This window comes from Malus sylvestris, chromosome 1 (genome assembly GCF_916048215.2).
Source record: "Malus sylvestris chromosome 1, drMalSylv7.2, whole genome shotgun sequence".
Lineage (NCBI taxonomy): Eukaryota > Viridiplantae > Streptophyta > Magnoliopsida > Rosales > Rosaceae > Malus > Malus sylvestris.
Window position 1 is genome coordinate 15658320 of NC_062260.1, and position 53408 is coordinate 15711727.

General features: G+C 38.3%; 4 protein-coding genes, 1 long non-coding RNA gene and 2 other non-coding genes across 8 annotated transcripts; 5 read left to right on the top strand and 2 right to left on the bottom strand.

Moving 5' to 3' along the window:
* Nucleotides 1–6285: 6285 nt before the first annotated feature.
* Nucleotides 6286–7191, top strand: LOC126630981 (RING-H2 finger protein ATL67). The gene has a single exon (XM_050301144.1). It carries the CDS (start codon nt 6354–6356, stop codon nt 6951–6953), a length of 600 nt encoding a protein of 199 aa, XP_050157101.1. The 5' UTR covers nt 6286–6353; the 3' UTR covers nt 6954–7191.
* Nucleotides 7192–12224: 5033 nt separating this feature from the next.
* Nucleotides 12225–14184, top strand: LOC126630972 (reticulon-like protein B1). The gene is made up of 5 exons (XM_050301137.1): nt 12225–12567; nt 12946–13126; nt 13249–13390; nt 13633–13702; nt 13789–14184. Exons 1-5 carry the CDS (start codon nt 12342–12344, stop codon nt 13950–13952), a joined length of 783 nt encoding a protein of 260 aa, XP_050157094.1. The 5' UTR covers nt 12225–12341; the 3' UTR covers nt 13953–14184.
* Nucleotides 14185–18558: 4374 nt separating this feature from the next.
* Nucleotides 18559–26013, bottom strand: LOC126630936 (golgin candidate 3-like). Its single transcript, XM_050301090.1, has 15 exons — nt 25585–26013; nt 24779–24877; nt 24442–24570; nt 23826–23981; nt 23261–23393; nt 23104–23168; nt 22636–22803; nt 22483–22542; nt 22143–22289; nt 20981–21277; nt 20792–20857; nt 20103–20305; nt 19781–19835; nt 19375–19557; nt 18559–19141 (listed from the first exon to the last, which is right to left on the bottom strand). The coding sequence occupies exons 1-15, from the start codon at nt 25801–25803 to the stop codon at nt 18812–18814; spliced, it is 2310 nt and encodes a 769-aa protein (XP_050157047.1). The 5' UTR covers nt 25804–26013; the 3' UTR covers nt 18559–18811.
* Nucleotides 26014–28924: 2911 nt separating this feature from the next.
* On the top strand, nt 28925–29075 carry LOC126634180 (small nucleolar RNA snoR145). The gene has a single exon (XR_007627242.1). It is a non-coding gene; the product is annotated as a small nucleolar RNA snoR145 (small nucleolar RNA).
* Nucleotides 29076–30216: 1141 nt separating this feature from the next.
* On the top strand, nt 30217–41664 carry LOC126630988 (uncharacterized). The gene is made up of 4 exons (XR_007626195.1): nt 30217–30371; nt 30506–30634; nt 31027–31256; nt 41485–41664. It is a non-coding gene; the product is annotated as an uncharacterized LOC126630988 (long non-coding RNA).
* A 5655-nt stretch (nt 41665–47319) lies between these two features.
* Nucleotides 47320–47403, top strand: TRNAL-CAA (transfer RNA leucine (anticodon CAA)). Its single transcript has one exon. It is a non-coding gene; the product is annotated as a tRNA-Leu (tRNA).
* A 602-nt stretch (nt 47404–48005) lies between these two features.
* Nucleotides 48006–50467, bottom strand: LOC126630947 (delta(8)-fatty-acid desaturase 1-like). Of its 2 annotated transcripts, none has more exons than XM_050301120.1 (2): nt 49947–50467; nt 48006–49770 (listed from the first exon to the last, which is right to left on the bottom strand). In XM_050301120.1, the coding sequence occupies exon 2, from the start codon at nt 49612–49614 to the stop codon at nt 48271–48273; it is 1344 nt and encodes a 447-aa protein (XP_050157077.1). In that variant the 5' UTR covers nt 49615–49770; nt 49947–50467; the 3' UTR covers nt 48006–48270. The 2 variants fall into 2 exon arrangements, with proteins under 2 accessions (XP_050157077.1, XP_050157071.1); XM_050301114.1 differs by having other exon boundaries at nt 48006–49626; nt 49947–50465.
* Between the last annotated feature and the right edge of the window lie 2941 nt (nt 50468–53408).

The following is a 53408-nucleotide window of genomic DNA, read 5'->3' on the forward strand; positions in this document are numbered from 1 at the left end:
TGGGCTGCTCGGTGCGAGGAGGCTGGGCCACAAGAGTGGGCTACTCGACGTGTAGCGCACGTAGGTGTGAGGCTTGGGCTCGGCTCGGCAATGCATTAGGCTCACGTTGGATTTAAGTGGCACAGGCCGATTTGCCTTAGGCTTGGAGTGACACGGCTTAGGCCATGGCCTTGGTGCCGTGGGCCTTGAATGGCACAGCAAGCTTGGATGACACGGCTTGGGCTGTGGTAATGGCGCCATGGACCTCGCCTTGGGTGGCTACCGTGGTGGTTGCCATGGTAGAGCCTTGTGGTGGTGGTGCCGCTCCACTTATTGTCACATTTAGCCTCGTGGATCGTCGTGGTCCCATCTCTTGAACGTTGGAATTTTCGTTCGTTGAAGTTTATAAAGAATTTTTGCAAATAAAAAATTCTAAAAATAAGAACGTACGAAAAATCTACAAATGGACAAGAAAATAGTAAACCTTGGATGCGAGAGTCTTCTACGAGTTTGGGACTCAGCTCTCAATGAAAGCACCAATTTGTGGATGAAATTTCTTCCTCCTTGCTCTTGAACAAAATTGCACCTACAAAACAAACAACACCTTAGGTCAAAGCCAAGAGCCTTACGCGCCTATGATGCATGAGGGGCTTTGGCCGAAGAACCTTCGATGTCAAAGTTAGAATTTTGAGGGAAAAGTGTTTTGAGAATTTAGAGAGTTTAGCAAGAGAATTAGAATTGATTTTTGGAGAGAATGAAGGGGTTTATATAGAGGTGTGGCCGGTCTCTTAGGAGGAGGAAGACCGGCCACTTGGTTAGTATTTTGAGTGAGGTTCATGATTTGTAGCTAATTAGGAATAATTGAATAATAAATCAATTAATTAGCTAATTAATAGAATAATTTCCTAATTGATTAGCTAATTAATATAATAAAAGAGGATTTGATGAGGATGGATGAAATAGGTTTTGAATTATTACCTATTTTGGGCACTTTTGACTTGGTTGAGGGTTGATTGCCCACTGCTCGCATGTAGGAATCCCGGTGTACCTCAAGGGTAATTTTGTCCTTTTTACCCAAAAATCCACATGTCGCATCTCGTTTATTTTTGGCTCCACACACTGGAGATGCAAAATCAGTCGATCAAGGAGCACCTTCAGTTTGGATAGACAGCACTACTTCGAGGTCGACTAGTTATTATCCAAGTCTCGGTCGACAAGGATTTTCGAGTCCTCGTTGGTAGAGGTCATCTCATCAGCCTTCTCAGCGAATTGAGGTGTTACAAGCTACTAGGCTTGGCACATTGAACGCCGAGTTTTATTTTATGATTGGATATTTGCAAGTGCATTTTAGAATTCAGCATTCCGATGACCGAACCACATTTACCATCAAGACATTTATCTCATTCGAGTATTTGTGTTCGTATAGTCTGGTGCCAATTTGGCATGCTTATACTCTTACAAATATAATTATTGTGACCGAACCCGGCGCTGACGATTTGTGAACTTCGCAGAACTAGCAGCCTTGTCTTCAGGCTCTAAAACCCGAAGGTCGAGAAGTGTTCCTTCCTTGGCCGCATTCGTAAAATCAAGAATCAGTAGCACGCTCAATGCAACATCAACATATTTTACTCCCCGGCCGAGCTTGGCCGAGTTGGCAAGCCCCGTACATAACCGAATGACGTAGTTAGCTTATTAGTTACTCGGCCTGCATGCCATGTATGCTTGGTAGTTTTTTAGGGTCAACACAATCGAATACGCATTCGTGATCACCATATATATAGATGAAAATGTTTATCAAAAAAGATAACTTGCTTGTTATTTTAAAGAAAAATACTATTGGGGTTTAGGATTAGTGTGTTATGCATATTAATTCATTGCAAGCTAAGACACCTACATTGTCTCAATAATCCTCAACCCTTAGCAAAGATGGAGGGGGAGTAAGACAGACCACTAGCCCCCGCCATTCTCCGCCCGAGCAAAGGACGTCGATGAGGCCGTTTTTCAGTTTAAAAAAAATTAGAAAAAGAAAGTTCATCAAGTGATGTGGCTACATAAAAGTCGTGGTCTTAATCCAAACTGTGGTGATCATAATTTTTGCTTTCACTGTGTTCCGAGTGAAGAATACAAAGATTAAGTTGAACAAAGTCACGATTACAAGGCTGAAGTTGATCAACAACAACACAATCCCTAAGCCAGACTCTAAGATTTCGTTAACAGCAGATGTGTCGATGAAAAATCCAAATGTGGCCTCATTCAGGTATAGCAACAATAGTACCACTCTGTATTATCATGGCCTGGTGGCAGGGACGGAGCCACTATAGGCCTAGAGGGGGCGGATGCCCCCACTTAAATTTTTTTTTTGGGTGCAGAAAAATTGCACAATTTTGCATCTCAATGACAAACCCTAATTAAAATAAAAATTAAACCCTATATGTTAATTGGTATCAAGGGAAATGTGCTAAGGAGACTCTTCCAAAAGTGGACCTCTCCATGAACTTTCCGTTAGGGGTGGGTTCAAAAAACCGAAAACCAAACCGAACCGAAACCGAAAAAACCGAACCGAACAAAAAAACCGAACCGAATTGAAAAAACCGAACCGAACCGAATTCTTTTGGTTCGGTTCGGTTTTAGTGATATAGAAACCGAACCGAACCGAATTAATTAAATTAATTTTTTTATTTAATTATTTGTTTTGGATATTATTTTCTAAACCCAATTTGTAAGTTAAAATATGCTAAACCCAATGTGTTGCCAAACTTTAAGCTCAAAATATTAAAAAAAAAGTCCTATAAAAACTTTAAACCCTAACCTATTATTTATCCCCCATATAAGGTTCCGGAGCCAAACCTCATCCTGAAGTACCTACATCCATCTCCATAGCACTGTCTACTTTTGTCTCAGCTTTCTTTTCCAAATCTACTCTCATATAACATGTAACAGAATCTATAAACATTTATTTCGGGTAGATTACTTAGGGAATTTGTGATGGAAAAGAATCCAACACACACTAAATAAATCCACCCACGCATTTCTTTTACTAATCAAGTTGTCAACATGCAGTTACAAGCAAACAACCATGATCTTTGAACAACATCATACAATTTAACTTTTCTAAGTCATTTGTACGATTTTTGTGTTGTGATGTTGTTAGTTTGGACTTTGGAAGACTTGATTGATGATTTTAGTTCAACTTTAAATGTTTATTTTCATTGTCTTTGATTATAGTTAGAATGCTTGTGTTATGATTGTGTTGGATACGTTAAAATTTAAAATTTCAATGTTTTTCATTTTTTGAAAGAAAAAAAAAACAAAAAACCGAAACCGAACCGAAAAAAACCGAACCGAAAAAAACCGAAAAAAAAATGAACCGAACCGAACCGAACCGAAATTTCGGTTTGGTTTCGGTTTTGGCAAAAAACCGAACCGAATTAAACCGAACCCACCCCTACTTTCCGTCACCTCATGTTTTTAATACAATCTCGGTACCAACATCATTAAACATTGTGCTAAAAAACATGAGGTGGTGGAGAGTCCCACTTTGAGAGAGTCTCCTTGCATTTCTCTTAGTATCAATATGACTGACTTCGCCAACAATGATTCTAAGTGTTTTGTATGAAAAACATTATAGATTAATATATAAGTGTTTGTTTAGTAAAAAAATTTTAGCTTTTTAATTGTAACTTTGTTGTTTGAGGATGCCCCCATGCATACAAATCTCTGGCTTCGTCTCTGCCTGGTGGTGGGGGTAGCTCATAGTCGGTCGGGAGTCTCTAGGGCTCAACGAACCATGAGGATGAATGTTATAGTTGACATCATCACGAACAGTCTCACGTCCAACCCCAATGTGAGATCGAACGTGGAGTCAGGGTTGATAACCATGAGTAGCCATTTTAGAATTCTTGGGAGGGTGAAGGTGTTGAATATTATCAAGAGACATGTGGGTTGTGAAAATGAATTGTACCATGACTATTAATATTTCCAGCCAGGCAATTCAACAACAAAAATGCTAGAGGAAGGTCATTCTTTTTAGGAGGAAAAGTTTGTTTTGAGTGTTGTTATACTCACTCACTTGTCCTATTTTCTCACTTAACTGACAACTAAAATATAGATGACAAATCAATATAATGTGGGTGTCGAAATAGAAAAGATGAATGGGTATGTATAGTAGCACTATTTGTTTACTGTCTTTAATGTAGATAATAATAAGCACCTAACTTGGTTTCCTCAAATCCTAGCCGTTAAACAGAAAAATAGAGAGAAAAAACCACTATACCCAACCCTCTGGTCGGTGGCAATCCTTGGTTTTTTTTTCCTCTCTTCCTTTTCTTTTTTTTCCTATCATCTAAATTTTTTTTATCTCCTAGTTGTAGTTGCTCCTTCGCTTTGTCGATAAAAGCTATCATGATTGTGGCCACTCTCTCGCTATTTTGAGGGTCTGTTGTAGCGTTTGTGGTCTACTACTGAACCTTGAATCTTAAATTGGGATTGTTGTTCAGCTTTGAGATTGTGGATTTTGTGGTTCTCGTAGTTTGTGAGCTTGGAAAGTGATTATGAAGAGAAGCTCAACGTTTTTAGATGCGACTCATAGGAATGCTTATTGCTGACAATTACAAGTTCATTCGAATGGTGTGTGGTTTCCTCGTGGTGCATTTACGGCATTTCTCCAACTTACCGTAGGATTTTAGTTCTCATGTGTGTTATCTTCCATATTGGATGGATGTGCATCCTCTGCAGCTGATGAATTGTATTGTATTTTAATGTTTGTAATTTTGAAGCCATGATTTTCTTTTAGTATGTGTGCTCTTTTATTCCTGCTCCAAGGATTTCCTCTATGTTTTGTTTCTGGATAAGGTTTGATGTAATACTTACATTTGAGATGCATGTCCTATATCAGTTCTTAATGAAGTTTTATCTGACCCAGACAGAGAGTTTGGCCGGGGGCACATGCTTTTGACATTTTTTTTTTTGTTTCACTCAATAATGTATTTCAAGATTTGAATCGCCTATCTTTTAGATATTTTTTCAAAGACTATGTCTACCAAAAATACCCAAATCCAAAACCATATGACTGTTAGATCAAATTTAGTGTTTTTTTTTTTAGAACCATATTCGTCTATTTCTTTTATTACAAATGAATGTCTTATTGATTTTGGATATGTCTAATATTTTGCAATAATTGTGTACAAATGATTTTCTAAAATATAGACGGTTCAAATTAGTGAAACACATTACGAAGTGACCCTACAAAGTGGGTGTCAAAATGTATGTCAAAAACGTGTCATCAAATAAAATCTTTTCAAATTGAATCTTGCATCTAATAATTGAACGTCTCTACTAACCATTTTTGGGCCTCTACTGGTTAGGCCTCTATGGAGGATTTTTTTTTTGGGGTTGAAACACTTTTAAGTTTTTCTTTTATGTACTATTTTGTAACTTCTGAGAAGAACCATTATCCATGCATTCTAGGGCTATGTTACTATGTAAGATGTAATTTGTCGGTTGGTCTTTGTTCGTTAAAAGTCTCTACGACCGAAAAAAAAATGAAAAACTCTCACCGTTCGGTAGTGTTGTTCCAATAAACTTTCAACATATGATGCATCATGCATTCCTTTTGTTTACTCTTTCATTTTGATACCCTTTCTTCAAAATATTGAATCATTTCAACCCCACACGTTCCCTCTACTTTAAAAGTCATAACTCGCTCATTAAATTAAACAAAATATTAAACAAAAAATTAAACGAATTACACAAAATATAAGAACGAATGTGTGATGACTTGCTTCTGTAAGCGTCTTTAAATAAATTAATTAATTAATTTAGTTATGTTTCGATGCCAACGTTGCTTCGCTGCCATTTGATTATTTCCAAGTTTCTAGCTTTGGGGACTGCCAAATCCAACTTTGTTACATCAAGGAAGATCCGTTGACCAAATTATAACATATTATATGAACACAAATTATTCCTGTTTTTTTTTTTCTGAAAGATAGAACTTTATTAAGATTAAATACGAACGGTTACATTTGCATGTTCTGTAAAAATATTAAAAAGAATTTTGTACATATAGAAATGTGGCGGGGTGTGGGCTACTGCTAAAAGCCTAAAATTACTTTTTACTATTTAGTGGGCTAATTGGGGATTGTGTGGGGGACTAGGAGCCGAAAACAAAACAAAACCCAATCCACAATGGAGGGTGGTAGGAGTAAGTCACTACCACCACTCACCACTCACATTTTCCCACCAATTTAATGCGTCTTCTGGTGTGAGTATTAAATGCAGCAGCTGCAGCACCCACCCACCTTCTCACCCCACCCCACCCAAAAAAAATCACACCCCCCTCCAATGGCTAAACCCCTCCTTCCCCCTCCCTTCCTCCAATGTCGTCCACCCCCACCCCCACCTCCAACTCCAACCCCCACTCCCCCACTAATTATCTAACTACCCTCGGCCTCGGCTACGGCATCGCCATTTCTCTCGGCTTCCTCGTCCTCTTCTCCACCCTCCTCCTCGCCTCCTACATCTGCTGCCGCGTCTCCCGCCACCGCCACCACCACCACCACCCGCCTCAGCCCCAGAACCCGAATCCGAGCCCCGAAGGCGTCATCCTCCCCCGCATCATCTTCGTCGCCGAAGACGACAACGAGCAGCAGCAGCAGGATGATGATGGGAACGCCGTCGTCGGGCTCCACCCGAGCGTCATCAATTCCTACCCCAAGTTCCCGTTTTCCAAGGAGGCGTCGACCCCCGATTCGTCCACGTGCTCCATCTGCCTCTGCGACTACAAGGACGCCGAGATGCTCCGGATGATGCCCGAGTGCCGGCACTACTTCCACCTGTTGTGCCTCGACGCGTGGCTCCGGCTCAAAGGATCGTGCCCGGTTTGCCGTAACTCACCGCTGCCGACGCCTCTGTCGACTCCGTTGCAGGAGGTTGTGCCTTTGTCTCAGTACCCGGCCGATCGGAGATGGAGGAGGTGACATATTGCCCCTGATTGATTGATTGGATTTCTGTTTTTTTTTTTTCACTTTCTTTATTTAGTTTTGGGTTTTATTTTTTCTTTCGATTGTGTTAGTTTTCAATGGGGTGTGTGGATTGAGTGGTTGCTTGGTTTCGGGAGATTAGGAAATGAAACTTTTTTTTTTTTGAGGTTTTGAAATTGGTGAAGTGGATTATGCAACAAAAAACTAAAATTCAAGGAATTTATTTTAATGTTAATCAACTGTTTTATCGAGTGATGATAAAGTTTCTGAATTATTCTAGTTCACCTAAAGCATTCAGCTTTTCCGACGAACAACTCTTGTTCATGATATTTGAATTTACAACTGCTAGTAAAGTAAAGACTGAGTCCCGCTAGACCAACTTGAGCAAAGCATTCGCCATTCGGAGAAAGGCTTGTGTTTGTGTTTCTTGCTTGGTAATACAAAAAATAAGGGAGTTGTTGTTTCGGCCAATGCTAAATTTTGATAGAATAGTGAATCTGCAACTTTGGCAACCCTGTCTGAATTTGTAATTTTCATTTTTCCTTGTTTGAAGGCGTAGTGTTAATTCCTGGATTGTAGTGATTTGATGGAGAGTCAATGGTCATGTGGTGGTCATGACTCAAACAATCATGTACTTTCGAAGTAGCATAAGACAAAGTTGGCTGCTTTGACAACTAATCTAACCCTAAACATGCTAACTACTCTTTTTCTAGTTGCCCTTGCTTGTGCTTTAATTCTGCTTCTAATAGGATTAAAAAGGTCGGACCCAGTGCACAAGGCTCCCGCTTTACGCAGGGTCTGGGAGAGGTGAATGTCGGCTAGCCTTACCCCCATTTATGGAGAGGCTGCTCCCAAGTCTCGAACCCGAGACCTACCGCTCATGGGCGAAGGCACTTGCTCCCAAGTCTCTATGATTCTATTCTTCTCGATGGGGGGCCTTCTTTTATTATACGACGGAGAAAAAATCGAATACAAGACCTTAGTTGAACCAAAATAATTTTTATGCAACGGAAATACTCTTATAGTAGCATCTGTGACTAGATTAGACGCTTGTAAACAGTTAAGGAACATTGTCTAACAAAGTCAAATGTATGTATGTGAGCATATTGTGCAGTGACAGTACAGCACGTGTTTTTGTGAAGTGTTGCGTCTGATCCTCTAGTTGTCTCTTGATCACACTACACCACAATACTGACCAGTTTTTTGCGGAATGGAACTGTATTTCCATTCATATGTTGACTAATTCACCTCACATTTTATCTTAAATCTCAAGCAAAATGATTAAACAAGCCCAGTTGCTTTGACTGGAATTTGCCTCCCACTTTCTATATAGGAAAGTGGTACTGGTAGGGTAGCGATTTTCGCATTCCGATCTTTCCTTCTGCGCTCCTTTCTTTCTTCGTGTTCTTCTGTTCTCTTTTTCTTTATTCAATCTAAAGAAAAAAGAAAAAGGGAGGAATAATAATGCAGTGCGGGAAAAAATAGAAACACGAGCCTTTAAAATATTGGGATCGAAAGGATGGAAAGTAATGATCACCATATTTTTTTAAACGAAAATCATCATTTTCAATGACTTTTGCATTCTGATATAAAGTGCTCATAAAGATGAGAAATTTTTCATTGTATCTAAAATACGACCGGTACATCAAAGTTAGTTATGTAAGTAGATGAATACTTGAAAGAAAATGTCTATCCACGAAGACCGCCCAAAAACCTCTTTGATCAAATAAAAAAGATGCGGAGCTTTATACTCTCCGACCTCAAAACACATTTTTAAAGACTTAATTTTCATATCCCAAAACCCAGTTGAACACAGTTTAAGAAATATTCTGTTTTCTTGAAAAAAGTTTTCAAATGTGAACTGTTGAAAAGCACTTCTCAAAACTGCTGCTTTTTTCTATAGCAGAAAGATATGAGGACACCAAATCTTTTCAAGAACTTAGGAACATGGAGAGGAGGAGTTCGCAGCTCAATCTTCGTGTTAAGTGCTTTTGCTCTTCTCATCTCTACTGCTACTTATCCAAATTCAACTCTCTCGGATCGTTTCACGTCACCTATGCCCTCTGCAGTTATGTAAACACTGATCAGAGCCAAAGCAGGATCGACACCATGTCACGAAAACTCTCGAAACTGTAATAATAAAATCCAAATAGAACTTAAGAAGTTCAGAGATTTGGAACCAAGCCGGGAGAGATCAGGATTGGACTCGACTTTCAGCGTTGGAACCGGGACTTTTGCAGCAAGGATGAGGGAGTTCAATGTGACTATAGTCTCAGCAACTATCAGTCGCGGGGCACCTTTCAACGAAATGATAGCGCTTCGTGGACTTGTCCCTCTTTACCGGACTATAAATCAACGGCTTCCATTCTTCGATACACCACGAGGTTTCTAGACGGGTGGATAGATTTTATGCTGCTGGACTTTGTTCTGTACGATTGGGATAGAGTTCTGAGTCCCGGCGGGCTCTTGTGGATCGACAGCTTCTTTTGTTTGGAGGATTTGAGTGATTATTTGGAATCCCTGACGATGTTGAGGTATAAGAAGCACAAATGGGTGGTTGTTCCAAAGCTTGATAAAGATGATGATGATGGGGAAGTTTTCTTCTCTGCTGTATTAGAGAAGCCCGGCAGGCTGTTCCGGTTAATTACAGATTGATCTTATGTGTCTGATAATTACTATTGATTTTATATGAGCTCAAGCTTTTGGAATATGATGTTATAATTGTCATTACAGTTAGATGAGGTTGCTGTGATAGAAGGAAAATTTTCTGCAAAATCCATTTTTGTTTCTTTTGACAATACGATATTACTAATTAAACTACTCTAAGTTACTGAATGGGCACTCAATGCGGGGTGCAAAAGGGTGGAGATTGTGTTGGTCAACTGGCTTAACTCACGTCACGTATGCTTGCAAAGTAAGAATGGTATAAAACAGGCAGCTCTGCTTCTCAACAGAAGGCATGAGTTTAGGCAGCCACAAGACACTTTGCATTGTAGGAGGCATTAGTTAATTTTTGAGTGTCCATTTTTACTTGGTGCAAATAAGGGTCCACTCATGTCATGTTAAAGAAAAAAGACATTAGAACTGAGGTAGGTTATCTGGACTTGGATTCTCTGCCCTCCCATTTAGGTGCCCTCTCCGTGTCCTCCTGTTTTGTGTGGTCACGGTTAAGCCACGTCAATATTTTATATTTTTTTTTTTATAAAAATAATAAAACAAAAAGAAATAGTAATATAAAATGTTGACGTGGCTTAACCGTGACCACAAAAACAGGAGGGCACGAGGAGGGCACAGAAATTGGAGGGCAGAGAATCCAAGTCCAGGTTATCTAGCATTAAACCTGCCAGGAACCTGTTAAAGTAGCTGACCCAACAGAAATTCCAATAGAGTCATTTGATTAGAGTAGTTTTCACACCAAGTGAAATCAGCACGAGGTCGAGTGTCCAAATCAAAATGATCTCATGTTTTAATCATTGTCCCTTGTTCGATGAACTTAATAATGATGGCAACGAACACAACTGGTGAACTGCTCTACTAAATAAAATCTTCTTCTTTAACCCTCTGCATCTCAGGTTCAAAAATACGAATCCAAAGCAATATGGAAGGGCCTTTGAGAAATGGGGCAGAAGTAACCTTTGTGATTGATGGGCCTGAGGCCCCTTGTTATAATTGGCTATCAGCCTATCACTCTAGCTGCATTTCTTTTTCGTTTGCAAATAACTAGCTGGATTTATGAGTGTCCATTTGTTGTGACCGTGAGTCGAAATAAAGTAGCCAGTGATTGCATATTCTCCCTCCACTGGTCCACCATGAAAGATTCGAAAGATGCCAGGGCCCAGGCCAACCAGCAAATATGTCAAAAAAAAAAAAGATTCTAAACAGCAACAAAGTTAAAAACTTTAAAGTTTTGCATGACCCTCTTCTAAAGTTTAGAATAATACAAATTTATCTAATTGGAGTGATGATAAGTACGATTTACAAAGGTTGAATAACAATCACTTTAGACTTTAGAGTGGAGGTGAAAATTTTTGGAGTTTAAATGACAGCTTTTAATCGTAAATATGTATTTTGTGTAAATTAAAGGAATAAGATAATGTTGGGGATGTAATATTCAAAATCTTCATGTGAGAAATAAATAAATTCATAACTTCTTAGCCACACTATAATTTTATTCAGCTTTAAAAGATTTTAGTAACTTATACAACTAGTTGTATATTGGTTGTAAAATAATAAAGTTCAGGATTAAGTTGGATGTAAGAAATAAAATGTTGTCACATCATTTAGGATATGAGTTGTGTTGGATTGGATTGCTTATGAATTTTGTTTAAATAAAATAAAAAATTTTGAAAGTTGAAATCTTTATATGGGAAGCCTAAGTCTTTTGGGATTAACCCAAGTTAGGATTAATGTTTTTTAAGGAGTTATAATTAAGTTAAGTAAGAGTTTAATTCTTGAGCCCTCTCGAGCAATAACCTCATGAATAAGCTTAAATCTCCTTAAGTCATGAGTAGCTGATTTTCTAAGACTCCCAAAAATAGGCAAAAACTCTTGAATATGTTCAAAATTTGAGAAAAATTTACAATACTCCACCACTTGAAACTCTTAGATCCAATTCAAGGGTAAATAATTGTATAAAAAAATTGCAAAAAATTAAATGGTTTTAAACCTATTTACCTAATTCGTCTTTGTAGACTTTTTCTACTATATTCGCACTCACAATTCACTTTCTTTCTTAGCCTCAAAATTCTAGGGCTATTTTTAGGTAAATTAAAGCTTACCTTGACAAGCTCTTATCACCTAAACCAACCATTTAAACACCACCAAATCATCAATTAAGTTTTCCCTTTTTTTCCATTTCTTGTCTATTAAGTTGCCACAATTTTAATTTTTAAAATTCTAAATTTGACCCCTAATGCCTCCCCAGCACAAAAAATAAAATAAAATAAAATTCGTTGGACAATACTACCCCCAATCTGGATCCACCTCCACCCCACCATCACAACGTGGAGCCCTATACGATGGGAGTGGACCCCACAAAGAACCCAACCAAAGGAAAAAAAAGTCACCCGACCGTCCAAGCCACGCATGTCCTCACTGCTCCCCGCCACCTGGTTCGCAACCTTTCAAACCAGGTCGGTCACTTTGTTTCAAATTTCCCCCGAACCAACCGGGTCCGGACCCGAACCTCCAGCCTCGCGCTAATCATCAAAATTAACGGCCCAGATGTGACCTCTTTTCCCGCACCCTTATATATCCCCGTTCCTATCCCAACCCTAAAACCCTACTTATTGTCCGTGCTATCATTTCCGTTACTCGTCTGAGCGTTTCGGTGCGATTTTTATATACTTTTTCAACTTTTCGGGTTCCGGATCGGGTTTGGAGATCATGGCCGATGAGAAGGAACACTCCGGATCGACGGTGGAGGATGAGCCATCCCTGTTGGAGAAGATGGGCGACAAGATCCACGGCGGTGATCACCATTCGTCCTCGTCCTCTTCTTCCGACTCGGATAACGAGAAATCGGAGAAGAAGACCGAGTCGGTGAAGGCCAAGGTTTTCCGGATTTTCGGCCGTGAGAGGCCGGTTCACCATGTGCTCGGCGGTGGAAAGCGTACGGACATCTATTATCTTTCTCTGAAGTTTTTACTTCCACTACTATTTGAAATGAATACATATATATATTATTTGCGAGTAGTGATTTAGGGTTTTAGGAAGTTTGGATTACTGGATTTGTGTCGGTTGTATGTTGATCTGGGATTTTAGATGCTTTTAAGCTGTGTTTGGATGCTTAGAAAATTTCTGAGCCGATCGGAGTTTTTCTTTTTGATTATCTATTGCTGTGCTTTATCGGATAAGTTGAGTAGTTCCGATCGGTGAAGTTGATCTACTAATTAGTTCATTAAGTTTTGGATTCTTCGATTCCTTTTTCAATATTGCATTAGACTTTGGATTTTGGATTTTGGATTTTGACGTTGGTGAACTGTTGCAGCTGCTGATGTGTTCTTGTGGAGAAACAAGAAGGTTTCGGCTGGAGTTCTCAGCGGAGCCACCGTCATCTGGGTCCTCTTCGAGTTGCTTCAGTACCACCTGCTTACACTTGTTGGCCACATTCTGATTGGTGCCCTTGCAATCTTGTTCCTCTGGTCCAATGCCCATGCTTTTATCCACAAGTAAGGCGCTCGGCCTTTTCGATTTCATTGTTTCATTGTCCGGATGCTTGTGTAGGATCTCAATGTAATATATGGTGATGTTTGGATCACTGCCTAATGGGTTAATAACTTTGCTTGTGTAGGACTCCTCCTCGTATCCCTGAAGTTCGCCTTCCTGAAGAACCATTCCTGCAGATTGCATCTGAGCTGAGAGTTCAAATCAACTGTGCATTTGCACTGCTTCATGATATTGCATCTGGGAGAGACTTGAAGAAATTCCTCGCTGTAAGAATATTTGATCTTTATAACTCTTTAACACGTCTCCCAATCAGTATAATGTGACTTGATTTGTTGCTTTTATTCGTTCGAAACTCAGTAGCTTAATTTGCATACATTACGCGTCATGGGTTAATAGCATTTAGAATCTGTGCCATGCTAAATTTCATCCTTTAAGTTACCGAGGTTTCGTTGATTTTGTTGTATGGTTTTGTTTCTCTGTTAGTTTAATGATGTACTGTCGGTTTCAGGTTATTGCTGGCTTGTGGGTTCTATCCGTTGTGGGCAAATGGTGCAACTTCCTGACCTTGTTTTACATATGTAAGGGCTATGGAGAACTTGTGTGTGCTTTTGATGCCCATGATATATTGTTATGTCCCTTATTAATGTCTGGCCTTGTTTTACAGGCTTTGTTGTGCTGCACACCGTGCCCGTCATTTATGAGAAGTACGAAGACAAGATCGACCCACTCGCAGAGAGGGCGACTATCGAGTTCAAAAAGCAGTATGCCGTGTTTGATGCCAAGGTTTTGAGTAAGATTCCGCATGGTCTAAAAAACAAGAGGTCTTAGAAAGCTTGGGGTGTTATGTTGTGTTCTAAAGCTCTAGGATTCGTAGTTGAGCTTCCCCTTCTGTTCAAGTGTTTTGGGTTTGTAATTTGAATGACTATACTCATGTGGTCAAGTTTCGAGAATTAGGTTCCGTTCTTGTGCTTATACATAATCGTGGGAAGCCATTAAACAGCAGCTTACCCATATTTCAATTAGGATGACTTTATGTTATTCAATGCTGCTTTACGTTGTTCGTCGATTAGTGTTTGAACTGTTATGGTGTATATTATTTCATGCTTGGTTCTCTTTTTGGTTGTGAGCATGATACTTTGGTGCTTAAGTTACGATGAACGACTAATTTTTGTGTTGATATTACTTGTGGTTCAAGTTGATTATTTCTTGTTCGTTATAAACAAAACAAAACGATGGTGTTTTTCTTCAAAGCCTTATTCCGACATTTTTCTTGTAACTTGGTGTTTGATAGGATTGAACATTTTTTAGTGACCAATGCATCCGCCTTCGAATTTGATTGGTAAGATTGAATTGATGGGGCTCTTAAGGACTTTGTCAAAACCACCTTTACAGCTAGTGCTAGATTCAGTGGCAAGGATTTAGAACTAGGTGCCATGAAACAACAGGATTGCTTATTGACAGGCAATAAATCACGGCATGCCACTTGCAACTTATATGTTTTAAATATATTTATATGCGTAAATTGACAAAAGGAAAGTCAAATATTTGAAATAAATGAATAATTTTAGATCATGCTAAAAGAAATATCTCATAAATCAATTAAAGCAGTTAAATTCACATAATAAAATCGGTCTTTATAGAATTTACATTAAAAATAGAGAAAATAATATATATTAAACAATTAATTGAATCATATTATTGTTAGCCTAATGTGAGGCTAAGCCCACCTCCTCTCTCTTAGTGTGCATAATATTGCTTATTTAAAAAAAATAATAATAATTTGACAATTAATTTAATCACATTATTATCCGTGTGCGAAATATCTTTTTTATAACCGGCATTATACGCCTCTTAAGATGTTTTAAACGTGTTTAAAAATAAAGAAAATAATATTTAATAAATAACTGATGAATCACATTATTGTTAGCCCATTGTGAGGCTAAGCTCATCTCCTCTTCCTTAGTGTAGATAATATCTTTTTTATAACCGGCATTATACGCCTCTTAAGATGTTTTAAACGTGTTTAAAAATAAAGAAAATAATATTTAATAAATAACTGATGAATCACATTATTGTTAGCCCATTATGAGGCTAAGCTCACCCCCTCTTCCTTAGTGTAGATAATATTGTTTGTTAAAAAAAAAAAACAATCATTTGATAACTTATTTAATCACATTGTTATCCACATGTGAAAAATCTTTTTTATAACCGGCATTACATGCCTCTTAAGATGTTTTGAACGTGTTTAAAAATAAATAAATTGAATCACATTATTGTTAGCTTATTGTGAGGTACTAATTAAAAAAGTAAATTATTAAAGAAATATTGTTAAAATGACGAAAATACCCCTACCTTATTTGATGTATTATTTTGGAATGCCTTTGAAGTTTTTTGTTTTGGAGGCATTTTTGTCCAAATATTTTTGTTGAATGGGAAATTTTATTTGAACCCATGTAAACTCTTTCTACACCCAACTTAAATTTAAATTGTTAATTGTCTATTTTTCCGTATTGCATAATTACTATTAAGTACAAAATGAAATTAATAATAAAACTCAAAATCAATAAACCCTTTAAACCCTACCATTTATCCTATGTTCATTCTGGCTAAAACTCTAATGGGATGTTTGGAAAAATAACCAGAATTTTTATCTCATATAGAATTATAACCAATATTTTAAGTTTATCATAATTATAACCAAAATTTGATATGAAAATACTAATATACCCTTACTAACAAATAAACTTCCTGATTTGTTCTTACCGTGAAAAACTACCACTGCAGCATGCATCGTCAAGCTTTCCGTTCCACAATTCTTGCATCACCAGTGCTGCATACTTGCCACATAATTCATGTACTATTTGACCAATGGTATCGAACACTAATGCATGAATAATCAGAAAATACACTTCTCCATCTCTGAACTGAAATTTGGATCTGTTTTCCCAAATTTTATTATTATTGGGCTATTAATCTATTAATTTTACCATTTTGTTCTTAATAAAGTTGTAATCTTTCTACAATTTCTAACCAAATAATAATAAAATGTTCGTTTCCCAAAATCTCCATCAAAACATGTGGACAAGGAAGCCTTCATACACAAACCCAAGATCCTGCTACCACTTCTCAGCTTACAAGCATGGCTGCAACAGCCAAAAATCCCTCAAAGTTCGCTCCGGACAAACGAACAACCTTTTGGGTTCACAAAACAAAGATACCCAGATGTAGTTTCTGCAATGGGTTTGAATATATACTTTATATTTGCTTGATTTGCTCTTGGGTTTTGTGTTCGAATCACGTAATTCTGTATACCTACTTACCTATGTAACGTACTTAGAAAATTTAATTTTAAGGGTATATTAGTACTTTTATATTAACTTTTAGTTATAATTATCATAAACTAAAAAATGTGGCTATAATTCTATATGAGATCCAAATTTTGGTTACTTTTCCAAATTTCCCAACCCTAATAGATCATGTAGAGAAAAACAAGTTTTTTTTTTATTGATGGATGGTGATTTTGAAGTTTTGAATCCTCCAACTAAGGTGTGACTCAATTTATGAATATTTTGTTCATTTGATTTCAATTTTTATCAAGTTCAGAAGATGAGTATTTGGGTTTCAACTTTTTTCATCAATCCCGAATGGTTTGTAAACTTTCTGCAATTGGAAAATTCTAAGGAAAAACTTCCTACCAATGTTCTTAGTTTATAAACTTCTTTGCTTGTTGATAAATATAAGAGGATAAATTGTTTGATTTGTTGCTTATGCACATTAGTAGAAAGAAAAAAAGGCAAATGTCTGGGTTTGGTAGCATAAAGAAAAAAAAAAAAAAGTAGCCATGGAAATGCTACTAGGAAGAGGGGGTGGGGCAAGGACACCTCTTTTTTAAAAAAAAAAAATTCAATTACATGTTATTTTATAAAGGGAATGGGTGTAGAGATAACCTAGCATTTTGAATTGGGTTTGAGAGGGTAGTTCAAATAATAAATTTGGGTTTAAAAAGAGATTAATTCTTTAATAAAAAACAATATAGGTGAAGAGAGTAAGTTGGCTGTAGAAAGAGGTTACATGTGTTCAAATAAAATTTTTCAATCACTATTTACCTTTTCCATTCTCTTTATATATAATAGATAGATATTTGAGATTTAACTGTTGGATCTTTCTATTTTTAATCTCAACCATTCATTTACAATTGAAGAAAATTGTAATTAAGATAGAAAGCATGTTTCACTTCAGGATGGGTGGATATTAATCTCATACATGAACGGTGGATATTAAATTTAATCTCATACTTGAACGACTAGGTATCATTCTCATTCACAACTTCCTTCATTTTTCGGTATGGAATTTTCCACATGCTCCTTTTCTTCTTCCGACTCATGTTTATTTCTGACATTCAATTGTATAAGCAAAGTACAATCAAGTGACATACGGAAATCAACGTATGTGCATAAAGTCATTTCTCTTCCTAGAAAAAGGAGAAAAACTTGTACGGAGCTTAACTTGCCACTCAATCATGTTGAATGACACTACACACCACTTATAACTTGCTAGGTGTTTATACATTAAATATGATTTCTTTTTTTTTTTTTAAAAAAACTTAAAGCATTATTCCTTCAAGAAACTAGTTAAATAAAACTCACAACCCCATTTCAACCTTCCTCCACCTGCAAACTGCGCCTATGGACTCTTCTCTCTTGTCGGCCGGTGTCTCCAACGCCGTCAATTCTCCCCCCTTACTACTCAGCTCCCCCTTCCTTGATTCCCCCATCTCTCATCTTTCTGTCTCATGATTGCTTATAAATGATTCAATCTCACATCAATAGCGCATAGTAGTTGAGAACTGGGAACTACAAACTGGTGAAGGAAGGAGTCTTTGTATCTTTGACAGTTGGGTTCTTCACCAGAATTTGTGTGTCCATGATAATTATTCGATCATTTATATATAAAAAAGAAATAAGAAAAAAAGTGAGGTTACTCAGAAACCTAATTCATGTAAGATGATTTAATGAACCATTAATTACACAAATTTTACACAATTTCTCAGCAACCATGCAAGGCCGTGAGGAGAGAACCTTGTGATTGTGCTGGTGTCCCTCAAAGTCAGGCCTTTTAAAAATTCACTTTTCCATATAGTTTTTTATTAATTGATTCTCGCCAAAAGCAAATTTGAATCACATTATTGATAGTCTATTGTGAGATTAATCCTATCCCCTCCTCTTAGTGTAAATAATATCGTTCGTTAAAAAAAATTGAAAATAAGAATTATACTTACACAACACTGCTTAACACATGGCCAGTTATGAATAGTGTGGTAGTGCCGCTCAGTATGATTCAATGTCAAGCCAAGCCGCACACATGATTATTCCAGAAGACGCGCCCATGCATGACTTCCAAGTAGGGAGGAAGATAAATATGGCACAAAAATAAGTTCCAAGTAAATGTGAGCAATCTCTGATATAAATTATATCGTTTCCGAAGTTGTCATTGTTTTTAGGTCGTGCACAAAGACATCGTCGAACGTCCCTTTAGAATTTACATCGTCAAACAGGCCCCAAACCTAAAATTACCAGGCAGCTATGCACAAACTGGTATGGGTGAAAGAATTGATGGAACAAGATTGCGTGTCTACAAAATCAAACAATGATCTATACCTTTGATTAATTACAAGATACAACACAATTTCAATATCTCGGAAGCATTCTTGAGGCGTACGGATTGCTTTCTGACGAAGTGAGAGGAACTGTTGAGAATTCCGAATCAGAGTGCTCCAACCGAAAATTACTGCGAAAAGGTGAGGGGCTTGTGTCTTGGATTGGTGATAAATTAGTTCTTGAGAAACCAGGCTCACCCCCACTAGTTGTTCTGTGGTCAGGATTCGATGGACCGGTATGCGATTTGGTTGGAGTTCTATATGAATCTTCTTGAGATCTGCCTGAATCGTCGGCCAACTCCCGTCTCTCCCTTTCTTCAGTTTCTTTGAGAAGAAAATCAACCCACAGATCTGCAAAGGACTGGAGTTGGTAGGGAACAATGTTAGTGGAAGAATCCATGAACCAAATGCGGAAATAACAGTTTAATGAACCCACTTGGATAAAGGAAATGCTCTAGGAACAATTTTCTGGGCAGCTTATTGATTCAAATTTAAAAGCTAATAGAGAACGATGCTTATGCAAGGTAAAACAGCACTAGCTGGAGATTCAAGTACGCCAATTAATCTTTCCATCGAACGGAGACCAAAAAGTACCTGGTTATCAGCTGCTGCATTTGCAGATAATCCAGCTGAACCGCCTCCCAAAATTCCACCAACAAGGCGACCAGGTAGAGAGAAAACTCCACGAACAACACCTTTGCCTGCACCTTGAGAGACGCCTATTCTCTGCTTGTCTTCATCAGAGAATCCCAGCATGCGAGCCATAAGATCCAGAACCTGAAGAGCCACATAAAAATTACGTGAGTCTGCTTACAGAAAATAAAAGGAGATAACCAGGTTTAAAAAGAAGGGCAAAACTTGTGTCCGTGGTGCATAAAACCTTAGTTGGGTTAGGGAACTGACCAATGAAAAATTATTAAATTCTAGCAGAAACTGAAGAAAACAGCAAGAACACTTTTGGTATTGCCCCACCATAGCTAGTCTAAATAAATCTTCATACCTCTTTACTGTGGTTTCTCTGGAAGTAGGTCACCAGTAACTTGATCACAATGCGTCTGTGAACAAAACCAATCTTCATTAATGAAACAGCTTTAAAATAGTATGTAAACAAAAAATATACCAATGATCCTTAATGACAATAGAAGAAAACACTTCTCTGAAAAAGTAAGAAGAAAGAAAAAGGTAAAATGAAAGAAAGAAAAGAAGGTTGGCCTCTACTTGAGGCATGAGCCATAACTGAAAATTGAACACAAAACGAACACCAATACTCTTATCTACCTAAAACCCAACAGAAGGCCAACCAAAAAGTTAAACAGACCAACCTGTCAACAAGATAATCTGAATCTACCGACATCCTATTAAGCCTGGTCATGCTCTGCTCAACAGCTCGGCGTAATTTTGCATTGTCTTCCTCAAGTTTATTTACTCTGCTTTTCCAATCTACTACTATTTTTTCAGCTTGTGAAAGCTTGGACAAAATTTCTTCCTTTTCCTTCTTTGATGCTTCTGCCTGATGGTCCGCTTCCTGGTAGAATCATAAACATTTAAATTCTGATATGCTTATGCCTGCGTGTGTGAGCAATATGTGTGGGTGCATGTGCAAGAGCATGTGTGTATGTGTGTAGGTGTGGGGGGAAGGGAGGGCTCCAGTTTTATGCAAGTTAAACATTGTGAATTATATAGTACCAACCATCAGAATATACAGAGCTTAAATTCGTTTAAGTGATGCAACTTTATATGATATAATCATGTAAGGATTTATCTTCTTGTACTTATCGTCTCTAAGACTATCCTCAACAAACAAAACAAGTATGATTTGCTAATCACAGTGATGGAACACCAATGTAATAAATGTACTGAAAGAAATATTATATAGCAACAACAACAACAACAAAGCCTTTTCCCACTAAGTGGGGTCGGCTAGAAATATTATATAGCACAAGAAGCAAATTAGAAATTGCATACTCAGACAAAATATGAAAATGCAAAGGAATAAAAAAAGCAATCATACTTTCAAGAGCCGAGAAAGCTTAGCTGACTCTTCTCTTGCCCGAGACAAATCTCCTTCCAAATGTTCCTATACATAAAAGGAAACTAGCATCAAAATAATAATCTCGGGATTCATACATCAACACAAAACATTCCAAATGCCTTCCTTGATAATTCAATAGGCAGACAAACAAAATTTACATTTGGTTACCTTAGCTTCAATTTCAGCATAGTACTGACCAAGAGCAGTTTGAAGATTCAAGAGTTCAACATTTTTGGCATCTATTGTGCTCATGCAGCTTTCAAGTCTTTTATTCAGATCAGCAATAACTTCCTTTGATTTCTGAATTTCATTGTTGTTGCTCATCTTGAATTGGTCCTGATTTGCAATTGCCTGATTCAAAGCTTTCTCCAAATGTAAAATTTGAGCTCTTCGATATTCGTTACTTTCTCGAAGTTCTTCAATAATTTTGCTGTCTTCATCCATTTTTTCAGAATCTTCAGATTCCTAGAGAAGGTATATGCCATATGGAAAAATCAGTCATCAATTCTGCGAGACATTTTCATTTAGGAAATACAGGATGTAAAACCCACCAAAAATGTTTCCCAAAAAAAAACAAAAAAAAAAAGATAAAATGATTTGGGTCCATCTTGAACCTGATTCAAGGATCAACTCAGAATTTAAACCACAAATCTGTCACCTGATTTTGAAATAAAGAAAGTTTCATCATATATCTACCCCATAAGAGCTCCCAATTTTTGTAAATTACGGATAATGAAGAATCTCTAGATGCTGGAGACATCTACCCCAAAACATATCTCAAGAATTCTAAATTCTCTATTTGTCTCCAATAGTGAATATATAATATTTGCAGAAGATGATATGTAGTGTCAAAGTTCATATATTAGCAGAATATATCATACAAAAACAAGCATAGGTCCATTTTTATAAACAGTCAATAAATATCAAATAACTTAACACAATATAAGATAACTTAACACTCTTTGGTTTAGTCATCAGATTTTCTGCCAAGGGTAATACAAAACAGTACAACAGCCCGCAGTCACTATCTATTGTCTCCCTCATTAAACTTTTGTTATTAATGGTCCCTTCAAAAACCAAGTGCAATGGCGTTCTAGGATTCATTTAGCCGACCCCACTCAGTGGGATAAGGCTTGGTTGTTGTTGTTGTGTAATGGTCCCTTCAATAATGGCTGTGCAATAGAGAGAATAATCCACTGAAAATTATCCTCACTCACAATCCCATCAATTTCATTGTCAAATGGACAACAATGCAAATAGTAAATATTTTTCATTTAATATCATGTCAGGCACCGCAATGTGAATAATGAATATTTTCAAGACATGTAACCTTTTCCAACAAATGCTGTTTAAGGCGTGACAATTGTTGCAAGGCTTTGTCCCTTTCAAGACGTGCTTCCTTCAAATTTTTATCAAACTCTCGTAACGAATTCTCCATTTCTTCCTTTCCAGGAAAACTTTCTGAAGATTCCACCTTCTGCACAAAATTTTAAAATACTGATAATAAGCAGAAGAATTGCTGTCAAAGTACAAAGAACTGAGTTATGTTAAAACATACAATCGCACCCACACCTAATACACAAAGGGAGAGGGATTAGGAAGTAGGATGCCATCCTATGCAGGAAAAAAGTAATAATTGTTTTCCCCAAAAATTCTCAAAACAAGATTACCTGAATTTCACTTGCAGTTCTGCTCACTTTCAAAGCGCCCTCAAGTTCATTTTTCTCCATCTATGCAATGACATAGTATTAGGGTTGATTGTCAAAGTAACACAAACTCTCGTAAAAAAAAAGGTATGACAAAATAAAGCACCAATTATCAACCTTAAGACTATCATTTTCCTTCTGCAGGGTTGCAATTAACCTTTTCAAACTCTCTGCACCATTATTTGCATTTTCATCCTCCCTTCTATTCAACTCCATTTGCAGTCGATTTATCTCAGACATTTTCTCATTCAACTCACTGCTTATTTTGCTTATCTCGACGGAGGTCTTCCAAAAGAAAGTACATGCATGGTAAAAGACAGGGGTCAGAGCACCAAAAAGTGGAACATAGATGTACACATACAGCTGCCCTCATAAATACAGCCCTTGATGTCTGAAAGAAAGTAGAGGAATTTTTTTTTTTTTTTGCATATTTCCTAATTAAAATGGTAATGATGCAGTGTAGAGGAAACCCGCATATATTACACAGATATATCAGTAGATTGATACAAATAGACAATGCAAAAATAATGAGCAGTCAAATATATGCATCTAATATCAATGTCTCTGTCCAACTTTGAAACTCACCTTTTCTCTATCCAACTTCAGAAATTTGAGCTCTTCCTGGATTGCTTCATTCAATTTCTGTTGTTCTGCGAATGGACGAAGATTGAATAAAAAAAAAAATTAGATAAATGGTTGAGATGACTTGTAGAATTCCTTCTGAATCTGCACAGCAATGTACCTTGTAACTTTTGATGTATCTTTTCTGACTGATTGCGTTCTTTTTTAAGTTCCATCCGCAATTTTTTCATCTCAGCAGTAGCTAGCACTGCTGTCGGGGACCTATTATTCTCTTCTAGTAAATCTGCAAGCTCCTAGAAGGCATTTATACATCTGTTGTCAAGTTCTTTCACCATTAAAAGAAAATAGCATACTGGAGATCCAAAAAATAAATTCAAATTCTAACTACAGCCAAAACTGCTTTGGATATCTATTATGGGTTTCAGTTTATACAGAATTCCGGGGTTATCTTATTCTAGTATTTGGTTCGATTGGGAAGCTTTTATAATCTAGGTTGTGTGGTCCATGTTTATGTCATAGTGGATACTGCCTTAGAATATTTGCTTCTATGATTTTTTCTAATACTGTTTCTGTCCAAGTTGTGGCCATCTTGTACACTCCTTGTGTAATTTTATTGATTCATTCATTTCTGTTTGTGGTAACAGATCATGGAAAGAAAAAACACTAATAAAAAAAAGGAGACAGGTAGATCTAACCGAAATAGAAAAGAATACAAGGTGCATTACCCTTTCACTCCCTTGCATATCTGAAAGCTGTGAAATCCCATTGCTTGTACTGTCTTGTGTAAAGACAACACCATTCTGTTTCTGATGCCCAGAGTATCCAATTTTTGCTGGACTTGTCACTTTATGCTGTCTGTTGGGCGACTGATTACCACTTCCCTGAATAAATTTGAAGCTAACTTAGCCAATTATCAGAGCTCAAGGACAATCAATGACGACAACTAAGTAAAAACAATTCTTGCTAACTCAATAAAGTAGCACATATGAAATTATTAAATAATATGGAAGCAATTAACCCACTCCATAAAGGGGTTGAGGATCTGGAACTCTGCTATGCCAGTTAAATACACTTCTCGATTCAAGTACCTTATTAATGCCCTTCTTACTAAATGTTCAGATAACTAACACACAGACCAAATATATATATAAATAACAAGTAGCCAGTTTCTTAAATATATACTTTCTGACCAATAAACCTTGTGCTATATGATAAAAGAAGTATCATAAAGAAGTTTATGATTTAATTGAAGCTAACCACTAAGTACTAGCAAACTTACTGAACAGACTCATTGCAAACAATGTTAATGATGACGCAAGTAGATTTTGTCATAACAACTACCTTGAGCACGTTGACTCCATTTGCAGCTGCTTTGTGATTTTCATTTTTAGCTGCATTCAGAGATGCAGTAGTTGAGTCCAGATTCTGTTTCAATGAGCCATTTTCTTTACTCAATCTGTATATTTGATCCTGTCAAACGGGAGGGTTTCCAAAAGTCAAAAGACATGTTGTAATATATTTTATTAAGATGCCACCCCATACAGAATATAAGGTGTACGAATCCAACCACAGGAATACAGAATATAAGGAGCATGGATCCAACTAAAGATACTCCATCAAACAACATAAACAAAAAGGAAGTAATCAATAGTATAATTTCCCTAGAGTCATCGGGTACCTCTTTTTCCTTTAACAGAGCTGCATAGTTTTTTGATAATGCTTTTATTTCTGCCTCGGATTCCTGAAGCCTCTTAATTTCCGATTTGTATTGTTCAATCTAATTAAAGAAGGAAAAAAAAAGTGCAGATTAGAATATCATAACATACTCCATCTGATAAAGCAAACCAAATAACAGCTGCGAAAGATGAGAGACGACATGAGCAGTGACCAGTGAAGATGATATTAAAACATAGGGCACGACGCCACCAAAGGCTAGCAAAATGTAGACTTTCACACTTTGTCACCACAATTCTGATTCCGGGCTTAGATCAAGTATAATGTGATAGACTCTGCCTATTTCTGCATTTGCACCATCGCACTACAGTTGCGAAAAGTTTAGCAATTTAACCAATAATTGCTTAACCAATAACACTTAATAAGACCTGCTAACAGGAATTATCTCGCTTACTAATTACTAACCATTGATTCCCTTTAAATTCTGTATGCTCTCAACCTAAACCGCAAATTAAGAGGAACCCCGCATTTCAATACGAAAATGAACCACAATTTGCAAATCTACCTCCATTTCGAAGTTTGAATTTGTAAGACACACACCGATGCCAAATGATTCAATGTTTCACTAACATAATAACCAAATTCTCAGCTAAAAAACACATAATCCTAAATCCACACTCATCGAAATCGATCCAAGCATTCATTAACAGCTCTAAAACCCAAATGAACAAATGACCGACACTAAAATAATTCCCTAACCCAAAAAAAATCCCAAATTACCCACGTTTCCACGAAAAAAAAATCACAAACCTCGGGAGTAATAGTAAAATCGACGCCATTGGGGATCGGAGAGCGGGAGGGGGATTTGGAATGGGCGAAGCTGTGGGAATTCCTCCGATCAGATAAGGAAGAAGCTTTTTCTCCATTGATGGCGTGGATCTCGTACTCTTCGTCATCGTCGTCGTCGTCGTGGACGTCCTGCGCCATCTTGTTAAGATTCTCCTTCAGGTTCGCAATCGTGCTCCACATCTTTCAAAACCCTCGCAAATACCAGCAAATTCAAATATGCGTGGCTGCTTAATCTGAAGAAATCGGGCGCCAAAATCGTTGGAAAGTCGGAGGTGAAATTTCTTGGACTGGGGATTGAAATTTGGGATATGGGTAGATCTGAGGGGGGAGAGGAAGGAGCGAAGCGAAGAGGTGGAATTTCGTAATTAGATTTCGTTTTTATGGTTAGAGGACACGTTTTGTAACTTATGAAATGTCATAGGTTGGTAACGCTATTTTTTTATTTATAAATAAACGATATTATCTACCCTAAAAATGAGATGATGTGTTTAGCCTCACAATGAACTAGTAATAATGTAGTTCAAATTTACCTTTGCTGATAATCGAACCTAATGGCTCTTATCTACAAGTACAGAGAAATACTACTAGACTATAGTATTAAGTGGCTTATTAGTAACGCCTTTTGAAAATTACTTTTTTGATTAAATTTATTTGTAAAAAGTCTATGCTGCCCTAATGACTTACAATGACCCCAACTACACTTTGGTCTTCGATGTTGAACCACCACCTCTTAGACGATGAAAACAACACAACGACGCTACAATTACACTTTAACGATATTAAAAACGACCACAAACTCATTTATAGAGAACTCCGTTTAACCAAAAAAGACTTGCACTTCAATTTGATTTAAACCAAGATTCTTAGGATTCTAAACCACCAACACAACAAGAACAATATGGCGACGTTACAACAACACTCCAACAATACTCCTTTTATGATTTTGAACCACCACAACCATAACAACAATCTAATGATGCCCTTAGATACTCCAATGGTATATCGCATTTTCTGATTTCGAACCGCCACATCCACAACAATTCATTCAAAGAACCCTCTCCTTCTTCATTCCCCAACCCAATTTCATATTCGAAAAATTGAATAATTAAGCTAAAGCAAGCAAGAAGAATGGATATGAAGCTTACTCAGCTATTTCTATGGTGTTCCAGATGTTCTTCACTGCTTCAAATTTGATTAATCAATGTGGAGTTATCAAAGAATGGATCTGAGAGTGTCGTTGGGACTCACTGAAGTGTTGTTGCGGTTTTTGTGGTTTATGATATATGAATGACAACTTGACCAATAAAAATGTCAATGACGAACAAATAGACTTTTCACAGGCAAAGTTGATCTAAACAACAATTTTTAGAAAGTGTGTTTAAAAGTGCAACCAATTGCCATAATTTATTTGAGTTTTGTAGTGTGGGACAGTAGCTAAGCATATCAATAAAGTGATGGATTGTAATTAAGCTCTTAGGTTAGTAGGGCAAGCCCCACCCATAATGAGCGGAAAACAAATCATCTTGTGAAATTACAAAATGGCACGTACTTAGAGACCAACTCACATGTTTGCCAATTACTCAATAGATAAATACCGACACACCATATGCTAGACGAAATACCTCGCTTAAAAAATAAGAGGTTTTTTTTTTCTAATGAGCGGAAAACAAATCATCTTGTGAAATTACAAAATGGCACGTACTTAGAGACCAACTTACATGTTTGCCAATTACTCAATAGATGAATACCGACACACCATATGCTAGACGAAATACCTCACTTAAAAAATAAGAGGTTTTTTTTTATTTTATTTTTTATCATTTTGATCCTTGAGTGCGCTGTTAAAAAAACTTAGAACTTGCGGATCAAGATCCTCTCCTAAGAAAAGGGTGAGGATTCTCCTGACCAAGCCCATCTGGCCGTTGAAATTTTATCCAACGACTACAATTATTATAACTTTTAGAGAGACCCCCTGTTTGTAGGTGTTGGATAAAATTTCAAAAAAAAAAAATTCAATGGCCCCAATGTATTTGATCAGGAGGATCCTCACCCTTTGCTCAGGAGAGGATCCTGATCCAAAACTTGCACATTGAGATGTCTTGGAAGTTAGAATATGGCTCACTTGTCCTCCAAACTTAGTTGGCAACAAAAGATTATCTTTTACATGCCATATGATAATCAAACAAATTACTTCAAAGTGAACAAGTAATGATTTTAATCACTTGAATTACAATTCTTTTACTAATTTTTGATCTTTTGATATTCAACAATTGCACCTTATGTAACTTAAACACAAAACCTTCTCCATCATGATTAAAATTTGGCCCTAACCGACATTTATCGTTGGTTCATGTATTATAAAATTACATTATTGTCTATTTAGTTTGAACTTATTTTTTTTTTATAAATCAATAAATTGTAGTAATGGTCATTCAACTTTAATCAAATTGGAGCAATGATCATCAACTAAAAATCCATTACCATTGGTCCCCTAATTCATCAAAATATGTAGCTATGGTCTCTTTCGTCAACTTCGTCAGAATTTTGTTAAAGTAAGTTATGTTGAAAGGATCATTGCTACAATTGAGGTCCCTCAACTTATCAAAACGTGTAGCTATGATCCTCTTTGTAAACTTCGTTAGAATTTTGTCAAAATTAGTTATCTTGGAAGGATCATTTATACAATTAGGTTAAAGTTGAGAGACCATTGCTTCAATTAAATTAAAATTAAGTAACTATTGCTACAATTTACTCTTTATAAATTAAACGGCCCAAATGCAGTAGGAAGCCCAACCCTACCACTATTTAAACAGCTGTTGTACCAGGTAGACACAATCTCGCCGCTCTCTAGGGTTTTGCAGATCCGCTGCCCTCTTCCCTGCTCGTTTGTTTTTATTTTTAATTAATTGCCTCTTTCATCTGAAATCCGTGCTATTATGCGATGATGAAGAAAACAATAACCGATGAGGAAACTCGTCGATTGCTTCCGCAACATGAATTATCCTTTATGGTTCGTATTCACTGAGCATTCATCAATATTTTCCTCTTTTTATTTATTTATATGTTTTTTTTTTTGATTTGAAAAATCTTCTTCTCCACCCGAGGGACCTATGGAGGGAGCGCCATAAAACGATGCGCTTTCGGCCAAGTTTGCCTTCGAACATCGCTCTGAAATCCGATCGCCGAATCTCATGTTTTGTGTTCTGGGTTTCGGTTTTTATTTTTGGATCGATTTTTCGTACATATATAGTTTTATTTTTTATTTTTTCATTTTTTCATTTCTAATTGAAATTAGATTTGAAAGCGAAGGTCCCAGCGGAGGGGCAAGCCACTCAGAAATGAGGCCTCTCTAACATTATTCAATAAAAAACCTTCGCAGAGTTACTTGCCAAATCGTACGGCGTCCAGAAATCTTTCACTTCTGAGCGTCTTGAACCCTTGGCTACATTTTTTGTTTTATTTTTAAAAATATTTACTTAATTTAGATATTATTTAACTTTGAAATTCATGTTTGAATTTTGTATGATTTTTTTGGATAAAATACATTTCCAATAAAAAAAAGCTTAAATGTCAAAATGGTCCTGGTATTACCTTCTATGCCTGGGTTTTACTGGATCGGTCAATTTAATTTTTGTGTTTTCAAGTCGGTCAAATTGCTCTTCGTGTTTACATTAGTTTTCAATGTAGCCATGTGTTTATATTTGTGACAATCCGTTAAAAAACATTAAAATTGACATGTCTTAAATCATACAGTACTCAAGGCGTTGTATCTTTTTACTGGATGCACATAAAATTTTGTTTTTGTCCTCTTATGTGCTTGATGCATGTCAATTCTATCTGTCATTTAACGAGATCTCTAAACATAAAGATCAATTTGGCCAAATTAAAAATATAGGGATTAAATTGATCGATAGAGTAAAAACATGAGAACGTTAACGAAAAGGGCTTAGACTAACTTTTATTTAATGAAAAATCATCTTAAACTATTATTTAATAAAAAGAGCTTAAGTTTTAATCATAAGGACACAAAACTTATCTTTCAGGCCTTACAAAAACTAAAACACACGGGCTCAACAAAAAGCCCAAACCGGATAACAATTAATATTCCAAAATTGCCCCTAACGGAGCCTAACCCAGGCCAGTTAGCCAAACTAACGGTTACAATCCCAAAATCACTCCTCCCTCCAACGCCATTACTATCGGCATACCTACCCCTTCAAACCGCACCAAAACATCGAAACCTCAAGTTCTCAAACCAATTTCAACTTCGATTCAAGTTTTCAAACAATAATCTACATATCAAATCCGGAATTCCTCAACCCAAAAACTGCATTTGAAGACGAAAAACTGAAAAATTCGAGTTATATATTTGCAGAGTCCAAATTGGAGAAACAAAGGTACGAACCTAGAAATAAGTTATTAAAAATGCTTTGCTGACAATTGTCACAGCCCGTTCCGAGACTTTATATTATTGGGGACGTGAAATGACGGATTTACCCTTAGCGGGTATTAAGGTATGTGTGTGTGACGTTATTTGGATTCAGTTTTGGATTAAAATTATTGGTTTGTAAAATATTGTGTGGTTAGGGATTAAATTGATGGAAATGGACCACACACACTTCCTTTTCTCCCTCTCTTCCCCGTGCCTCTCTCTCTCTCCTCCCTCACGACTTTCTCACTCTCTCTCACCCATAAACGTACGGACATCACCAAAACCCTCCAAAACTCCGTGGATCGAAGCAAATAAGGTATGATTCTTCATCCTTGTGATGTTCTGAGTCGATTGGTACTAGTTTTAGGAAGTGAAACCCTCGGAATCGTCGTGAAACCCTAACCCCGAAAATGTGCACTGTTCATGCACACGTGAAATCTTGCATTTCAGGGAATTTCAAGCTCACAGTGAGCTTAAGGACATCCTCACGAGCTTCGGGGTACTTCGTTGGTGATATTTGGACGTCGGAGGACCGAGAACGGAGGTTCTCAAAATTTCTGAACTATCGTGCTTCCCCAAGTAAAATCTAGTGAATTTTAGACCTTGAAACTAGTCCATCGGCATTCTAAATGTTGAGGGCTTCAAATTGATATAAAATTCGAAGAAATCGGTTGAGAAACGAAGGAGAACAAGAATTTTTAAAACTCGCCGGAGTCCGGCCACCGGAAAAACCAGTCCGGCGACTGGCTGAGGAAGATGATGCGCGTGGGGGCGCGTAGGCCCGTGCCACCCACAGCGCGTGAGGGTGCATGGCAAGCCTAAAAATTTTTCTCAAAATTTCTCAACGTCCGTGACGTCGAGTAGGTCGATGTGGTATATTCATATACCCAAATTGAGCACCGTATGAGAAGTTATTTCGAATTGTTGGTTATGTGTTTAAATTAACGTTTTTATAGTTGTTTCGCATATAGGTGACACCTATCCCGAGGACGAGCGCATCCAGGGACGTCACGGGGGTTACGACCCATCGACTTACCAATGAGTGGGCAGTTTTGTTTTCGTATTACCTATATACTACTGTTTTTCCCAGAAAATGCAATTAAATGAAATTATATTTCTAAAATGCCATGCATGCATATTATGAGTTATGAATTGATAATTGATGCATATATATGTGTGAATTGGTGCCGTGGACGCACATGTGAGTATCATGTGAGTTTATATGGTTTATATGAATGAATGATGATGTGATTGCGTTGTGAGCTCATAAACTGCACCTTTGGTATTAGTGCTTATAGTATTCACCACACCGCACGCTCGCCTTGGATCCAAGTAGGTGGATGTCGTACAGACCACTAGAGGTGGTTCCGACATGCCAGTCGTACAGACCATTAGAAGGGTTCCGACTGGTGGGTGACTTTAGATTATGTGCACAGATGATTGATGAGAGAAGCACTAAAGCATATTATTTCACCATCTTAGTCGTACAGACTGCTATAGGTAGTTCTGACTTATGTGCAGTGTAATGCCGTACAAGTCACAGTTGGTGACTCCGGCACGACCGTACAGGTCACAGTTGGTGACTCCAGCTGGATGGGATATTGAGCTATAGAATCAGCCGTACAGAACCACTATAGGGTCTCCGGTTGATTTATTATTTCACCTGATTTATATTGATGCATTCATATTGTTGGTACCATATATTGGGCCTCGTATATTTGGGCCTTGGGCCTTGTATTTGGGCCTCACACTAAAGCCCATACTTTGTAAAAGAGGAGGAGCCCCTTATTCTATAAAAGGGGACTCCTCCCCTCATTCTAAAAGAGGCAAAAGAGCCAAGCCTAAGAAGGCTAAGAGAAGCTATCATTACATTCAGGAGAGACCTCACACCACCGAGGCTCTCCTCTCCCTTCTCTTCTTTCTCCTCCGGGGGACTTCCCCCAAACACTTGTATCCATACAATTACAGAGAAACAGAATCAACTACAGTGTGGACGTAGCCCAAACATTGGGGTGAACCATGATACATCTTGTGTCATTTACATTTCATGCAGATTCACGGTCGGATTTACGTTGTTCCAAGACCTCCGGTTTTGTGCATCAACATTTGGCGCCGTCTGTGGGAAACGACACGAAAAGTTATGTCGGTTCTTTTTCAATTTTTCATTTCCACCTTGAATCTGCAAAAACCCAGAAACAGAAAACATCCAAATTCCAACACCTGCTCTTACACCTCCCTCTCTGTTCTTGTAAAAGTAACATCAAAATTACAAAAAGCTCATGCGAAAACACCTCATTTTCTCTCTTTCTCCTCCAAGACAAAGGGCTGTCGAAGATCCCAACGTAGAAGAAGGGAAAACGAGGTGTATCCCGACGACAGCACACCACCTGTGAAGGCTTAGACGATCGACGAGCTCCCCTCGCTGTAGAATTGGGCTTCATTTACCTAACCCAGATCACGAAAGCTTTGAACTACTACTCATATCAGCTCAACAAAACAGCGGAGCTCCGCTGCCAGTCCTACCTGTCGCTTCCAGCGGAATGTTGGACCACCACCTGACTCCGCGACTCGTCGCAATTGGAGCCCATGATGTATCTTCCGTTCCCAGCGACTTCAACTTACGTTTTTCGACCACCTGATGGCCGAGCCCGGCCTCAACCTCATCGGCTGCTGTACCGAGCTCAACGCGGGTGATGCTGCTGACGGCTAGGCATCCGGATCCGAGAGGCTCCAGGTAGGCACGGGCGTACTGTGAGTTCATCTGTCTATTTCTTGCTGCCGCGCAAGCCCCACATCTCAATGACGAGGTGGTGGTCTCCGACGGAGCAGAGACTGATAAGGATCCAGACCGTAGCCGATGAGGTGCCCATGAAAGATGCTTCGAGGGATCTAGGCCAAGAGACGGGGCATGATTCAATGCCAACCCCAACCCTGTCGTTGGATGACCAAGTTGCGAGTTCCTCATCTACAGCACAAGTCACTGGACCTTTCCCTGGCCTCAGATCAGTTTCCGAGCCTCAGACGAGAACCACGGTGCCACTGGGCTTTTCCCTGGATCTGTGCTACCTAAACAGAAAAAAAAAAGTTTCAGGAAAAATCCCATTCACAGAGGCAGTGAGAAATGATGAGAGATGGAGGCACTACTGGCAAAAGGAATCATTGCCAAATATTTTCCTTTTCAGAAAGGAAACCATGAATGACCCACTGTCTCCACCCACTATCTCCACCGAAAACAAAAAAGGGATAAGATTCTTTTCCTTTAAATATTTTATTATTTTTACGTCATGATAATTATAATTATTATAAAATAATGATTATATTATTTTTATATCATGATGAACCATGATTAAATAATATGATTATTATTTCTGATATTACATGATTAATACCACGTTATTGATTTATACAACATGTGATTTATCAAACAACTAAATAAATCATTTATTCATGATTATATATATATACACACACATTTAGGCAATACCTAATATATTGTTGATATATGATACAAATCATTTACCACACGACTGAATAAATTATTTATTTATAGAAGAACATAGTACAATATTTTGCCTTAACAAACTTTGTCAATTTGATTTATTCATTATACGGTCGTACTTATACTATCATTTATTGTCAGGAATTATTGAGCAACTAGGTCCACTGATCAACATTGTTGCTGATTAACGAGGTCTACCAACTTATAGACTGATGAGCCACGTGCTTGTGGTGATCTCTTGTCTGACCGGACATCCACTTGCTCGGACATTCACTTATTGGGATACCTATGTGCCTGGACCCAACTCGATGACCCTACAGATAGTCCCAACTCGATGCCCCTACGTATGGCCCCGATTCAAAGACCCGACTTGCGGACCCGATCCGCGGATCTTACACATAGACCCAATATGTGAACCCGACAAGCAGACCCGAGTCATGTCGAGAATCAACTCATACTAAGTGCATGTTGACATAAAGTAGATACTTGCAATGAGGAATACCACGAGCCGAGCCGCCTCGCAGCGAGCATAACCTCTAGCCGAGCCGCCTCGCAACGAGCATCGCTTCCAGCCGAGCAAACGCCTCGCCGCGAGCATAGCCTCTAGCCGAGCAGCCTCGCAACGAGCATCGCCTCCAGCCGAGCAGTCTCGTAACGTGTGATACCTCTAGCTGAATATTGCTTTATGTTGAGCATTGTCTTGGGTTGAGTACTGGTTCAAGACATCTAGCCACTTCGGCTCATACATGGATTGGATTTGAAGTCTCCAGCCAAAAGACTCTCTTGACTGAAGACTTGGGGGACTCCTGTTGGTACCATATATTGGGCCTCGTATATTTGGGCCTTGGGCCTTGTATTTGGGCCTCACATTAAAGCCCATACTTTGTAAAAGAGGAGGAGCCCCTTATTCTATAAAAGGGGACTCCTCCCCTCATTCTAAAAGAGGCAAAAGAGCCAAGCCTAAGAAGGCTAAGAGAAGCTATCATTACATTCAGGAGAGACCTCACACCACCGAGGCTCTCCTCTCCCTTCTCTTCTTTCTCCTCCGGGGGACTTCCCCCAAACACTTGTATCCATACAATTACAGAGAAACAGAATCAACTACAGTGTGGACGTAGCCCAAACATTGGGGTGAACCACGATACATCTTGTGTCATTTACATTTCATGCAGATTCACGGTCGGATTTACGTTGTTCCAAGACCTCCGGTTTTGTGCATCAACACATATTATATTTTGGCATGGCATGGCATATTCTTTCTGAGATGTTATGTTGATAGATGGTGAGCGGAGTTTTGATGATATATGTATATATACGTTTATATACTATTTTTCTGGGAAAGTATACAGGTTTTACGGTGAGGGGTTAGAAACGTTTTAAATGAAATGTTTTTGGAAAATCTTTGGTTTTACTGACCCACTCATCTTTGTTTTGCGCCCCTCCAGGTTCTAGTTAGCAGTTGGTGGCTCTCGAGGTCTTTTTCAGCATTCTGACAGACATACTGCATGTAGGACTCACCTGCGGGTGTTGCACTTTTAATTATAGTCCTACTTGACTGCACTTGATACCTACGCTCTGAATTCGTGTGTTTTACTCTATAATTCCCTCTTTTATGCTAGTAGGTTATTACTGCTAGTGGTTGGTTTAAATTCCTTCATATTTCTGTTATATCTTGCTTCCGTGTCGCACTTTTGGCTACGTCACGCTCACGTGACGACCAGCACGCCTTGATTCTAGGATCGGGGTGTGTCAGTTTGGTATCAGAGCCTAGGTTGCAGTCCTGTATAATTGTTAATGCTCTAATGATCTTTTGATGTTTTCTGTCAGAATTATGCCGCCTCGTAGGGAACGTAGGGAGTCCCGCCTTACTTCTGAACCTAATTTCCCTGATATTACTCAGTTAGGGGAAGCAATGGCCCAGGCTTTACAGAATGCAATTCGTCCTTCTCCCCCTCCTCAGAGGACACCCCTGGAGACTATGTACAATTTGAAATTGGATCGTTTTATGGGTAATGAAGGTCACGAGGGGGCAGAGAAATGGCTAGACCATATTGAGAAGACGTTTCAGGTGATGCAAAGTCAGGGGAACTTTCCTGCTGATAGGTGGGTTGAGACCACTACCTGGTTTTTGGGCCGAGAGCCAGCAGCTTGGTAGGAAAATCAGACTAGGTACATGTCACCTGAGACGGCTACTGACTGGAAAGTATTCAAAGAGAACTTTATGAAGAGATTTTTCCCTCCAGAATACATCGATCGTAAAAAGCAAGAGTTTACTCGATTGAAACAAAGGAATATGTCAGCACATGAGTACTACAGAAAGTTTACTGATTTGTCTCGCTATGACCCTGATGCAGTTGGTAATCAGGTAGAGATGCTTCGACGTTTCAAGTTGGGAACTAAGAGAAAATGGCGGACTTTTGCCAGTGCACTTCCCTGCGCCGATTATCATGAGTTTTTCGAGATTTTGGTTAGGATGGATGACTCCGATAATCTTCCCAGTGACAATGAGGATGACGAGGACAAGAATGATGGTCAGAAGAAGGATGATAAAGGTAAGGGTATCTCCATTCCGGGACCTCGCAAGACACAGAATTTTAAGAAGAGTGGAGCGAGTTCGAGTTCTTCTAGTGGAGGATATAGTATTACTGGCCCGATAAGAGGTGGTGGAAGATTTTCTGGTGGACCCAGATTTCAGAGGCAGAGGGATTCCGGTGGTGCTGGTAGTTCTGGTGCTCCGTGGTGCAGCCGTTGTAATTTTCGTCATCATGGTGAGTGCAGGAGAGGTGGTGGTGCTTGTTATACTTGTGGGCAAATGGGACATCGGGCTTCTCACTGTCCCCAGGGTCAGCAGAGACCTCAGCAGACCACTATGCCACCTCAAGCGCCGATTCAGCAGAGCTTTGGACCAGGCAGTTATGGCCAGTCGAGTCGTGGTGGTGCTTACCACTACCAGAGGGATGTTGCTCCTTATGCTTCCGGACCTTATCAGTATCCCCATGAGCCTTATTCTCAGACGGGGTATTCCCAAGACCTTGGGGGTTATTCTTCTTATTCTTCCATGCCAGCTGATGGATCTCAGTGGCATCAGGGAGGCCATCCTGTCAGGGAGAAGTTGCTGCTGGTGGTGCAGGATCATCTAGGCAGCCTAGTCAGTCAGGCCAAGGACGTACTTCTCAGGGGCGAGGTAATCAAGGCATCAGAGGTCGTGGTGGATGACAGCAAGCTCAGGGGCTTGTTAATCACATCTCACTGCAAGATGCTCAGAACCATCCAGATTTGATCATGGGTACGTTAAATGTTCTTGGTCATTTTGCTAGAGTTTTGATTTATTGTGGTGCTACGCATTCTGTGATTTCTCATACATTTGCTCAAATGACTTAACCCCACCTTTCACCTCTAGGATTTGATTTAGAGTTTGCAATGCCTAGAGGAGATAAGTGTTATGTTGATAGTGTGTATCTTGGGTGTCCAGTGATGGTAGAGGGCGTAGTTATGCCAGCTGATCTTATTCCGTTAGATATTGTGGATTTTGATGTGATTCTCGGAGCAGATTGGTTGCATTATAATCGTGCCCATATTGATTGTTATGGGAAATCAGTTACTTTTTATCGCCCTGGACTACCCGAGGTTACTTTTGTGGGCGAAAGAAGTGGGGTGAGACATGGTGTTATTTCTGCCATAAGAGCAAGAAAGTTATTATCGAAGGGTTGCCAAGGATATTTAGCACATGTAGTGTTAAATGATGTTGTTCCTAGCAGTGTAGAAGAAGTTGGTGTGTCAGGCATTATCCTGATGTATTTCTTGTTGATTTGCCGGGTTGCCTCCAGACAGAGATGTGGAATTCTCTATTGATTTGCTTCCAGGTACTGACCCTATATCTCTAACTCCTTATAGAATGGCTCCAGCTGAGTTGAGAGAATTGAAAATTCAATTGCAAGAATTACTTGATAAAGGTTTCATTCAACCTAGTTCGTCACCTTGGGGAGCTCCAGTATTATTTGTGAGAAAGAAAGATGGAACTCTGAGATTATGCATTGATTATAGGCAATTGAACCGGGTAACGATTAAAAACCGTTATCCATTGCCTCACATCGATGATTTGTTTGATCAGCTGAAAGGTGCGTGTGTATTTTCTAAGATTGATTTGAGATCTGGTTATTATCAGTTGAAGATTAAAGATGAAGATGTACCTAAGACGACTTTCCGAACCCGTTACGGACATTATGAATTTCTGGTTATGCCATTTGGGTTGACTAATGCACCTGCAGCTTTCATGAGGTTAATGAACGAGGTATTCTAGCAATATCTTGATAAATTTGTTATTGTTTTTATTGATGATATTCTGGTATACTCTAAGTCTAAGGCAGATCATATCCGACATCTTAACTTGGTATTAAAGAAATTGAGGGAACATCAGTTGTATGCCAAGTTCAGTAAATGTCAGTTTTGGTTGACTGAAGTGGCATTTTTGGGGCATGTTGTATCAGCACAAGGAATTCAAGTAGATCCTCAAAAGATAGCAGCAGTGGAGAATTGGGAACAACCTCGAACCGTCACTGAGGTACGAAGTTTTCTTGGTTTGGCAGGTTATTATCGACGGTTTGTTTAGGATTTTTCTATGATTGCTTTGCCGTTAACAAAGTTGACCAGGAAGGATGTTAAATTCGAGTGGGATGAGAATTGTGAGCGGAGTTTCCAGCAATTGAAATATTGCCTCACTCATGCTCCAGTATTGGTACTTCCTGATGATAGCGGTAATTTTGAGATTTACAGTGATGCTTCCTTGAATGGTTTGGGATGTGTTTTGATGCAGCATAATAGAGTGATTGCCTATGCTTATTGACAGTTGAAAAATCATGAAAGGAATTATCCTACTCACGATCTTGAATTGGCAGCCATTGTATTTGCTTTGAAGATTTGGAGGCATTATTTATATGGTGAGAAGTGTAAAATCTTCACTGATCACAAGAGTCTACAGTATCTATTTACTCAACATGATCTTGATCTTCGTCAGCGAAGGTGGATGGAATTGCTAAGTGATTATGATTGCACTATTGAGTATCATCCGGGTCGTGCTAATGTGGTAGCTGATGCATTGAGTAGGAAACCTCAAGGTAGACTCAATGCTTTATATGCTTGCCGTGTTCCTTTTCTTGCTGAACTGAGGGCAACTGGAGTAAAGTTGGAGTTGGAAGATCGAAGCGAAGCTTTTCTTGCTAGTTTTCAAGTCAGGCCAGTTTTGGTGGATCATATACTTGAAGCTCAGATGGTGGATGAAGAAATTCAAGAAATGGTTCAATTAAGAAATGAAGGGAAAAAGAAAGATCTCAGGATTCGAGAATCAGATGGCATGCTTATGCAAGAGAACAGAATGTATGTTCCGAATAATGAGGAATTAAAGAAGGAAATTTTGGATGAAGCGCATTGTTCAGCTTATGCGATGCACCCGGGAGGAACTAAGATGTATCATACCATTCGACCATTTTATTATTGGCCGGGTATGAAAAGGGAAATTGCAGATTATGTAAGTAGATGTATTATTTGCCAGCAAGTCAAAGCAAAAAGGAAGAAGCATTTTGGGCGAATGCAGCCACTTCCCGTTCCCCAGTGGAAATGGGAAAATATAACTATGGATTTCGTGTATAAGCTTCCTCGTACACGAAATGGATTCGATGGTGTTTGGGTGATTGTGGATCGACTTACCAAGTCAGCGCACTTCATACCAGTGAGGGAAAAGTATCCTCTAAATAAATTGGCTAAGTTGTTTATCACGAAGATTGTGAAGTATCATGGAGTTCCAGTGAATATTATTTCTGATCGAGACCCAAGATTTACTTCTAAATTTTGGGTAGCTTTTCAAGAAGCTCTTGGTACGAATTTGCTTTACAGCACTGCTTATCATCCTCAAACTGATGGGCAATCAGAGAGGACTATTCAGACGTTGGAGGATATGTTGAGATCTTCAGTGTTACAGTTTGGTGATTCCTGGCATGATCGCCTGGACTTGATGGAATTTGCCTACAATAATAGTTTTCATTCGAGCATTGGTATGTCACCATTTGAGGCACTTTATGGTAGGGCGTGTCGTACGCCATTGTGTTGGTCTGAGGTTGGTGAAAGAGTGTTAGAAGGCCCATAGATTGTGGATGAGACTACTCAAAATATTCAGGTGAATAAGTCCAACCTGAAAGCAGCCCAGGATCGACAGAAGAGTTTAGCGGATCGACATGCTACTGATCGAGTGTATGATGTGGGTGATTGGGTATTTTTGAAATTGTCACCTTGGAGAGGTGTGGTACGATTTGGAAAAAGAGGAAAGTTAAGTCCTAGGTACATATGAGCCTATGAAATCACTGAAAGGATTGGTGAAGTTGCCTACAGGTTGGAGTTGCCTCCGGAGTTATCTAAGGTTCATAATGTGTTTCATGTCTCTATGCTTCAACATTATATTTCTGATCTTTCTCATGTGATCCCTCCTCAACTGCTAGAGATTAATCCGGATTTAACGTATGATGAGGAACCAGTCACTATCTTGGATTGGAAAGATAAGGTTCTAAGGAACAAGACGGTGAGCTTGGTGAAGGTGTTGTGGAGGAACCATTCCGTAGAAGAAGCTACCTGGGAGCCAGAAGATCGAATGAGAGAGATGTACCCAAGGTTATTCTATGGGTATTAAGCGGTTTATTTGGTTGTGGGAATTTCGGGGACGAAATTCGATAAGGAGGGGAGATTGTCACAGCCCGTTCCGGGACTTTATATTATTGGGGACGTGAAATGACGGATTTACCCTTAGCGGGTATTAAGGTATGTGTGTGTGACGTTATTTGGATTAACTTTATATAAGTTTTGGATTAAAATTATTGGTTTGTAAAATATTGTTTGGTTAGGGATTAAATGGATGGAAATGGACCACACACACTTCATTTTCTGCCTCTCTTCCCCGTGTCTTTCTCTCTCTCCTCCCTCACGACTTTCTCACTCTCTCTCACCCATAAACATACGGACATCACCAAAACCCTCCAAAACTCCGTGGATCGAAGCAAATAAGGTATGATTCTTCATCCTTGTGATGTTCTGAGTTTGGAACTAGTTTTAGAAAGTGAAACCCTCGGAATCGTCGTGAAACCCTAACCCCGAAAATGTGCACTGTTCATGCACACGTGAAACCTTGCATTTCAGGGAATTTCAAGCTCACAGTGAGCTTAAGGACATCCTCACGAGCTTCGGGGTACTTCGTTGGTGATATTTGGACGTCGGAGGACCGAGAACGGAGGTTCTCAAAATTTCCGAAATATCGTGCTTCCCTAGGTAAAATCTAGTGAATTTTAGACCTTGAAACTAGTCCATCGTGATTCTACATGTTGAGGGCTTCAAATTGATATAAAATTCGAAGAAATCGGTTGAGAAACGAAGGAGAACAAGCATTTTTAAAACTCGCCGGAGTCCGGCCACCGGAAAAACCAGTCCGGCGACTGGCTGAGGAAGATGATGCGCATGGGGGCGCGTAGGCCCGTGCCACCCACGGTACGTGAGGGCGCGTGGCAAGCCTAAAAAATTTTCTAAAAATTTCTCGACGTCCGTGACGTCGAGTAGGTCGATGTGGTATATTCATATACCCAAATTGAGCACCGTATGAGAAGTTATTTCAAATTGTTGGTTATGTGTTTAAATTAATGTTTTTATAGTTGTTTCGCATATAAGTGACACCTATCCCGAGGATGAGCGCATCCAGGGATGTCACAGGGGTTACGACCCATCAACTTACCAGTGAGTGGGCAGTTTTGTTTTCGTATTACCTATATACTACTGTTTTTCCCAGAAAATGCAATTAAATGAAATTATATTTCTAAAATGCCATGCATGCATATTATGAGTTATGAATTGATAATTGATGCATATATATGTGTGAATTGGTGCCGTGGACGCACAGGTGAGTATCAGGTGAGTTTATATGGTTTATATGAATGAATGATGATGTGATTGCGTTGTGAGCTCATAAACTGCACCTTTGGTATTAGTGCTTATAGTATTCACCACACCACACGCTCGCCTTGGATCCAAGTAGGTGGATGTCGTACAGACCACTAGAGGTGGTTTCGACATGCCAGTCGTACAGACTATTAGAAGGGTTCCGACTAGTGGGTGACTTTAGATTATGTGCACAGATGATTGATGAGAGAAGCACTAGAGCGTATTATTTCACCATCTTAGTCGTACAGACTGCTATAGGTAGTTCCGACTTATGTGCAGTGTAGTGCCGTACAGGTCACAGTTTGTGACTCCGGCACGGCCGTACAGGTCACATTTGGTGACTCCGGCTGGATGGGATATTGAGCTATAGAATCAGCCATACAGGACCACTATAGGGTCTTCGGTTGATTTATTATTTCACCTGATTTATATTGATGCATTCATATTATATTTTGGCATGGCATGGCATATTCTTTCTGAGATGTTATGTTGATAGATGGTGAGCGGAGTTTTGATGATATATGTATATATATGTTTATATACTATTTTTCTGGGAAAGTATACAGGTTTTACGGTGAGGGGTTAGAAACGTTTTAAATGAAATGTTTTTGGAAAATCTTTGGTTTTACTGACCCACTCATCTTTGTTTTGCGCCCCTCCAGGTTCTAGTTAGCAGTTGGTGGCTCTCGAGGTCTTTTTCGGCATTCTGACAGACGTACTGCATGTAGGACTCACCTGCTGGTGTTGCACTTTTAATTATAGTCCTACTTGACTGCACTTGATACCTACGATCTGAATTCGTGTGTTTTACTCTATAATTCCCTCTTTTATGCTAGTAGGTTATTACTGCTAGTGGTTGGTTTAAATTCCTTCATATTTCTGTTATATCTTGCTTCCGTGTCGCACTTTTGGCTACGTCACGCTCACGTGACGGCCATCACGCCTTGATTCTAGGATCGGGGTGTGTCACAATTATCATCAATCCTGGTAGAAAAGACGTGGAGTTGTTCTTGATGGAGAAATAGCATATGTTTGTTTTAAGAACGGAAACTATGGTATGGCAACCAGTGGTGGAGCTATGAAGGAGGGAGGGGGCCGCCCTTTGCTTGCCAAAAAACAAGCCCAGGAGCTAGTCCTAAGCCCTTCTGGTTCGGCCGGAAACTGGAAAACACGGTGGGTGACTATTCATGCTACAGGTCTGCACCTCCGGTCCCCGGAATTCTTTCCCAAAACTCGAATTTCGCCCCTCTGCGCTGGTGCTCTGCGCGGCGTTTTGGTTCTCTGGCAGAAGAAATGGAGCATTTGATCACGTGAAGAAATGGAGCACTTGGTCGAGGGAAGAGGGTTTCACTCAGTTTGTGGTTTTGGATTGGCGAAGAAAACAACGTTCTTGCTTTGAAGCAAAATTGCTCTGGACGCGTGGCTTGGGTTTTTTCTAGGACATGTGGAAGGAAATGAGAGTACCAATAAATTAGGCCCATTAAACCTAACAAACAAGATAAAAGACGTGCAGAAATATCAACTGCTATCTAGTTCGCTTTCCAATACAAAGTTTTGGATCTTGTGGACTTTTTCTTCTTAGGATTAATCATACACCATTAACCATATGAATGTAAATCTTGGATGCACAACATCTATAAGCAAAATCGAACTAGACCAAGAACTATACACTATTTATGAAATATGACCAAGAACTAGATACTATTTATGAAAATGAACCAATAACTAGGTACTATTTATGAAACTAGACTAAGAAAAAGACACTATTTATGAAACTGTGCCAATTACTATACACTATTTATGAAACTAGACCCTATAACTAGGCACTATTTATGAAACATGACCAAGAACTAGGCACTATATATGAAACTAGACCAAGAACTAGGCACTATTTATGAAACCAGACCAACAAATAGTATAGTACCGTTCAATTTCATAAATAGTGTTTAGTTTCATAAACAATGTATGTGATGGACGTACGGATCTCGCGCATCAGGTCTTTTTTTTCTTTATACATTACAATTGTGTCATTTTCATTAACACTACTAACATTCTCAATGAAAACTGTGAATCCTACTCTTACCCTACACATTGCACACTCTCTGACGTCATATAATTTTACTTCTACATTTTTTGCTTTTTAACCAACTAAGTTATAAGTCTTTATTATTTTAGCCATATTTAAAATGACAAATTTAGTAAAATTCGGGATATATGTATACTAATAGGATTTATAGATGCTTATGTTGTCAAATTGTCAAACGGTACCATTATTGATTGTATATTTTTTTATTAGAGTATGTCATTCTAATCCTTCTTAAAATAAGAAGACACTATTTATGAAATTGGACCCATAATTAGACAATATTTATGAAACCAAATCAAGAATGAGACACTATTTCTAAAACTAAACTAATAAGTGAAATCTATTTAGGAAACTAGACCAAGAAAGAAACATTATTTATGAAACTAGACCAATAAAGAGACACTATTTATGAAACTGGACAAAAAATTAGGCACTATTTATGAAACTGAACCAAGAACAAGGCCACTATTTATGAAAGTGGACCAAGAACTAGGCACTATTTATGAAATTAAATCAAGAACTAGGCCACTAGTTATGGAAGTGGAACAAGATCCATGCACTATTTATGAAATTGGACTAATAAGGGGACACTATTTATGAAACTGGACTAATAAGTAGACATTGTTTATAAAACCCAATCAAGAATGAGACTCTATTCTAAAACTAAATCAATAAGTGGAAACTATTTGTAGTAGTTCAAGGTCCGACATTTCCAGTCTCTTTGTTTCGTCGCCGGATCACATTTCTCAACTCACAATAGTTTTAAGTTTATACTTTGCTAATTACAAAATAATGTAGTCCTAGACGTAGACAAGTTAACTAGACAGTGTAAACATTCATATTCAAATTCTTTTTTATGTAACAATATTATATTAAAATATCGCTCGAATGGGAAATATTGTTACAAGCAAATCCCACATTTGCGAAGTTTGAGAGAAAAAGATGATTCCACATTTCCACTTGTGCAGCAGAGTCAATGATGATGATATATGTAATCACCATCATTATTAAGCATTGGTGATTTGGATAATAAAGGCAAATGTAATGGGCAATGTGGTTTTGGAACTTATTGAGACACATTTGGCAGCATCCTTCATTTCACTTTAGTGTAGAAAGACTGACTAGTCACCAGAGGCCCGCATAGACTTCCCAATCATTGAAGAACTCTCATTTTTTGCATGTTTTTTCACAGAAGATAAAAGAAATTTAAAAAATATGGGGATCAATCATTTTCTTCAATCCAATCTCGAAACCCAGGTATCAAATCTTAAATCCCAAACACCCATTTGGTTTTTTTTCAGATTACATCTTCCTGTATGTGTTTTCTGATAGACAAAGACAGAAGAACAACAGAATATTACAAGCAACTGCATCATATCGAATCAAAACTTTGTTTTAACTTCTTCTGACTTCTTAATGTCATCCCAAAAACCAAAATTGCACTCTTCATCTGAGGATTGATAAGAGATTTGAACGAACATCCCGTCTCTTAGCTAGGGGCCAAAAAGAGAGCAGTTATTAGTAATTAACAAGAATTGAAGAATTGAAAATGATTTCCGGTCTCTTTGTTTCTTCGCTTGACCTTCTTGCCCATTTCTCTGAGATCGTCGTCGACTATCAGCAGCTGGTTCCTTCTCGTCAACTTTGCATCCTCTTCTCCCTCCGATGATTTTGTCACCATCTCCTCTTCTTCTATGCTTGATTCTTTGAACAGGAACAAGAAGAAAATAAAACCTAATTTGATCGAGTTCCTAAAGGCCAAAAATCCCTAGCTGGATAATAGAAAGCAATCAAATCAAAACCCTAAATTAAAAAATCTGCAAAAGTGAAGTGATTGGCCAAAAAATTTGTTAAAAAATCAACTCAGTTCTTCGACATGACTAAACTAACGGAAAACAAAACTAACATAACCCAAAAACATCAGGGGCAAAATAGAGAAATCAGTATGTTATTTTGGTTGGGCCATTTTAATTAGACTTGTTTAATATTAGGCTTTGTACTAACCATTAAATAAAGTTAGAAGGTGGTTTTTCATTAAAACTCAAAGTTTCCAAGCTTTTTTCATTAGTTTTCCTTAAAAACATAGGGATCATTTTGATATTTAAACCATAAAAAAATGGTATTATTAACAACATTCCAAAATTGGCAAGATTGCAAAAATCCTAATGCATTGGTATTTTAGTTGGAGTGTATTTTTCCTCACCCCTTAATTTTTAATTTTGGTGTAGCATTTACCTCCCTCGTTGACATCAGCGAAACTATTTTCGTCAAATAGAATTGAAACTATTTTCGTCAAATAGAATTGAATACTTGTTTCAAATTGAGGACACTTTTGTTTCATCGTTTCATAAAGAATACCATGATCGATTGTGCGTGAAGTTATTATTGGCGGTTGATAGATCCACAAGAATCAAAGGCCAATATCAGCCCACAAGCGCGATTGATCCTAGCACTACTTTCGATTATATCAGAGTTGTATTACAAGTAAACAGCCATGGCAAAATAATCAAGAAAATGGACGAGGAGAAAACCAAAAATGGAACATACCATCAATTAAGATTATGGATTTACAAAGCCTTTTTGTTAGTGACTGCTTTCATCCATGGAGTCAGGTCTGACATTCTCGGTTGTTTTCCTGGACTGCTCAACAGTTGCTATGGCATCCTTAGCAGCATCGATATCAGCTGCCAAGATGACTTGTTGCTCCTCTTCCTCAACTGCAGCCCCTACTCTTTCAAGAAATTTATCATCCTCCTCTGGGAGAAAATGACCTACAGAGATCAATATGCAGTGATACGAGTTAGAGAAACACAGTGAGGATATGATAACGACACTCGAGACTCCACATTTAGCCTCCTCTCTTTCATAAACTCCGAAAATCCACCGACGGAAGCTTCACCGTCGTCATACCCTTTACCGTCTTTGATCGATTGCACCATCTGTAGCTCTTTCTGTCTACTAAAATTCATTCAAATCGCAGTTCAAAAGTTAACAGAAGTTCCAGAAAGTTGGGAAGCGAATTGAAATTGAAATTGAAATTTTCAATAGTTCGATTTCGTTCATTGCTTTTGCTAGACTCAGAGTGTCATGCAAGTTCTTGAACTGATCACGGACGTTTGCGGTTTCCCAGAAGGAGCTCGACATTGGCTGGTTGGTACGGGATTGGATTCATGGCTATCGAAACTGGCCGAGAAGGAAACCTTACACTTTGACGAAGGAATTTAGGATTTCTAGAATTTTAAAATGACGCTAATTGAAATGATGAGATTTTATTTTTTAGAATTTATAAATTTTTTTGTTTGATTAACCAAAATAACAATGAAATTGAATACGAAATTTGTTATTTTTAAACTCTCAATTATAGAAATTGAGAAATGACACATATTTACATGGAATTTAAACTTGGAAATTAAATATCCCAAATTTCAAGTTTTTTTTTACAAGGAAATTCTAAATTTCTATATTTATGAATCCAAAGAAGGAAATTAGTGCATGTCAATTTATAAATTATAACTTTAATTCAAATTCTAAGTTTATTTCTCTTATCCAAACATAATGTTAGAGATAGCAATTAAGGACTCGTTACAAAACCCTGTAACTAGAGGCGAAGGTTTTGCCAGTTGGCGCTGTAGACTGTAGAGCAAAGAGATGATTTTCTAAACCGAAGTCGTTTTTTGGTCATATAATTTTCTAAGGGATCGTAGGCAAGTCAGGATGGCCGAGTGGTCTAAGGCGCCAGACTCAAGTTCTGGTCTTCGAAAGAGGGCGTGGGTTCAAATCCCACTTCTGACATTTGTTTCCACTTTTTTACTATTTTTCTAATGGGCGCCATAAATTGGGCCAACCTTTCTCAAAGGCGTCAACGTTGCCAGGAAATTATATAGCATTCATGGTGTCGCTTTGTTTAATGCTTATGCTGTAGGTTTTGATATGCCGATGCTCGTCTCGGAATGCAACAGCAGACTTGAGACATCCCTAGGAAAGTGCCAACTGCTCCTCAAGTTTCTGTAAGCTGATTCATGCCTACCACATCGCTTCCAACAAATAAAACTTCATGCCTAAAGTCCTACTCATGGTGCACTCGAAGATGGATTACACATTACGTTTCCTCCATGTCCAATCTCTTCTAATCCCTTCTAAATGAAAATTCATTCACCTCTGCCTTCAGCGTGCTACTTTGAATTTTATGAGTTATCCAATCGAAACGAAGCCTAAATTCTTAGGCTATTGTACTACGAAATGGATATGGTTTCCATTAATCCATACCAAGAAGCCTGAAATAAACTTCGTTTCTTTTCAAAGAAGATAAAAACAAGAGACTACTGAAATAAAAGCTAACTGAACTGGTTCAAATCTCAAGATATATACGAAATTCACGAAAAAGAATCGACAAATCAATAGGAAGAGATACTCTCCAAAATTTGTATTGAGATCCAACATGAAACTGAAGATGAATTGAAAATTAAAACGCGTGTTATGGAGGTTTAGTTTAAACATAGAGAACAAATAGATCAAATATCAGAAAAAGACTGCCCAAAATAATATCAAATAGCGATTGAAAAACCTGCTGAAAAAGAATGATCATCAGACCTAGATGCCCCAACTTATAAACAGAGAACTCCAATGCAGGGGCGGTATTTAGATGAGCCTCGACTAACATCAGCCATGGGTATTAACAGCTTCCCAGGCCAAGTTCTTCGGGACGGGAAGGGCCATGTCCCAAGCCTGCTGGGCAGCATTCCTTAGCAGCCTAATGGTGGCCACATTGGCATCCAAGAAGGACAAACTCTTGTAAGGCAAATTGTGCTTCTTGCATAGTTCCTTCACAGTGGGAGAAATCTTCCTCAGCTGGGAACGGGGTAATCGGGGGAACAAATGATGCTCAAGTTGAAACTGCAGGCCACCATAGAACCAGTCCATCCAACTCGAGCACGAAATATCCACAGTACCAGCTGTCTGCTTCTCGAACCAATCGTTCCCAGTTGGTGGTCCAAGATAAGTATCTCCTGTGAAATGGTTCAAAGTGAACTGAATGTGCTGAAGTGCTGTCACTGCAAAGCTCGCCAACACAAACATAAACCTCTCCCTCCAATTAGGCAGACACGAAACAAGGAGAGGAAACCAAGTCCAGAAAACAAGGATTCCCATTATGTTCAAAGCTCTATCTGGGATGCTTCTCTTGGAGAACAGTAGCAAGAACGTCTGAATAAACAAGTTAACCCTTCCAACAATCATGATCGGGTAATATGTAAAATGCTGGTGGCTGACTAAAAATCTAGCCACAGCATCAAATGTCAGCTCTCTTCCATAAAAGGTTGACGTTATTGAATGAAAGAATTTCGTGGACACAGCAAACACCGGCATGTGCTGAAGATCGGGATCATAGTCAAGGCTGTTGCAGGCAATGTGGTGGGCATTGTGAGTCCATTTCCACCAAGCAATGCTGATCCCAGTCAGGCAATTTCCGGCCAGAAATTGTGCCATTTTGTTGTACCTGCGGCTCGACATAACCTGGTAATGCCCAGAGTCATGCCCTATATAGGCACCCTGAACCCAGAGGACCCCCAACAAACAACCGCAACCAAAATGAACCAACACACTCTCAGACTTCAACACACCATACACAACAAGGTAAAGCATAACCAGAATACTAATCACAGAGTAAAGAGCCACATGCCCTTTGTTTTCAAACAAACCGAGCTGGTTAAACTCGGAAGCAAGCTTCCTGTAATCCTTGGAGACCTCCGAGATCTCGAAATCTTTCAGATGGTACCCAGTGAAGAACTTCCCCAGGTACTTCCATGCGGACGGAGGATGGTAGGCAATGAATCCATCAGTGACGTCCTGGCCGGACATATTGAAGAGAATGGCATCCCCACCCGGGTGATCTTTGGCCCAATCAGTGATATTGTAAACCTTGCCCTGGATAGAGATCCACAAATCCGAAGGCTTGTTGTGCAGCTTCAGCTGCTCGACAGTAATGTACTTCTTCTCACCCTCCATTGTTGTCCAATCCTAATGAAATCCGATAAAAAAACAATCAGATTTCCAAACAAAGGATCCGGATATGGATCGGACAACACAAACGAATCAAACCCAGATAACCCTTCCGGATCTGATTTCTGGGTTTTGATACAAACACAAAAGCAAAGAAAAATCCTGCAGTTTTAATCCAAATAAAAAACAGCAGAAATGCAGAGAAAAGAAGGAGAAAGATTGAAGCTTTCTTCCAGATTCAATCACAAACTAACAGTTACAGCAAAATACTGCAAGTTATAAAGCAAAATGCAGAACAAAGTATACTTAATATAGACAAAAAAGGAGAAAGATTGAACCTTTCCTCAAGCGTTTAGTCAAAACACAGGCTCTTCCCAGCAAAATACCTCCCCACTTTCCGAGCAATTAAATTAAAATGCTGAACGGGTACACACCCACTTTCCAAATTTTCTCCAACTGCCCCCAAAGTCTTCTGGGTTTCCAGAAGAAATTTCAAAACTGTCTCCAAGATATTTTCGAGCCTTCAGCTGCTGCGTTTTACAGCGCTAGTGTGCTTGTGTGAGAGAGAATATACCCGAAGAGAGGAGGGAGAGGGAGAGATAGAGACCCACTAATGGACAAAAGCCACAAAACAGGTTTAGTGAATCGGCACCACTCGTCTCGTACACAACGCGCTGATGTGTGTGGAAAGTTGTATTTTCGCCAAGGCCGGTATCGTTGACCTGTGGCGGTGAAAAAACGAAGGGGGTAAGTTAAAGCGCGTTTTCTACCGTCGTGGGTGCCGGCCGCTCGGTGGGTGAATGCAGAGCCCTATGTGTGCGTCTCCTAGGAGAGAATACGTTAAATTGGGCAATGGCAGATAATATAACACCTGGCAATATTCCGCACCTCTCAACGATAATGTAAAACATAACCATATCGGAATGATTCAGTAATTGTGGATATATTTTAGGCTCATATAAATGTTGAGTAATACTATTCATAATATATTTTTATATTATATTTTTATACTATTTTAGGTAGCATCTGATGTGAACAGTTACATCATTTGAAAAATTTGCAAAACTCAAAGAAAGAAATAAGAAATACTTCTCGTATATCATAATCATCATTTAATTAACTAATTTTTATTAATTATTAGTTTATTAAATGCTGAACTAAATTAAAAAATCTGATTAATCCAAATGATGTAGATATCAACATCAAATGCCACCTAAAATGGTATGAAAACGTGATATAAAAATATGTTATGAATAACATTACTCATAAATGTTTGTGTGTAATTTTTAATACTTTAAATCGTTTACTAGTAGTTAAGAAGAGATTGAAATGCATTGTTATGGTCTTTTAATAAATAACATATCATGGCGGAGTCACTAACAGACCATTTTTTTTTAAAGAAAAACGATAGTGTAAATCATGGAAAAAGCACAAAAGTTGTGCAAGAGTCCAATGGTGAAAAATGACATACATGGACGTGGATGGAAGATGTGTTAGGTTTGTTTGGATCTATTAGAGACGAAGCTTCGTAAGGCTAAATAATAGCCACACACTTTTCCTTCTTCTTTTTTCCTTTTTAATAGCCACATACTTTTCCTTTTCTTTTTTTTTTCCTTTTTTTGTCACACTTTTATTAAAGCTAAGTAGAAAGAAATATTGAATAGGATTAAACAATAGTGCATAGGAGAAAAATGGTTTTGGCGAATTGGTAAAGGACTTCTAAGTTTTATAATAGGGAACTTTAACGAAAAGCACCCGGTACTGTTCACTTTAACGAAAAATCATATTTTTACACTAAAAAGTCAATCCTTGTACTATTCACTTTACCCTTTATTTTGTCCTTATCATTAAAACTCAAAGTTTTCAAGCCCTTTTCATTAGTTTTCCTTTTATAATATTTAGGTCGAGGAGGAAGGACAATACAAAACATTAGAGAAGTGAGATTAAAAATGCATTTTATGATCATACAAATTTATGAAGGTGAGATTTGCAAATGACAAAGGACATGTAAAGTTCCTTCTTTTTCAATATAAGATTCATACTTTCAGCATACACATCCTCATATGTGGGTAATTTTGAAGTTAATATGTGAGACAACATATATAGGATAATGTGAAATATCTGTTGTCGTTGGGCTTCCTATAAGCCAACTTGTTATATCGTGAAAAAAGTTAAGGTTTCACATTGATTTGAAACACATATTTCTGAACAAATTGAATTTCAGCTATCGTCTCGATGGTGTGAAAAAATTCAATTGCCATTTGAGATTAAAAATTAAAAAAAAGGACTTGTGGGATTTATTTATATGTCATATCAGCATATAAAATATAATTTTACAAAATTATAATAGAATGACGATATTAATCAACGAGACTTATTTTCAGAAACTACATTAATCAATTCTTAATTTCACGAATCATCTCGATAGTATTTGTTAATTTATAGGATTATTTGTGATAAAAATTTACATTTATATTTAAATTTATTATTATATTTTAATGTATAAGTTTTGTGGTGGATAAGCGGGTGTTGATTATGCATACACGTGTCAAACACAAGAGGTAGAGGTAGTCATATTTTTTTATACAAATAACTGGTAGAGAAGAAAATATCTGAAGCATCAGTACTGGCTGATATGGCCCGTGGTCCTCGGATACGGATCCGGATCCCCTCCTGATCTTAAAAAATTGAGACTGCTGAGCAGGTAATCGTGATCATTGAAATTTAATCAAACGGCTATAATTATTATAATTTTAAAAAATCTTTTATTTATAACCATTGGATTAAATTTTAACGATTACAATCGCTTACTCAACCTGCTCAATTTTTAAAGATCAGGAGGGGATCCAGATCTTTCGGATACAATCATACAATCACATGACACCCTTAGCTGTGCTGTGTTTTGTGGGCCAATACCATTCAACAGAAAATCAAAAACCGAGTGCTCCATTAGTGGAACGCATCTACATGTTTTGTGGGCCAATACCATCCAACAGCAAATCAAAAACTGAGTGCTCCATTAGTGGACCGCGTCAATATGTAGAATTAAGTAACCAATCACTTTATTAATTTTTAAATATTATAATTATAAAAGTGTAGCAGGACAACAACGCATGCCCAATGTCTAATTACGTGATTAACTTGTCAACCTTAATTGCCATTTTTTGCTAGACCTGGCTTCCTTGCCCTTCCAGTTCTCATACACTTCTATGACCTCCTATTTATGCGGTCACGGTTAAGTCACATAAATATTTTATATCACTATTATTTTTTGTCTTATTATCTATATAAAAAAATCAATATAAAATGTTGACGTGGTTTAACCGTGACCGCACAAAATAGAAGAGGATGAGAGTGTATCAGAATTGGGAGGACAGAGAAGCCAGGTCCTTTTTTGCCATGGCCCCAACAAAAATACCATATATGTCAGGCCAATGACACCACAACCACCTTGAAAGTGGCAAAGCAACATATTCAGAGCAATTACATCCCTAAAAAAAAGTGTCAGCACCAGCCCATTTATCTACTCAGTGAATAGTAATATACCACAATGAACAGTAATAGGCCAAAGCATCTCCACTACTGAAAGAATTGGTGAAGTTGCCTACCGGTTGGAGTTGCCTCCCGAGTTATCTAAGGTTCATAATGTGTTCCACGTCTCTATGCTTCGACATTATATTTCTGATCCTTCTCATGTGATCCCTCCTCAACCGCTAGAGATTAATCCGGATTTGACATATGATGAGGAACCAGTCACTATCTTGGATTGGAAAGATAAGGTTCTAAGGAATAAGACGGTG

What these genes read in the sequence shown, in the direction of transcription:
- LOC126630981 (XM_050301144.1), top strand. Translation starts at nt 6,354, where the DNA reads ATGTCGTCCACCCCCACCCCCACCTCCAACTCCAACCCCCACTCCCCC.
- LOC126630972 (XM_050301137.1), top strand. Translation starts at nt 12,342, where the DNA reads ATGGCCGATGAGAAGGAACACTCCGGATCGACGGTGGAGGATGAGCCA. An exon ending in TGTGCTCGGCGGTGGAAAGC is followed by an intron (nt 12,568 to 12,945) that starts GTACGGACATCT and finishes GAACTGTTGCAG; the next exon opens with CTGCTGATGTGTTCTTGTGG. An exon ending in GCCCATGCTTTTATCCACAA is followed by an intron (nt 13,127 to 13,248) that starts GTAAGGCGCTCG and finishes TTGCTTGTGTAG; the next exon opens with GACTCCTCCTCGTATCCCTG.
- LOC126630936 (XM_050301090.1), bottom strand. Translation starts at nt 25,803, where the DNA reads ATGTGGAGCACGATTGCGAACCTGAAGGAGAATCTTAACAAGATGGCG. An exon ending in ATTTTACTATTACTCCCGAG is followed by an intron (nt 24,878 to 25,584) that starts GTTTGTGATTTT and finishes TTCTTTAATTAG; the next exon opens with ATTGAACAATACAAATCGGA. An exon ending in ATGCTGAAATTGAAGCTAAG is followed by an intron (nt 20,858 to 20,980) that starts GTAACCAAATGT and finishes TTTTATGTATAG; the next exon opens with GAACATTTGGAAGGAGATTT.
- LOC126630947 (XM_050301120.1), bottom strand. Translation starts at nt 49,614, where the DNA reads ATGGAGGGTGAGAAGAAGTACATTACTGTCGAGCAGCTGAAGCTGCAC.